The sequence below is a fragment of the Apium graveolens genome, chromosome 7 (genome assembly GCF_009905375.1).
Source record: "Apium graveolens cultivar Ventura chromosome 7, ASM990537v1, whole genome shotgun sequence".
NCBI classification, from domain to species: Eukaryota; Viridiplantae; Streptophyta; class Magnoliopsida; order Apiales; family Apiaceae; genus Apium; species Apium graveolens.
In genome coordinates, this window is record NC_133653.1 from 70,576,294 (window position 1) to 70,648,382 (window position 72,089).

Consider the following 72,089-nt stretch of genomic DNA (forward strand, 5'->3'; position numbering starts at 1 on the left):
CGCTGTCCCAGAACTGCACCTACCGCATAGTCACTCGCATCACACATCATCTCAAACGGTTCTGTCCAATCTGGTGCTGTAATAACTGGTGCCGTGATCAAACTCCCCTTGAGAGTCTCGAATGCTGCCAAACATTCATCATCAAATTTAAAAGGCACATCTTTCTCAAGTAAATTGCACAACGGCTTAGATATCTTTGAAAAGTCCTTGATGTATCGCCGATAAAAACCCGCATGACCGAGAAAACTACGGATTCCTTTCACCGAATTAGGTGGGGGAAGATTTTCAATGACTCCCACCTTGGCCTTGTCCACCTCCAGACCTTTGCTAGAGACCTTATGCCCAAGGATAATGCCTTTACGCACCATAAAATGACATTTCTCCCAATTAAGCACCAAATTAGTTTCCACGCATCTTTTGAGTACGGCGCGCAGATTATTCAAACATTCATCATATGAGTGTCCAAAGACGGAGAAGTCATCCATGAACACTTCGACGTTATTTCCAATCATGTCAGAGAATATAGCCATCATTCATCTCTGAAAGGTGGCCGGGGCGCCACATAACCCAAATGAAACTCTTCGAAAAGCAAATGTGCCAAATGGACAAGTGAAGGTAGTCTTTTCCTGATCCTCTGGTGCAATACAAATCTGATTATACCCGGAATAACCATCCAGCAGACAAAAATACTCATGTCCCGCCAATATGTCAAGCATTTGATCAATGAATGGGAGAGGGAAGTGATCCTTCCTTGTGGCTTTGTTCAATTTTCTATAATCCATGCATACTCTCCATCCTGTAACTGTTCGAGTAGGGATGAGCTCATTCTTTTCATTTGCGACCACAGTGATACCTCCTTTCTTAGGTACACATTGCACGGGGCTCACCCACGAGCTGTCAGAAATAGGATAAATGATGCCTGCATCTAGCCATTTCAGAATTTCTTTCTTCACCACCTCCTTCATGATCGGGTTCAGTCTTCGCTGCTGTTCCACAGTTGGCTTACTACCTTCCTCTAACAGAATTTTATGCATACAATATGAAGGACTTATCCCCTTGATGTCTGCTATGGTCCATCCTATAGCCGATTTGAATTCTCTCAAAATCCTTAAGAGCTTGTCTTCCTCACTACCTGAAAGGTCAGCTGAAATAATAACAGGTAACGTAGATGAATCACCTAAAAAAACATACCTCAAGTGTTCAGGTAATGGTTTGAGCTCCAAGGTAGGTGCTTCCTCTCTTGATGGTTTGAGCTTCCCTTCAGCATTCTTAAGGTCAGAAGTACCAAGAGATTCAAATGGTATGTCGAGCTTTCGCTTCCATGGAGAAGCGTTCAGATATTGTAATTGCTCATTGCTATCTTCATCATCACTGTCAAATTCCCCCACTAAGGCCTTTTCCAATGCATCAGACATTAGCATGTGATCGAGTTCCGAAGTAACCGCAGAATCAATCACATCCACTTTTAAGAACTCCTCATCTTCTGTAGGGAATTTCATTGCCTTGAATACGTTGAAGGTCACATCTTGATCTTGGACCCGCATAGTAAGTTCCCCTTTTTGCACATCTATCAAGGTACGGCCAGTAGCCAAGAAAGGCCTCCCCAAGATTATGGGAATCTTCTTATCTTCCTCAAAATCCAGAATAACAAAATCAGCAGGAAAGAAGAGCTTATCCACCTTGACGAGCACATCCTCAACTATGCCCCTTGGGTAAGTAATGGAACGGTCCGCCAATTGTAGCGACATGTATATGGGTTTTGGATCAGGCAGATCCAGCTTTTTAAAGATCGACAACGGCATCAGATTAATGCTTGCTCCCAAATCACAAAGGCACTTGTCAAAAGTTAGATTGCCAATGGTGCAAGGAATGGTGAAGCTTCCTGGATCTTTCAGTTTTGGTGGTAACTTTTGCTGCTGAACAGCGCTGCATTTTTCCGTGAGAGCAACGGTTTCAAGGTCATCCAGTTTCACCTTCCTTGAAAGAATAGTCTTCATAAACTTCGCATAACTAGGCATTTGTTCCAGAGCCTCAGCGAAAGGTATATTGATGTGAAGTTTCTTGAACACCTCCAGAAACTTCCCGAACTGTCTATCCAGCTTTTGTTGCTGCAATCTCTTAGGAAAAGGTGGCGGAGGATAGAGCTGTTTCTCCCCTGTATTAGCCTCAGGCAGAGTGTGTTCAACAGTAGTCTTCTTTGGTTCCGCCACTTTCTCCTTTTGCTTAGATTCTTCATCTCTAACTTCAGCTTCGACTTCTTTTGCCTTTACAGCATCAGCTACTTTTCCAGACCTTAAGGTAATAGCCTTGACTTGCTCTTTAGCTTCCTTCCTGCCTGGTACTTCCGTGTCACTGGGAAGAGTGCCAGGTTGACGATTGAGCACTGCATTGGCTAATTGACCGATTTGATTTTCCAAGGTCTTGATAGAAACCGCCTGACTCTTGCACAACAGCTTAAGTTCCTCAAAATCAGCACTAGTAGGTGCAACTGCACTTCCCTGTTGAGGATATGATTGTCTTGTAGCATACTGCTGTGGTTGCTGGAATTCAGGTGGGTTAAACTGTTTACTCACTCCTTGCTAATATGGTGGCTGAATAGCATTCTGATTATTTCCCCAGCTGAAATTTGGATGATTTCTGTTGTTAGGATGATAGGTCGCTGGCACAGGCTGCTGTTGTCGCTGATAATTATTCACATACTGAACAGATTCGTTGACAAGAGAACACTGATCCGTAGCATGAGAACCTGCACAAAGCTCACAAACCATAGCTATTTGATTAACTCCATACATAGCCAAAGAATCAACCTTCATTGATAGCGCTTGGAGCTGGGCTGCAATAGCGGTGGCTGCATCAACTTCCAGAATACCTGCTACCTTGCTGACGTCATCCTCTGAGTTGGGTTTTGATGCTCGTTTGCAGCCATTGTCTCTATAAGATTATATGCCTCAGTATAGCTTTTAGCCCATAAGGCTCCTCCAGCTGCTGCATCGAGCATGGGCCGAGATTGGGCCCTCAAACCATTATAAAAACCAGTGATTACCATCCAATCTGGCATTCCATGATGTGGACATTTTCTCAACATTTCCTTGTAGCGTTCCCAAGCCTCGCACATAGATTCTGTAGGTTGCTGCGCAAACTGAGTAAGAGCACTCCTCATAGGAGCAGTCTTTGCCATTGAATAAAACTTCACCAGAAACTTTTGCGCAAGATCTTGCCACGTAGTGATGGACCCAGCTGGTTCAGAATGTAACCAGTCTTTAGCCTTATCCCTCAGTGAGAATGGGAAAAGCCTCAACTTGATAGCCTCATCAGTCATGCCATTATACTTAAAAGTGCTGCAGATCTCGACAAAATTCCTTATGTGCATGTTGGGGTCTTCAGTTGCCGCTCCTCCAAAAGAAACAGAATTCTGCACCATCTGAATAGTGCCTGGCTTGATTTCAAAGGTGTTAGCTTGAATAGCCGGATGAAGGATGCTTGACTGAATGTCATCAATTTTAGGCCGAGAAAAATCCATAAGAGCTGGATCAGCTTGAACAATACGATCTTCCATGTTTACTGGTTCTTTCTGCTCAGTTCCTGAATCCGAATCCTCAAAATCTAACTTCTCCGGAGTATCAAGAACTTCGTCTTTCTCCTCAGCTGTATCTAAGGTCCTCTTGTGAGCACGAGAACGAGTTTGCATAAACGCTTGCTAAAGTACCTGAAACACAACCGAAAAGAGTAATTAACTACTACGTCCTAATCACTGAGTCCTAATGACCAATGATGGTAAGTACATAAACTAAACAAATACGCCGAGTCCCCGGCAGCGGCGCCAAAAACTTGTTAGGGCGAAAACATGCACTAATATTCACGCAAGTATACGCGTTCGCAAGTAATATAGAATACTTTCTAGTTCGTTCCCTCAGAGACTCAGACTAAGTTATTGTCTAATTAAACTCACTCACCAATGTATGATTACTTCTCAATGTTAAGATAATAACACTTAAAATTGTTGATTAAATATTAACTATAATTAACTACTTAATTAACCACTTAACTAACACTTCAATTTATCAATAATAAAACACTCATGAGATCACAACTTCATTATTACTTCCTTCTATAGCCATTGTTATTACCTTTAGCATGTGACAGTGATGACATTAATCGAATAACACGAAACTGATAAAAGCCAACTTTCATTGTACTAATACCATTCTACCAAACATCCACAATTAAGATAGAAGTTGAATAGTCATCAATTATGTTGAGTTCCTATATGTCTATAGAAATTGACAACACAACGATTTAAACACAAGTTATCCCTTTTGATTACATAGGGCAAATAAAACTGTTAGAATTACCCACTAATCATGCACAACGTACATGAACCTATGCTAGCATGGCAAGTTCTAAATCTCAAGATCCACCGTCGCTTCACAAGAGATTAACACCCTATCTTATATGTTCGCGACGCACATAAGACGAATACACACAACCAATACTAGATATCATGCAATCATCACACACTAAAGTATTAAACAATTAACTAAATAATTCCATAATAAATCCGTTGCAACCCCATGATCACGATTAGCCCATAATAGAACTTATCGCCATCATGGGTTCATATGAAATCATGATAAATAACACAAGAAAATAATAACTAAACTAATTATATTAAAATAGAGTACGTCACAAGAGTAAATAAGTTAAAGCAAGAAAACTAGCATCCAACGTTACAACGAAACAAAAATCACAAGAATATATGCTTCCTCCTTCGTTGCGGTGTGCTAAATCGGTCTTCTTCCTTATCTCCTTCGCTTCTTGCGCAAAACACAATCTAAAACACAATCTCCCTCTTATTCTCTATGAAAACGTCTCAAATCTACTTATATAATAGTCCCATAAAACTCATATTACATAGAAGTTGGAAGCCAAACAGAAGTAGAAGTCTAAAATAATTCAGCTTTTTCCCCGACCCTGCGCGGCCGCTCAGCATTTCTGCGCGGGCGCGCAAGGCTGCTGCGCGGCCGCTCATCATTGCTGCGCGGGCGCGCAGGACCCTACTGGAAAAATTCCAGGTTTGCTCCGTTTCTTCGCCGTAATCTACCCGTTCTTTTCCTCTCTCAATGGTGAACACATGCCAAGGCTTATTCTTGATGATTCCTCCTCCGAAATGCAACTAATACCCTAAAATGCATAAACACTAGAAAAACGCATCAAATACACAAAATACTTGATTTCAAGACACCAATTTAAGCCATTTTAAGACGTTCTAAGTGGTATAAAATGCCACTTATCAATAATCCGTAAAGATCGGTACATACTATGCTTGCTTCATTATGAAGGATGTCTGTTCTCATAGACATTTGTGTGGTGACACTATAGCTAGTATGTAGGTGCTTATTATAGAATAAGTTCACTGAACATGACTCGCACAACTGAACAACTGATGGAGTTCACTCACGTGTCAGCGGTTGTTCGCAGAGTGATAGTTGTACAAGTATCCTTAGACTTGAGGTCATCATAGTAATCTTGTGTACACTGAACTATGCTTTGGTTTAGTTCTTAGTCTCCAGGGACAATTATTAGGGCTCTTCTGGGTATAGGAATTTGTACACGAAGATAGTGTATGATCAATAAAGGATCTACCCATTCCAGTGAAGGAAGCGAATGTTCAAGGCTGATCCACTTATGCTAGTTCAGGAATCTCTGGCCAGAGTGAATGAAATTAGAAAGGAGTTTCTAATTTGCATAGAACTACGCATAGTAAATGGTAAGCAAGTGATTGAATTAGATAGGCTTGACACGAGATCCATGCCTTGTATTTAATCGGAACATTGTAGGGTAGAAGGAGTTTATTGTACGGTAACTATTCACTGAATAGGTTCTTGGTATTCTAAGCAGTGAATTCATATTATCCGGATAGTCGCGATATGCTGAGAAGTATCCCTCACGATGTAAAATAAATGTGATTAATTAATTAATCATATTTAATAAATTAGAGAATTTATATAAATAATGATAAAATAGTTTTATTATTATTTATTTCTACTACCGGCTTAATATTGAACCTACAGGGTCACACCATAAAAAGAGAATGATTTAAGGGTGGAGGAATTAATTAATAATGGCTAAATAATTATTTATTTGTCAAATAAATAATTAATTGGCAAATTTAATAATTGATTAAATGAGATTTAATTGATTATAAATTAATTAAGAAAAGTTCTTAATATTATTAATTAAAGGATTTAATTTTTGGAAATTAAATCAAGAGAGAGAATTATTTCTAAAGTGTTTAGAAAAAGGATTAATGATTAAAAAGTGTTTTAATTATTAATGAGAATAATAAATGGGATAATAATAATAATATTTATGGGAAAATTTCAGCTGAAAATTTTGCCTATAAATACACTATTATAGACCCTAATTTTATTCTAACCCGAAAACCCAAAAAGTTTGGAAAACCCAATTCTCTCCACCTTCTTCCTCCTCCTTAACATCGTTTTCTTGGTGGATACCGGTGGAGTGCTTCACACTTGAGGAGCAACTTCTAAGGATCTCTGATCGTTGTCTCCGAATTATTTTAAAAGGTTAGATTCGATCCCTCGAATTTTTATTCACGATTTATATGCTTTTATTTGGATTTTATATGTGTAAAAGTATTTTGCCATGCCCCCGCTGCGTTAAAAATCCAACATTGGTATCAGAGCATAGGTTGTATACATATAGATCTGTGGTAAAAATTTCAGAATTTTATGTGCTTGTATGAATTAATTATGATTTTTACAAGTTATATCATGGATTAATTTTGTCTGATGAGAAATCATTTCTCAGAATAATTTTGAATATTGATCTGGGTTCTACAAGTGTTGTAGATCGTCTGGGTATTTTTTTCATAATTTTATGATGTATAGATTTTTTATTATGAATTTTTGAAGTTGTTGCAATTAAATTCGTAATTAAATAATCATATATATATATATATAAATTGTAAGTATATATATTAGTGCATATGTCTGCTGTATATATGTCTGCTGTATTACTGGCACGGAGAAAGAAGACAGATGATGTCAGGCGCGCAAACCGAGAAAGAGAACGTCTGTCAGGCGGCGGAAGAAATAAAAAAAAAATAGGGGTGTCACGCATTCCGGGAATGCGTTACACACCTGTGGCGCATTCACGGAATGCGTTACACCCTTTAATGGCTTAAAAGGGGTGTAACGCATCACTGGAATACGTTACAGGGCTTGTAACGCGTTCCTGTAATGCGTTACAGCCCGTCTATTGATTTTAAAATTGATTTTCTGGGAGTTTCGTAACTCCGTTTTAGGCGTGCAATATACCGTTGGATTCGTTTTTTCGAGACGGATCTAATGGAGTGATCAATTTTAGTTTATATATAAGTTTTGAACTGTTTATATTCCATGAAGTGTTTTAAAGATGTTTTTGATCGTTTGAATTGATTTTAAATGCTTCATGTGATACATAGAGATGTATAATGCTTAGATTAATGTGCTAGATGATGTAACATGCCTACCTTGATATTTATTCATGTTGATATATGTGATATATGCTTAGTTTATCATGCGATGATAGATTTAGGTGAACTTAAATAAACATAAGGCGTTTGTTAGACAACCTAGTATAGTGAAATTGTTTCATAACCTTAATAATAATATTATGAATACAATCATGAGATTCTTGTGTTTATGAAACACGTAATTGAATATGAATTTTCGATATGAGAGAAAGGATGATTCTATCAACAACAGATTTTTATCTGTAAGAAAGGGTTATTAAGTGACGCCTCTTGACAATGCTCCACCCGATCTGGGAATCATATGATTATTGATTATTGATTTGAAATATTTAATTTAAAAGGAAGAATTTCTTTATAATATGATTATGATTGTAACGTAATATAATCCCTCTAAAATTAAATAATATCAAGTAGTAATTGGCCAATGATACAACGGGCTTGTGTCGGTCATAGCCTTCCAACATGGTAGAAAGTAGTTCTTATTTTTGAATCATTATCGTTTCGTGCCACAGCTGAGGGCTTTGATTTCGAAATAAGAAATACTTGTCTATTACATAGAGATGTGTATGTTAGATATATTTGATAATGTCATGGCTAATATGTTTTATGTTTAGATTTCAGATCTTATTTGAACAGGACAAATCAGTACTTAACTGATCAGTACTTATACTGGACATCAGGACTTAAGAGGTATCAGTACTTATGTTATCAGGAGATAAACATCAGGAGATAGATATCAGAACTTAAGTGCTGAAGGACGATCAGATAAGGACAGCAGCTGATTAAAGTTAAGAAGATCAAGATAAACATAAGAAGAGATATGCATGAAGAAGGAATTCCATAAAGAATGGAATACTTGGAAGAAAAGATATCTGATTGATATATATTAGGAAGCAGAATTATATTCCATATCAATTAGCGATTATCTTGTAACTGTGTAATATATAAACACAGACATAGGGTTTACACTATAAGTGTTATTATAATCGAGAATATTATTATCTTAACCCTAGCAGCTCTCGTGATATTTTGTTCATCACTGAGAGATAACAGTTCCAGATTGTAGCAGAGTTTATTGTTTCAATAAAGTTTGTTTTCTGTTATTTAAGTTCTTGAAGTTCGATTTGATTGTAACAAACACTGTATTCAAACCCTCTACAGTGATAGTGTGACCTAACAAGTGGTATCAGAGCATTCTGTAAACACACATACAGTTAAAGATCCAAACACAATCATGTCTGACACAGAAACTCCAACTAAGCCTACCAAAACTGAGGAATCATCAAAGACATCAATTCAGAGTCGATATGAGACTATTAGAGTTCCCATATTGAGACCATCTGAATATCCCATATGGAAGGTAAGGATGACCATGTTTCTGGAAGCAACAGATCCAGAATATCTTGATAGAATCAAGGAAGGGCCTCACAAACCTACCAAGCTCGCTGTTGTAGTTGCAGGTGAAGCAGTAATGACTGTACCAAAGGAAAAGAGTGATTACACTGCTGAAGATATAGCATCTATTGCTAAGGATGCCAAGGTACGACACTTACTGCATAGTGCCATTGATAATGTAATGTCAAACAGGGTAATAAACTGCAAGACTGCCAAGGAGATATGGGATGCACTGGAGACAAGGTGTCAAGGAACTGAAACAGTTAAGAAAAACAGGAAGACAATACTCACTCAAGAGTATGAACATTTTGACTCAAAATCTAATGAGTCATTGAATGATTTATATGATAGATTTGTCAAACTTTTGAATGATTTGTCATTGGTTGATAAAGAGTATGATCTTGAAGATACCAACCTAAAATTCCTGTTAGCTCTTCCTGAATGCTGGGATTTGAAGGCAACAACAATAAGAGACAACTACAATCTTGATGAAACAACTCTTGATGAAATCTATGGAATGCTCAAGACTCATGAACTTGAGATGGAACAAAGAAGCAAGAGGAAAGGAGGAAAGTCAAGGACAGTTGCTCTCAAGGCTGAAGAGGAATCCCCCAAAGCACCTTCCTCAAAGAAAGACAAGGGTAAAGCTCTTTTCATAAAGTCTGATACTGAGTCATCAAGTTCTGAGAGTGATGATGACTCAGATTCTGAAAGCTTGCCTGAGACTGATGCTGATGAGGAGATGATGAAGCTGTGTGCTCTTATGGTGAAAGGAATCACAAAGATTGCATACAGGAAGTTCAGAAAGGGAAAGAAGTTTTCCAGGAAAGGCATAAGTTCTGATAAGAAGAATTTCAGAAGATCTGAAGGAAGAGGAGGAAAGTCTGACAGAGGAGATTACACCAATGTTAAATGTTATAATTGTGGTGAGAAAGGCCACATATCTCCTGATTGCAAGAAGACCAAGAGTGACAAAGGCAAAGCTCTTGTCACAAAGCAGAAAAGCTGGACAGACACCTCAGACTCTGAAAGTGAGGAGAACAATGCATTGATGGCAAATGCTGATAAATCAAGTTCTGAGAGCAGTTCTGAAGCTGCTGAAACAAAGGTACCTCAGACTACTTATGCTTTTCATACTGATGATATTAATGAGTTGAGAAGATATCTTAAAACCATGTTTGTTAGTTATAGAGATCAAACTTTAACATGTGAAAGATTAACTTCTGAAAATCTTGCTTTTAGGAAAAGAAATGATTTCTTAGAAAAAGAGTTAGTCATGTTCCATCAAACTCAGAAGGATAGAGATGATGCTTTTTATGTTAGGGATGAAGTGCTAAAAATGAATGAATCTCTAAAAACTGAGTTAGAAAAGGAGAGAGAGATTATTAGGACTTGGACTAACTCTGGCAAAACAACTCAAAATTTGCTGAGCAGTGGAAACTGGAAAGAGGGCTTAGGTTATGGAGAAAATAAAAATGAAAAAGGAACTGTAGAAATTAAGCCTGTTGATAAGCAAAAGCCGAAGTTAAAACCTGTTAAGTTTGTAACTGAAACATCTGAAAATGAGAAATCAGAAGTTAAAAAGGAATTAGCTTCTGACAAACTAAAACAGGAAAAGACAGCTGAAGTTAACATAGGCTTAATGACAAAGAAGCAGCTTAAGCATAAGCTGAAAGATGTTAAGAATGCAAACAAGGTAAAATCACCTAGGAAAAACAGGAATGGAAAGGAAGGTGTGAATAAAAGAAATAACTATAAATCTGTTCCTGATGCTCCTAGGAAAGCATGTCATAACTGTGGAAGTTCTAACCATCTGGCTTCTTTTTGCAGGAAGAATAAGAATATTAACTCCTTATCTTCAAAATCAGGAGTTAAGAGTCAATCTGTTAGATACAAACCACAAAATCCTTGTTTTCATTGTGGTAGTTTATGGCATTCCATTTATACTTGTAAGGAATATCATAGTTTGTACTATGATTATTATCAAATAAAACCTTCTTTAAAGAAAGTTTCTGTTGTTCCTTCTAGTGTAAGTTCTGATTCAAAGTCTGGTAGTATAAGTTCTGATAAGAAAACTGTTAACATAAAATCTGATGCTAAATCCACTGTAAATGTTAACAAACCTAAAAAGGCCAAAGGATCCAAGCAAGTCTGGGTCCTTAAAACTAATAATTAGTGGTCTTTTTGATTGCAGGGCAACAGGAAAAATATTTTAGTTATGGACAGTGGATGTTCAGGACATATGACTGGAAATAAGGCCCTGCTATCAGACTTTGTGGAGAAAGCTGGCCCAAGTGTTTCTTATGGAGATGGCAACATTGGAAAAACCTTGGGATATGGCAATATCAATCTTGGGAATGTCATCATTAAAGATGTAGCTCTGATATCAGGACTTAAACACAACTTACTGAGTATAAGTCAAATCAGTGACAGAGGTTATCATGTTGATTTCTTTGCAGAACATTGTGAAATAGTTAGTAAATCGAAAGGAAAAGTTGTTCTGAAGGGATTCAGGCGTGGTAACATTTATGAAGCTAAGCTTTCAACAAGTTCTGATGGTTCTGCAATCTGTTTGATAAGTAGAGCCTCAATTGAAGAAAGCTGGAATTGGCACAAGAAACTCTCTCATTTAAACTTCAACAAGATAAATGAACTGATCAAGAAAGATCTTGTGAGAGGACTGCCAAAATCAGTGTTTGCTCCTGATGGTCTTTGTGACTCATGTCAGAAGGCCAAACAAAGAAAATCTTCATTCAAGAGCAAGACTGAATCATCAATTCTTGAGCCTTATTATCAACTTCATGTTGATCTATTTGGTCCAGTGAATGTCATGTCTATTGCAAAGAAGAAATATGCGTTGGTCATAGTAGATGAGTTCACCAGATACACATGGGTGTATTTCTTGCACACAAAAAGTGAAACTGCATCTATCCTGATTGATCATGTCAAACATCTGGATAAATTGATCAAAGATTCTGTGAAAATTTTGAGGAGTGATAATGGCACTGAATTCAAGAATCTGATAATGGAAGAGTTCTGCAAAAATCATGGAATAAAGCAAGAATTTTCTGCTCCTGGAACTCCACAGCAAAATGGAGTTGTTGAAAGGAAGAATAGAACTCTCATTGAAGCTGCACGAACAATGCTTGAAGAAGCAAAGCTTCCAACCTATTTCTGGGCTGAAGCTGTGCAGACTGCTTGTTTTACTCAAAATGCAACACTCATTAACAAGCAGGGAAAAACACCATATGAGATGGTGAAGAACAAGAAGCCAAATCTGAAATACTTTCATGTATTTGGATGTAAGTGTTTTGTTCTCAAGACTCATCCTGAACAGCTATCCAAGTTTGATCTAAAAGCTGATGAGGGAATCTTTGTTGGATATCCACTTTCCACAAAAGCCTTCAGAGTCTATAATTTGAGAACAAAAGTGGTCATGGAATCTATCAATGTCTCTTTTGATGACAAGAAGATCACTGGACTTGAAGATTGCATTGATCATGATCAGCTGAGATTTGAAAATGAAGATTCATAATCTAATACCTTAAGTCCTGACAGTCTAAGTCCTGATACTGTAAACTCTGATGGATTAAACTCTGATGTTATTGAAACTGTGGTGACTACGTCAAAGGAAGATGCACCAATGCAGGGGGAGCATACTCAAGATATTATCACATCTCAAGAAGCATCAGAACACACAACTGGCTCTTCAAGTTCTGATTCGTCAAGTTCTGATAAGCCAAGTACTGACAGTGCTGAAAATCTAAATGCTGAAGGATCCAACTCAGAGAGCATAGTTTCAGGGGGAGCATCAGAAAATGAAAACGAAGACAGCATGAATCATGAGGGAGCATCCAGTTCTAGAGAAAACCTTCCATCTGCAAGGAAGTGGACAAAATCACATACACCTGATTTGATAATTGGAAATCCTGATGCAGGTGTCAGAACTAGAACAGGTACTTCAAATGAATGTCTTTACAATTCTTTTCTCTCTCAGTCTGAGCCAAAGAAAGTGGAAGAAGCTCTTCAAGATGCTGATTGGGTGCAAGCAATGCAGGAAGAGTTGAATGAATTTGAAAGAAACAAAGTCTGGACCTTAGTGCCAAGACCTAAGAATAGATCTGTTGTTGGTACAAAATGGGTATTCAGAAATAAAACTGATAGTGATGGCATAATTACAAGGAACAAGGCAAGACTGGTTGCAAAAGGATATTCTCAACAGGAAGGAATTGACTATGATGAAACATTTGCACCAGTTGCTAGGTTAGAAGCCATAAGGATATTTATGGCTTATGCTGCTCACAAAAAGTTTACTGTCTTTCAAATGGATGTGAAAAGTGCTTTTCTCAATGGAGAATTGGAGGAGGAAGTATATGTTGAACAACCTCCAGGCTTTGTAGATTTTAAACATTCAGATTATGTCTACAGGCTTGATAAAGCACTTTATGGACTTAAGCAAGCTCCTAGAGCATGGTATGAGACTTTAGCTCAGTTTCTTCTGGAAAGTGGATTTAACAGAGGAACTATTGACAAAACACTGTTCTATCTCAACCATGGCAAGGACTTACTTTTGGTCCAGATTTATGTTGATGATATCATTTTTGGGTCTCCAAATGACAAACTTTGCAACAAGTTTGCCAAACTAATGCAGTCAAGATATCAGATGAGTATGATGGGAGAACTTAGTTATTTTCTGGGCCTTCAAGTCAAGCAGAGTGAAGAAGGCACTTTTATTTGTCAATCTAAGTACACCAGAAACTTGCTGAAGAAATTTGGAATGCAAGACTGTTCCAATGCATCCACTCCCATGGCCACTGCAACAAAACTGGATAAGGATACTGGTAATTCAGTAGATATTACTGATTACAGAGGTATGATTGGCTCACTTCTCTATCTAACTGCTAGTAGACCAGATATCATGTTTGCTACCTGTCTTTGTGCAAGATTTCAAGCAGATCCAAGAGAACCTCACTTAACAGCTGTAAAAAGAATCTTTAAGTATCTTAAAGGAACAGCTGATCTAGGATTATGGTATCCTAGAGAATCAGATTTTAAATTAATAGGTTACTCAGATGCAGATTTTGCAGGTTGCAAAATTGACAGGAAAAGCACAAGTGGAAGCTGCCAATTTCTTGGAGGCAGATTGGTTTCTTGGTATAGCAAGAAACAAAAGTCAATTTCCACATCAACTGCAGAAGCAGAGTATATTGCTGCAGGAAGCTGCCGTGCACAGATTCTTTGGATGAAGAATCAGTTACTGGATTATGGGTTAACATATTTCCAAATCCCTATTTACTGTGATAATCAAAGTGCTATTGCTATGACAGGTAATCCAGTTCAACACTCTATGACAAAGCACATCAGCATCAGGTACCATTTCATCAGGGAACATGTGGATGAAGGTACAGTGGAATTGCATTTTGTTCCCACAGATCAACAAGTAGCAGATATCTTCACAAAACCACTGTGTGAAGCTACCTTTACAAGATTGGTAAATGAACTTGGAATGATTTCAGGTTCTTTCTCTAAATCTGCTTAAACTTGTTCTATGTTATCAGACTTTATGATCAGTATTTACAGAATTAATCTCTTTGTGTATTCAGTGCTTAATTGATAAATGTTTTTAAGTACTGACTGTTGTCTGATATATATCTCTTAACTCTAATAAGTGATATATCTGTTTAAGTAATCATTCAATCCTATGAGGATAATTGTGCTAGATACTGACCTACTAGTCTTCAATAAACAAATGATCCCATGAAAGAAGTAATTATTTCTGTGGAAATCTAATGACACAAGCAAATTCTGATACTTGAGCTTAGTTTAGTTTACTTTATTCATCTTATTACTAAGTCCCAAATTAGAATAATGCTACTCATCTGTTTAAGTTCTGATTCTAGTAAAACTGCTGAATGTACTAAGTGCTGATAAACCTCACTTATCAAAAGAAGAAGAAAAAGGATCAAAGAATAATATCAGGTACTCCTTTGAGATCTAGAGTAAAAATGTGAATGGGACGACCCAAGTGCATAGCTGGTATTAAGTAAATATGCATTAGAAAAGCAAAATATTTTCTTGGTGACTTTTCACACTCTATGATTACTGGAGAAATACTCTGATATTAGCATAAATTCTGATAAGCAGTCGTAACTCACTTACACTGAGAAGCCACTGTAAAATAGAATTTAAAAAGATGCATAAAATTAGCACAAAAAAAAAACAGTTGAGGTGGACTCATGCATGAACTCATTTATCAGTAGGTTTCAGGATAATGACAGCTCTTTAGCAAAATTTTAATTATGACTTATTTCTAAGATGTACTGAAGTAAATCATACTTTACTCTTTATTAGTTATTTAGCTTAATGAACACACAAATCACTCCATATGAATGATGAAATTTTTGTGGTGGTCTATGTTCTTTTAGACAAACAGTCACTCTGTCACCTTGCACAAATTCTGAGGACACGTTCTAGTTATATGTTCTGATGATTAAGTTCTGACGACTATAACTCAGAACTTGTATGAAAACTTACTAAGATAGATATTCCTTGTTCGAGTTAAGACATTATGTTCTGATGACTGTTAAGTTCTGGTATAGGTCTAAGTTCTGATTTTTCAGTCTAACCCTTTACTTGACTTATCTGTGAGTAAAATTTGGTACCAGTCTCAGATTACTTTAGAATATGTTGAAGTGGAAGATTAATAGTCTATAGTTAGGACTAATGGCACTCGTCCTTGAACAGTTCACTCTTGTTACATGTGCACATTCCTTTTCCAATGACTGTTATTCTTTTTCAAGTCTAGGGAGACGAGGTAGACTTAACTCTATCTGTCAGCATTAAATATCTTCGCGTCTCCTGGCATTCTCTTGCCTATATAAACAGTCACTTCACATTACCCTTTCCATCCATTTTTCTCATAATCTTAACTTCATATTTTTTTTCAAAAACATCATGGTCCGATTCAACATGTTTTTGAATTACCAAAATTTTCATATGGAGCTAAGCTGCGCCGACTGGCAGCAGGAGTGGCATGTAACTGCCATTCCTGAAGAGATATGGGGCTCTGTCCCACAGGCGGTACTGAACCGACTTCTGTTCTTCGAGATGGACTACCAGCTTCATCTTGATCGATTGGAGGAGGAAAGGCGGGAAGCTATCCGTCAGCAAGAGCGAATCATTCGACTCACTATCTTGTTTGTCGAAGATAGGAAGAGGAAGATGACTTAATCTCGTCTTCTTCCTGTTCTTCTTCATCCTCAGCTTTGTCAGGCTTCTTAGCTAGGACTAAAGCTGTTGCTGTTAGATTTAGAAGCTTAGGACAAGATTGTAAACATTCTGATGTAATTTCAATTTCATCAATGTATTATTTTGATATATTAATGGAATTTGTTTTTGTCTTATGATCTTATCTCTGAGAAATTTTGATACGCATTAATAAATCCTGATAAATATTCTGATGATCGTCTAAATTGTGTCTGACTTTAAGTTCTGATAATGTTTTATCAGTACTTACTTAACTGATTGATATTACTCATTCTCACACACAGTTTTTTTTCTCAGAATATTGATATTGCAGAATAAAATATTTGAATTAGTGGAACGGTTTCAATTTTAAATTAAACTGATTCACCTTGATTAATGGAATCTAGGTAAGTGGAACGGTTTTTCCTTGAAAAACTGCAAGTGGGTGGTAATTATTCCTTATTTACCGTGCCCATTACTTTTTGCCTTATCTATGTATAACAGTTGTCAAGGTATTTACCACTACTTTTAAATGCATGTCTGCCATGTGTCCTCAACGGTTACTTTTTGTGTATAAGTAAATGAGAGCAAAGATTGTCAAATCTTTTATTTACCTTTATATTTTATCTCTCTCTTTACTTTTCAACTCTCTCATCTACTGACGATTTTCTTTTAAGAGGCATTTTCTCAAACACATTACAGGTTACCGATTTCTTTTCAAACATAATGGCACCCAAGGACATTCTCTTTGATGGAGCAAAGTTTGTTCCTAATAACTTCTCTGCGATACTCAACACTACAGAGGCACCCTCTGAACTTCATTTCATTCAGGACTTTCTCACTAGTTCTGATATTGGGTTTGCTCTAACTGAGCCTACATCCATTTCTGGAGTTCAAGTACTGGAGTTTTGGAGGAGTGGAGTATATGACAATGGTGGTGCTCAAGGGTCCCCAAGTATAATATTTTCATCAGGGGAAGATGAGTATGTTGTGACTTTGTCTACAGTTAGACAGGCATTACAGCTACCTGAGGACTGTGTTTATTCTACTGTTGATGACTCAGTTCTTCAAAACATGATGGTTAGTCTGGGATATGAAGGAACATTGACCAAGCTTGGACAGTTGAAGAGATCTTTCATAAGGAGGGAATGGAGTTTCTTCTTTGATTGCATTACCAAAGCTTTCGCCAACAAATGTTCAAATTTTGATGCAATTCCCATATTCAGCCAACAAATCGGGTATGCACTTCTAAATCACACTGATTTTGATTATGCACGAGCAGTCTTAGGTTTTATTGGGGATAGGATGACAGAAGATCGCAATACTGTATATTTTGCAAGATTTTGTCAGCTTATTTATAGTTTTTGTTGTAATCAGCCCCAAAATTTTGGTGATCTAATTCCATCTTTCAGAATAGCTAAGAGAGCTTTTACTGATTTATTATCTTCTGATAATAAAAAGGCTGTGTTAAGACCCCTCTTAATACTTTTATCTGTCAAACAAGCCTTAATCACCTATGATCCTGTGAAGTACACTGCACTTTATCCTGATGTTCAAACATCAGAACATGGTTCATCAGCACCTACCACCTCTACTCAGCCACCTCAAACCTCTCAACCATCTCTCAGAACATATCTCAAGTCCTATGTGAAGCCTCCATCTTCTAAGTCAAAGAAAACAAAGACTGTTTCTCAAACACCTCAGAAGAAGAGGAGGATTACTTTGAGAGATGAATCAGATTCTGAGGAACAGATTCTTTCTTCAGAACCTGTGGTAAATGAAGCTGAGAAAGCAACTTCTCAGAAGGATTCTGATATTAGGGGTTCTAAGCTTCTCAAAAGGCTTAGACGAATGACTGTTCCTGAAACTCCAAAAGAATCCAAATCAAACAAGAAATACAAGAAACAGAGGGCACAAAGGCCAGTTTCAGCTGATGAGGAGGAAGCAGCTAAGGAAGGGGATCAGGAATCTCTGATCTCACAAAAAAAAGAATTTGATCCAGTTACTTCTTCTCCATCCACTCCATCTCAGGAAACAGTATCTGACAAGGCTAATTCCCCTTCTGTGTCTCTTGGTAATCAAGGCACAAGTGCTGATAATGCTGATCAGCACTTAGGTGTGCCTGGAGTAATTCTCTTAGAAGCTCCAACAGCAACAAATCTTTTGCCAACACCTGTTACTGATGCTATTCAAACTCAGGAATTATCTAAGTCACCTTCTCTGCATCTAGACACTGATGATCAGACTTTAGGTGAGCATCAGGATATGGCTGTTGATCAGAACTTAGCATCAGATCAGCAATTAGAGGATGCTGAAGTTTCCATTGCTACTCACACTGCTATTATATCAGATGATACTGATTCTATAAGTTCTGATGCTGCACATGCTGGAGATACTGGTGATGCTGCTCCAACTGCAGATACTGATGCAGCAGGTCCTTCAGGACATATTCCTCTTTCTAAGTCTGAACAAGTAAAGAAGTTTGTTACAGAGGAACCACCAGTGCCTTGGAGTGAAACTTCTGCAGGTCAGGAGTGGACTAAGGAATGGAACTCAGTTTCATGTATTCCATCTGCGTTACATCTTACTGAGCACTTGACTAAAGCTGATGAAATGTTAAATTCTGATGATTTCAAAACCCAGCTTCGTGTCACTGCATTGAGTACTAAACATCTCCAAGGTCTTCATTCAACCACTCATGCAGACATACACCAGATTCAGGAGAACTTAATCAAGCAGGAACAAGTTTGGAAACTTGATAAGAAAAAGTTCTTTCAACCTTCTATTGACAGGATTGCTTATATTGAGAAGACTCAAGATCGTCAACAAGCACAGATTGATCAAATTCTGCAAAATCAAGCTTCTCAGCAATCACAATTGACTGAAATCCAATCTTCAGTGGAATTGCTTATCTCTCTTCTACTTCCTGCTGATGCCAAAAAGGGGGAGAAAGTAATTAAGTCCAAATGCAAGGATGACAAGACACTGCAAGGAAAGGATGATGAAAAAGATGACCAAGGAAACTCTGGAATGGGTGGAGGTCATAGTCAAGGCAAAATATTCTCATCAAGAAATGCTGAAATTGCAAGTCACAGGATAAGTTCTGATACTGGGAAGAAATTAAGTTCTGATACTGGTAAAAGAATAAATTCTGATGAACTTCTAGATCTTGATGAAGAAATGTCAAGACAGTTATTTCTTCAAGAAAATCCAGGAATGGACTTGGAAAGTTTAAAGGAAGAAGAAGCTAGACTTAAATCAAAGAAAGCCACATCTAAATCTGAAGCTTCTGGTAAAAAGTCATTTCCAAAACTGAAAGGTATTGTGATTAAAGAAAAGGCACAAACTGAAGCAACATTTGCTAAATCACAACCAAGGATAGATCCAAGATCCAAGGGTAAAGAAAAGGTTGGTGAACCTGTTAAAGTTTATGTACCTCCTGAAGATGAAGAAATTACTGATGACAAAGATAATCTTGCTCTGACTTCAAGAAAAGTTCTTAAAACAACCTCTGACATGGCTCAAGTTGTTCAGAGTCAAGAAATTAAAAGTTCTGATATTCAAAAGAAGCAAGTAACCTCTGACACAGCTCAAGTTAACTTGATATCAGAAGGAAGATCAAAAACACTCCTACCAGGATTCACTAAAGCAAAACAAACTCAACCTTTGAAGACTACTGCAAGTCGTTTTGAAGCTAGAGTAGTTACTGGAAAGGAAGCAAGAGATAAAACTGGATTGGGAAGTGCTGATGAAAGAAGAGTACACAACACTACCAATGATCCAACTTCCTTGAGTGAACCAGGTATTGGAGCAACTCCTGAAAGATTGAATCAACTGGAATCTGTACAAATGGTTTACCATACCTACTTGAAGGAACACATCTTGTTGTATTTCATGACAGATGGTAGGGTATATCATATAAGACAAAATGCCATTCCATTGAAGTATTTTGAAGAATTGGAGCATGTATTATTCTTACTTCAAGTGGATGACATATTGACAGGGACTGCTGCAAACTATTTGAAAGAACAGATTCAGAGACAGAAAAGACTTTATTCTGTTAAGTCTGACAGCATATATGTTCCAAAGTACAGAAATCACAATGGTGATATTGTTGATATGAAGCCTAATACTGCACAGATCAGGACATATCTTGGTATTAAGGGGCTTGAGTTTAATCTAGAGTCTGACAAAGCCTATGTCATAAGACTAGATCAGGAGTTGAGAAAAGCAAAGATTAATGATCTCAGAGCTGCAATATTTCAAACTGGTGAAGATACTGCAGAGCTTAAAGATGTCAAACGGAGAATGATTGATGAACTTAGATATGCTGAGAAATGTTTGTTGAAGAATTATCTCAGAACAACTCCTGACGTCAGAGAGATCAGAAAATGATGAAGCCAAGTCGAAGATCTACAACTGCTTAAATTCTGATGTGTATACAGACTAAAGTTGTTATCAGAAGTTGAATTGGTAAAAGCTTTAAGGACTGTAAGTTGTAGTTATCTTGTCTAATTCTCATGCATTTGTACTTAATGTTTTTGACATCATCAAATATCTGTTAAACTTGTATATTTTGCTAATTTACAAGTTGGGGGAGATTGTTAGATATATTTGATAATGTCATGGCTAATATGTTTTATGTTTAGATTTCAGATCTTATTTGAACAGGACAAATCAGTACTTAACTGATCAGTACTTATACTGGACATCAGGACTTAAGAGGTATCAGTACTTATGTTATCAGGAGATAAACATCAGGAGATAGATATCAGAACTTAAGTGCTGAAGGACGATCAGATAAGGACAGCAGCTGATTAAAGTTAAGAAGATCAAGATAAACATAAGAAGAGATATGCATGAAGAAGGAATTCCATAAAGAATGGAATACTTGGAAGAAAAGATATCTGATTGATATATATTAGGAAGCAGAATTATATTCCATATCAATTAGCGATTATCTTGTAACTATGTAATATATAAACACAGACATAGGGTTTACACTATAAGTGTTATTATAATCGAGAATATTATTAACTTAACCCTAGCAGCTCTCGTGATATTTTGTTCATCACTGAGAGATAACAGTTCCAGATTGTAACAGAGTTTATTGTTTCAATAAAGTTTGTTTTCCGTTATTTAAGTTCTTGAAGTTCGATTTGATTGTAACAAACACTGTATTCACCCCCTCTACAGTGATAGTGTGACCTAACAGTGTACATTGAATAAGAATCTAAAGGTCGTTACGTGCCACAGCCGTGGGCCTTTGGGGACTGATTCAATTGTACGGAATGTTGGGTTAGACTTGACTTAGAATATTGAGTTTGTCGTGCCACAGTCGTGACTCAATTATTCAAGAGGCTAAAGTTTGATTAGGGAATAACATAAGATGTAATTGACAAGAGTTGTCTGCCTATTGAACATTACATGGCGTTTCGTGCCACAGCCGGGGTTGTGTAATGGAATGTAGGATCCCTATTCCCACTAGCATTATGAATGCTTAATTTTTCACGTAGAGGGTTGAATAAATTAGGAAAACTAGTGGGAGCCACTTATGAATAAAGACCCGATTCATGTAGTGTTTTTAAAATGAAATCGAATATTTGCTAAGTGTTGTTATGTGTTTATCATTTACAGATTTACAATATACATTATGTCTTCTGCACTATCACTCAGGAATTTGTACACGAAGATAGTGTATGATCAATAAAGGATCTACCCCTTCCAGTGAAGGAAGCGAATGTTCAAGGCTGATCCACTTATGCTAGTTCAGGAATCTCTGGCCAGAGTGAATGAAATTAGAAAGGAGTTTCTAATTTGCATAGAACTACGCATAGTAAATGGTAAGCAAGTGATTGAATTAGATAGGCTTGACACGAGATCCATGCCTTGTATTTAATCGGAACATTGTAGGGTAGAAGGAGTTTATTGTACGGTAACTATTCACTGAATAGGTTCTTGGTATTCTAAGCAGTGAATTCATATTATCCGGATAGTCGCGATATGCTGAGAAGTATCCCTCACGATGTAGAATAAATGTGATTAATTAATTAATCATATTTAATAAATTAGAGAATTTATATAAATAATGATAAAATAGTTTTATTATTATTTATTTCTACTACCGGCTTAATATTGAACCTACAGGGTCACACCATAAAAAGAGAATGATTTAAGGGTGGAGGAATTAATTAATAATGGCTAAATAATTATTTATTTGTGAAATAAATAATTAATTGAAAAATTTAATAATTGATTAAATGAGATTTAATTGATTATAAATTAATTAAGAAAAGTTCTTAATATTATTAATTAAAGAATTTAATTTTTGGAAATTAAATCAAGAGAGAGAATTTTTTCTAAAGTGTTTAGAAAAAGGATTAATGATTAAAAGGTGTTTTAATTATTAATGAGAATAATAAATGGGATAATAATAATAATATTTATGGGAAAATTTCAGCTGAAAATTTTACCTATAAATACACTATTATAGACCCTAATTTTATTCTAACCCGAAAACCCAAAAAGTTTGAAAAACCCAATTCTCTCCACCTTCTTCCTCCTCCTTAACATCGTTTTCTTGGTGGATACCGGTGGAGTGCTTCACACTTGAGGAGCAACTGCTAAGGATCTCTGATCGTTGTCTTCGAATTATTTTAAAAGGTTAGATTCGATCCCTCGAATTTTTATTCACGATTTATATGCTTTTATTTGGATTTTGTATGTGTAAAAGTGTTTTGCCATGCCCCCGCTGCGTTAAAAATCCAACATCCACTTACCTCTCATTCTCCATTTTCTCTTTTCTCTCCTCTTGCTCTCACAAGTGCATCTGAGCTCTCACAAGTCACGATACAGGTTCATTCTCCCTCTCTCCTCCCCCCCTCTCTCTCTATCTCTCTCTTCCTCTCTCTCTCTCCTCCTCTCTCTCCCTCTCTTTCTATTAGTAGGATATCTGTGTTCTCTTGATATTTTTTATAACTGATGTTTTTGATTTATACTTGGGGCTTATTTATGATCTGGGTTTATATTTTATTTTAAATTGAACATCGATTGGGGTATTGATATGCATGCACTTATTTTTATGATTTGGGTATGATGGTAGTGTAGTAGAACTGATGTTTTTTTATTTATACTTAGGGCTTATTTATGATTTGGGTTTATTTTTTATGCCTTGAATGTGATGTTTTTTGGGATTATGAAATCTGATTAGGGTTATTTAATAAGTTAATGTGTTTATATTTTGGGTTGTGAAAGTTGTAGATTTAGGTTTATTTCTCTGAAGTGATGTTTTTTGGGGTCGTGAAAGTGGTATATTAGGCTTAATTTTATTGCCTTGAATGTCATGTCTTTTGGGCTGTGAAATTTTAGGAAAGTGATGTGTTAGATTGTGTTGTCGTATGACTGTCTTACTGAGGGGAATCACGGGTTTTCCTATGCTTGATTGCTTCTCAACTATCAATATGAATTATGTGTATAATGCAGAAGAAATGAAAATATTTTAGGTGCATTAATAGAGATGCCACATGAGTGTCCTTAGCACCTCCATTAATATAATTGTATTCAACTGATATTCATGTAGTTTTTGGCTTTGTGTGAAACAATTAGATTAAACTTAATGTTTTAAGTGCAGATTAATTATGGTGCCTTCAAGAAAAACAAAATCCGATCCTCGTAGAACTAGTGAAAACCTTATCAAGACACTAAAAAAGAACAAGGCAGATGTAAAGAAAAAGACAGAGGATCCAAAATTGAGCAAGGCTGTTAAGTCCACACATGTGAAGAACAGGACAGAGGAACGAAAAATGAGCAAGCCGATTCAGTCTGAATCTATGAAGAACAAAATAGAGGAACTAAAAACAAAGGCAGGGGCGCTAGAAAAGAACAAGGAGGTGTCTGAACCTGTGAAGGAAAAGCCAGTGGAGTCTTGCCTTCAGAATTCATCCCCTGAATCAGTAAAGAAGAATGGAATTTCTAAGAACCTAAAAAGCAAATTATCTAAAAAAAGGAAACGAGTGGAAGAAACAGCAACCAAATAAGAGGGACTTAAGCTTCTAAAACGTGGAGCAGTTACGATGCATAGGATTGTTAGGCGTAAGATGCTGGGAATTAAGCTTGAGGTGCTATTTAATAAAAAGGGTGAGCCATACGGGGATGCTGCTAAAGAAATACAGTCTTATATTGGAGTTCTTGCCAGAACAAAAGCCCCGATATGGTATGACAGTTGGTTACGTGTTCCGGTAGAAAGAAAAAAAAAGATTTGGGATTGTGTGCAGGTAAAAGAAGTTGCATCTACAAAACCAATTAAGAATTTTACTTGTGTTAAATTATGACTGCCTATTGTAGTTAACACACACGTGATAATAAAATTGTTTATTTATGTACGTAGATGGCATACATTGTACCACCATCAGCACGAAAGCTTGTTCTGCAATCGGCATGCCAGAAATGGAGGGAGTTTAAAAGCCGTTTAACAGCTGAATATATCATTCCTAATAAAGATCAACCTGAGTTGTTAAAGTTTCCTCCGGCTGACTACTCCTTTATTGAGAAGGCACACTGGGATATTTTTCTTTCAGGCCGTCTAACGGATGAATTTTTAGTGAGTTTTTTCTTTAATTTTTTTTATTTTATAAAATTCCCACGTAGCATAAGTAATTAGCGAAACAAACTATGTTGCTAACATTTATGTGTTTTTTTCTCCAAGGACATCCACGAAAAACAGAAACTAAGGAGGAGTCTGAATTTATATCCACATTGCATTTCTCGAAAGGGCTATTCTAACCTAGAGCATGAAATGGTTAGTTCTCATGAAACATATTTCTTTCACGCGTACATCATATAATTTTTTTCAATTCTTTTGTTTCGATTATATTGTATAATATTTTAAACATGTTCACATAGATGGAGACTCAAGCTAACCCTGAAATGGAGATAGATAGATCAGATAGCTGGATTCGTGCAAGGAAAGATAAAGATGGAAACTTCAAGTCAGAAGCAGTTAAAGAAATTGCTCAGGCGATTGTAAGTTTTTATTTCTGTTGTTTATATATTCTTTTATCACCAAATATCTATTTTGTTGGTTAATTAATTCTATTATTTATCAAATTTTTAGGGGAAAATGAAACAAAGAGTTAGTGAAGGGGAGGTGACTGTGGAAGGAAGTGATGATATCTTGACCAAGGTGCTTGGTAGCCCTGAACACAGAGGACGGGTGCGTGGACAAGGGCGCTTTGTGAAGCAGTCTACATACTTTCATCTTTTAAGGCAGAAGAAGACATATAGGACAATAGAGGAGAGGATTCGAGAGGGTATTCAGAAATTTATGAAAGAAGAGACAGAAAGGATAGTTGAAAAGCGAGATGCCTTTTGGGCTGCAGAGTTTCAAAAGCTGAAAGCTGGTATAGGAGGGAAGCTTATTGAAACTGGGTTAAGTCCAAATATTGGATCTCAACAAGGAAGTTGTTCCAAGGGAGCACATGACATTCTGAAGGACTTTGATTTGCAAGGTGTAAAGAAAAAACTGGATCTCATTCAAAATGTGGGTATCGATAAGGAAACACATTTTGAAGAACATATTCAGGAGAAACCTTTGGTGGATGGCGAGGAACATATTCTGGAACATGACGAGGCTCTCAAGGTTGTTGATGTTGAGGATAATCAAATGTTGGTTGAGGATGTGTGTCTGGAACCTAATAATGAGGAGGTGTTGGAGGTTAAAGGATGCACAAAGTGGGAATTAGCAATTGGCTCCCCGACAAATATCGTTGCTTATGCAACAGTTGATACTAAGTGTCAGGTTCTTCATGGGAAACAACTGGAAAAAGAAAATGTACGGGTCTCAATCACTCGTGTACTCCAAGGATCTGAAAAGATTCCCTTCCCAATCCAAGATGAGATCGTGACGGTGGAACAAGCTGTGGGAACATATATTGCATGGCCGAGAAACCTCATAATGGAAGTGAAGACAAGCGCCGCTGTAGTGAAAGGAAGTCCAAAGGTTAAATTTTCTCTATATATATATGCAAGTATATTTTTGGACTTAGTAATCTAATTTTTACAATATCGGGTCTATATATAGGTAAGTTTTTGCGATATTGTTTCTCATGTTTAGGTTGAATAATTGTTTGGTTCAGTTTTATATATAATAATTTTTTTCCCCTTATTTCAGTGTTGAATTTGTGGTGGTTGTCATATATTTATTTTTGTTAAAATGTTGGAAATAGGTTTGATAATTAAATTAATAATGATGTAATTTTTAATTTATTACGTATTAATGAATTAAATCTGTTTATATTATGATTCTTTTGAAACTTATGTTATTTTTTAAAAGTAAAGAATAAAAACATAATTTAGATTTTCAATTACTTAACATGTCAACTTTCTTTAACTTTGCATTCTCTATTTTCTTTTTATATTTTCAATTCAGGGAGGCAAGAAAACTACTGGGAAAAAATGGAAGAAGGTAAAAGATTGTGTCCCGGAACCAAAGTATGTATTGGACATGGGTGCGAATTACCCCCTGTTTTGAAACGTCTGTGGCTTTGGGCAAAAAATGCCATGGCTGATGGACAAGTAAACTCTTTTTATCTATGCCAAGAAGCTTTTGGAGTAACCGCTAAGAAGGCACTGTTTTTATCGGATGTGCACGCTTTGTGCTCTGGGGGTGAGATATCAGGGTCCACCATTTGCATTTTTATCAAGTAAGCGTAGTTTTAAAGTTTTGTTGCCTTTATGAATACTTATTGAGTTTTTTTTAAATTTGTCATAATCCGTATCTCCAATTTTTAACAGTTTATTGCAAGAAAATTTGAAAAAGCGCAAGATGGTTGACATGATAACGTTTGTTGATCCTGGGATGATAGGCGCACTTGGTTGTGGTAGTCCAGGAGAGAGGTCAAAATCCTTATCTATCAGATTCAGGAACGCTAAACCAGGACAAATTTTCCTGCTACCATATAATGCTGTGTTAGTACCTGTTATAATAAATAATATATTCCTTACTTAAATATTGTTTTTTGTTTATCATCATCTCTGTATGTATTGTAAATTTTTTTGTTCATAAATTATCAGGAATCATTGGACGCTCACGGCTGTAAATCCAGATTCACAAACTGTTTACCACATAGACCCATTGAAGCGCAGGATTGCAACTGAAGAATGGACAGAAGTGATTGACAAGTGAGTACAATATTAAAATTTTATTTCAACTACAATCACTTTAATAATTAAATACAAATATGACTTACAATTGATCTATATTATATTGTCGTAGTGCTATCAAACTCTACCAGGAAAAAGCAAAGAAGTTTTTAAAGAAGAAAATATCTTGGGAGAATCTGGGGGTAAATATAGTATATTTTATCGATTTCTCTATTTTACAAGAATAGTGTAGCTAGACATATATAAAGTTTTTAATGTTCTCCAGGGAGTTCATGTCCAAACTGGGAGCAAAGATTGTGGTTTATTTATAATGGGTTACATGAAAGAGATTTGTGCCGATATGGAATTAAAATTTCATGAGAAGGTAATGTTATAGTTGTCTTTCTTTTTTCTATATCCAATTGTATTGTGGTAAATAAATGTGATTTTTACATCCATGTTTCAGTGGTTACGCAGAAGCAACCTAAGTTATGGCATGAAAGAACTGAACGAGATAAGGACTGAATGGGCAAAGTACTTCATGAAGAAGCATGCCACTTGAACTTGCATACAGTGTTGCAGGGTATTTTGAGTTGTGAACATATTTTGTGTTGAAATTTGGGAGTCCTGGTCATGGCAATTAACTCTATTTAAACGTTGTTTCTAATTACTAGCGTTTTTGTGGATATGTTCACCTGAAAATATTTTGCTTTCTACTTGAATGGTCTGTTTTGTTTAAATTAAAACTTGGTTATAAGTTGGTTCTTGGTTGCAATGGTTAAATATTGGTTTAGTGGATTCATGTAATGGAGGGTTGGTTGATTGTTGGTGTAATGGAAGGATTGATGGTTGATTGTTGGTGTAATGGTGACAATTTGCTTGTAATCTGAATGATGGTTTGGGTTTTAATTTTTATGGCATGTTCATTTTATAATGTTGCTGTGTTTAATTTTAATTTGAAAAACCATTGTTTGAGGAGATTTTAGCCAATAAAGTTATACAATAACCATATTATATTGTGTCTCACACAACACTTATAAAGGCCAAGCTCATCATGTTTTATAACATATAATAATGCTATTTAAAACTAAACCTTGTTAAAAGAAGATTCACACAATAAAAAACCATTGTCTGAACAAAACTAACTATTATCCATTATGTTCAGACAATGCTATTAAGAATAAAAGAATTATGCCTTGAAGACCACAACAACACTTTCTACAGTAAAATATAAGTGCAAAACAAAATCATACAATACCAAGTAATAAAAAAATGTTGTATGAAGCAATTCCAACAACACAAATTTAAAATAAAGGGGTTTTCTGTATGGTTGTAAGACAACAAAATTTTATCGTTTAAAAATTGTGTGTTAAGGTAGAGGACAATAAAAAAATAAGAATAAGGGTTGTGCGTTATGTTCTACTCCTAAACTTTTAGTAAGAACATACACAACGTTTTTAAGAGAACTTGTCTGAGTATACTTGTTACAACAGAATATATGGAAAATACTTGTTTGTTATGGTTGTAATACAACGGTGGTTATCGTTTGAATTGTGTGTTAAGGTGGAGGACAATATATATATCTGAATAAGGGTTTTGTGTTATGTTCTATTCTAAAACTCTTAGTGACCACATACATAACCTTTTTAACATTACTTGTCTAATAAATCTTGTTACAACAAAATTTATGGAAAGACGTTGTTTGTTCTTGTTGTAATACAACGGGGATTCATCGTTGGTCGTTGTCTGCGATGACTCACACAACTGTTTCTAATCGTTGTCTGATTCATGTAAGAGACGGCGGCTCAATAGACAACGGGTTTTCAGGGAATCAGACAACGGGTTGAAACACTTGTCTGAGCCATTTTTTTTCCTTGTAGTGCACTGATATCATGATATGAATACAGGATAAGTCTTGGTAGCAGTAGTTGACACTTTCTCAGTGTCATGGAGACTGACTTCTCAATATTTTTCAATTAATTATTTTATTCTTTTCCCGAGTTGTTGGATGAACTATTACATATACCGATATATGGTTTATATATGTTGAAGCTTTATCAACGGTCTTTATGAACATTTAAACGGATTACCGTGACGGATTTAAAGCTAAGTTCAAGAGCCTTGCAAGATATAAGAACTATTTTTATTAATGAAATAGGAGAGGGATATGATGGTATTATAATTAGGGATATGATGATATGAAATATGAGAGGGATAATCCGGATGGTCCATAAAGGTATGTAATATTGTCTAAAAAAATTGTAAACTGCTATTTCATAAAACTCTTGAGACCTACTGATGCAAAGGTAATAACTCAGCAGACGTGAATAAAATGATCTAAAGTGCTTAATATTAGCCAACGGATTACAAAATTTCTGTAACCTACTATACATAAAATTGGGCTGTCTATGTGACAGTCCCACTTAATCTGCTGCGTAATCAACATCTCAAACACCGGTCGACAATCAATTTAGCACTGATATGCAAACATCCATCTCAAGTTGCTTTGCGTATTTCAATAAGCATTTGGTATTTTGCGAGCTCTTGGCAATAGCAAAATTCTCCTATTTTACAGGAATAATGAAGTACCATATTTTACGAATTTCAGTATCCTTTATAATGACATCTGTATTGTTACTTTACCTTGCATTATTAATATGTAAACTGGATTGCAGATGGATGGCTTAACAAAAACAGATGAGCTTGAAAATAGTGCTGATCTTTCAATAACAGGAACGGGGTTTGCATAGACGAAGACTTTCTTGGCGTGAACTTTCCTGCTTTCAGCATATTTTATCTAATTACATGAATCTTCAGTAATTTGCTGCTGGCTTTGGGTCATTGCAATCGACTTTTATGCCAGCAAAAACATGAAAAATTAATTATGTTTTTCAAAACTTCGCAAGCTTGCAACCTTTTATTGTCAAATCCATCTTCACTTGCACGTTTTCAAGATTTAGGGGTGTGCTGCTCTTTTGTTACCTTTCCTCTATTTTCACATGAAGTAAAAATAAAAATGGGAACTATTAGAAAATGAGCACCGGTAGCAAAATTCTAATATTTAAGTAGCTCAGTGAAGAAAGGTTTTGTTTTAACGTGTTTAATGAACAAAACAGCATGTGATGTGACATCACCATTATAAGATTGCTTAGAATTCAATGTACTTTCTATATCTAACATGTCTTATTTATTGCAAGATCCTTGTACCACTTCCTGAACCAGAAGCAAGAAGATCCATGTTTGAGGAATTATTGCCTCCTGCACCTGATGCGGACAAGCATCCATATGATCTAATGGTCGAGAGGACTGAAGGCTATTAAGGATCAGATATTCGGTTGGTGTGCAAAGAGACTGCAATGCAGCCTTTGTTGGGATTACTTAGTCAAAACAACTCAGACAACATAAGATATAAATAATTTTGTAACAACTTTTGCAAAGAAGTGAACATAGAATTCTGTGAACACATATGATCACTAGCACCACTATCTAAAATCCAACTAGTGTTATCAGATGGACTAAGAAATGCATTAAAAACCAGTGAATTACCAGCAAAATTTGCTGCAGAAGGCTGATCAGACATTTGAGAAGACTTCAGCATATTGATGAGTTGAGCACAGAGTTCTGGAGTTAAGCCTGAGTTTCCAGAATGAGTTGTAGGTGCAGAGTTACCAGTCACTTGAGAATTATGAGTAGGAGAGTCAGTGGTATCAACAACCTGAGCTGCAAGTCTTTTAGTTTTAGTGAACTTAAAGTCTGGAGGAAAACCATGAATCTTATAGCATTTATCAATTGTATGGCCGGGTTTCTTGCAGTAGTTACAGTGGAGAGACTTCTTAGAATCAAAATTAACTTTCTTCTGAGAACTAGAGAAACTTGAGGCATTCTGAAATTTTGATGCATTGACATGAAGGGAAGCAGAATCAACAACAAATTGCCCATTCGAATGAATCTCCCTTTGAGATTCTTCTTGAAGCAATAGGCTATAAACCTGACTGATGTTAGGAAGAGGAGAACTCATGAGAATAGATCCTCTCATGATAGCATAAGTTTCATTCAATCCCATAAGAAATTGTATAACACGCTGATCTTGATGAAACTTGAGAGCCTTTTGAGTAGCACCACATTTGCAACCACATGAACAAACAGGAATTAGAGCAAGAGAGTCTATATCATCCCATAGCATTTTCATTTTGGTGAAGTAATCAGCAACACTATTGTTTCCCTGGGAGATATCATTTAGTTCCTTTTGTAATCCAAACAACTGAGCTCCATTAGACACACCATACCTTTCTTCAAGTTCACACCACATTTGATGAGCAGTATCACAGTAGATAACACTTCTACTGATGGATTTAGACAAAGCGCCTAATATCCATGAGATAACCATATCATTGCATCTAATCCAACTTTTGAGTGAAGAAGAAGTGGATTCAGGTCTTGGTAATGAACCATCAACAAAACCTAGCTTATTTCTAGCAGATAAAGCAATACTCATAGACCTTTTCCAATTACTAAAACCAGAACCGTCAAATTGATCGTGAACTAGTCTCATTCCTGGATTATCAGAAGAATGCAAGTGAAGTGGATTATCTTGTTCTAGAGAAGTGTTTGACAATTCATATTGACGAGTGTTCGTGTCAGGAGTTGAATCATGAGTAGAACTAATGTTTCCAGTCATTTTGAAGATTAATCGAGCTCAAAGACAAGAGATCTGATCAAATTTATGAAGAGATCACGAAAAAGAAATGATTACGAGAAACAACAGATTGATTGATTTGACGAAGATTATATTGTGTAAAACACACCTTTATGTAGATATAAAGATTGACAAAAACTAATGCAGAGATTCAAGGCTAAAAAGTTGTAGAATGTAGAGAATTAACCGTAAGTTTGATTGGATGATGATGAGTCGAAAATGAGAAGCACGCGACGATCTCGATCTCTAACAATTGATCAATAAACTGTCAGAAAAATGTTAAACGAGCTCGATGCGATGGATGCGCGGAAGGTGTTTGATCAAAGAGCTCTGATACCATGTTAGACTTGTAAATGTATACAAATATTACATTTACATCATTGATTGTGAACTTACTGTGAAACAACAACAAAGACAAAAAGATGAAGAAGAAGAAGATAATCTTCCATTAAAGTTGAAAGAGAGAAAAACCCTTTTACAAGATGAAAAAACCAACTAACTGTTATGTACAGACTAAGCTAATATAAATACATCCCCAAATTCAGTTTTGGAGGGAAAAGTTGTTACAAAATTATTTATATCTTATGTTGTCTGAGTTGTTTTGACTAAGTAATCCCAACAGCCTTTAAGACGTTTAATGGCATGTTTAGAGGAAAAGCATGAAGTGGTGCCCGAAGATGGTATGTTACTTTATACATCATACCCAACTATCCATGCAGTTCAGTATTTTTTAAATATCAGAGAATGCCCTTGGTTGTAAATGGTACATATGTTAACTTAGAGGTAATCATACATTATGGCATAAAATAGAAAGATCACTCTTTAGAAAACCTAACAATCGTTTAAATCCTTTGAAATTCTCATGCACCTGAAATAGCAGCCATGACGCAGTGAATATGTACACCGATATACCGGTTTATTGTTATGAAAACATTAGAGGAGAGTGGGGAAGCGTATGAAATCTTCACTATTCTTTCCCAATCACCTTTAAGCAGGTTTGTAATTTTCGCTTAGTGGAAATTGTTTGAACAACTTCTTTATCAAAAAAGTTTACTGGTAAAGGCACTCCTCACATAATAAAATAATTTTCCAGAATTAAATATAGATTTTTAGAATTAAAATAGAATTTTAAAATAATTTTTAAAATAAAAGAAATCAGAAACAGTTTCTGATTTCCGGGTCAAAATCGACCCGACCGGGTCGTTCAAGAACAGACCGTTTGGTGCAAAAATCCGGCGACCGGATACTATCCCGGCGAGCCTCGATCAGTACCAGGACGTCACGATTCTTCGTGCCTTTCGACTGGATTATGTTCACAATCTCAACAGCAATCAAATCTTAGCAAAAACGGTGGTAAAGCGTCCCCAGAGTCGAAGCTCCGGCGAACCGCCATTAAAGCCGACAATTTCAAACTTTTTCCGGCGAAACAAATTAGGCATCCAACGTCACATACACTTACATGAATCGAGTCATTTTTAAACGATTTATAAGCTGGTATAACTTAATCAAGCCCAGAATCATTAGGTTAAAAGTTCCCAAATCGAATTGAAAACATTCAAAGGCTAAAAACCCTAATTTTATAAATCCGAGAATCAAACCTCATTTTCTATATGTTATTGAACTCCAAATTCATCATATAATATACCAAAATGACCAAGAAGAAATTATCTACCAGATTATGCCATCAAATCACACAAACAACATCAAGAACGGAAATTCCTATTTTAATTCGTAAATAATTGGAAATAAAATATTTAATTCAGAAAAATACCTTGATTTCTGCACAAAAATGGATGGTTGATTCAGAAAGGTATTTTCGAGAGCTTCGTTTTGATATATTGCACGCCCGAATCGGAGTTCAATAACGCCTTCCTTTGAGCGTTTGATTATGAAGAACACAACGTTTTTAGGGTTTTCTCTGTATTTCCTGTATTTTTACTGATCGATTATGCTTATACGAAGAAAATTAAATAAAAAACGGGCTATATATATTTATGGAATATTGGTTCATTTTGGATCGTTAAATTAGTTACTTAGCCGCTAAGTAACTGCAAAAATGATCCGATTTGATACCCGTATTGGATAATTATCCAAACCGGGCTTCTTATAAAACACTTTATACGAAAATAATGTAATAATATCCCGTCTTTCGAGAATACAGGTTTTGTTGGTACATCAAAATAATTATCGTATCGAAAATTGTGCGCCGGGCCGCGCACGGGTCAAACCGTAATCCGGAATGAAAAAGTCAAAACACGGAAAATGTCTGGAATTACTTGATTAGGTTAGGAAGGAGTTTTCGGAAGAGTTTCGAGTTGTAAAAACGTAAAAACGATTGAAGTCGGAAGATTCCGGGCTTTATAAAATAATTTTGTAATTATTCAGAAAATAATTAATAAATTCATAAATCAATATTAAATTATATAACAGTCCAAAAATTACCAGAAAAATACCTTAATTATCTATATTTTATTCTGGTCATAGTAAAATTAACATACTTATACTTTACCACATATCAACATCCACATAACACCAATCGTCAAATATTTCACCCAAAAATCAGATACTAATCATATAAAAATTATTTATTGATAAAAAAATAATTACACGCGATATCCCGGATATTACATCCTTCCCCCCCTTAAAAGGATTCTGTCCTCAGAATCACACTAAGGATCAGATAATGATACATTCAAGTATCTCACTTTCATTTCCTCAGGTTGATCCCTCAACCTTACAACTTTTCATAAACTTTTACTCGCAGTATCACTCATTACTTAACAGTCTCTTACTGACATAAAATTCTATTAGTTGCTCATATAACTCAATTCAAGTCTCCATTTTATATATAACAGAGCTCAATTATTCTTCCTGACTATACCCGTATAAACACCCTATGAACCTGCTATACAAGTGGCGGTGAAGCCAACTCACTTACACTTATCTTGCTTATTTTACTGCCTCAAAAGGGACCAGCATAATGCTTACTAATTAGCTTTTCTTTTTAATTCTAGTAATTCGTGCTCAAGAACGTTTGCATTAGCTACTGGTTATTGAACCTCATTCCCACATGTTTCTCTATTCAATTAACTTAGTTCATAATCACTTCGAATCGCATTCGAGGCACTTTAGTCATTCTTTTAATCTTCTCGTCCATCTGCGAATGATATACATGAACTATGGCGTATTTGATTTCTAAGGTTCTCGAGATTAATCCAGAGTTAAGAATTAACGAGAAAATCTCGACTGAATATGACTAACGCACAGACTTATCACCATATTTCATTTTCCTTGAAGCACAATCGAGGATGTTTATCGAGCGAATATCTCTTACCATTTTAAAGAAAGTACACTAACCTGGAGGCATCACTGGCATACTTTTAACCTATATTATCATTTATTTTGGTTCTAAGGAGTTCTCGTACGAGACTGGCTGTAATGCGTTCCTTGACGTCTAATAACATATAACGTTTATTCTTTCTTTATGCCATACTATCAGAGAGTCTTCTTTGACATCTATGTCTCGTATCATACCTTCGGAGTAGCTTGAATCTCTTGAGTTATCGATGTTTAACCAAATTCCTATCTTTTAATTCCGCCTTACTTAATGCCCGTTCATCTGGGAGTGGTACATAATATTCTAGTTCGACCTAATTCATCGTATTTTGAATACTCCTGTCAAATCTCATATCAAACAATATTGATCCTTTACAATAAATTTCCGGATCCGATGACGTGCCATCATTTCTTCAAGCAACAACTAACCCACTTATCGGACGAACTGTTTATTAATTAAAGAAAATGATTAGGTTTGGAATAACCTATCAATAATGATGCAGTTAACGCTTTCCTCACCTTTGGTTCTCAGGTGACTTCATTACGACATCTCCTGACGAAGTATATCTATCTTTATTTTTGAAAGTCAACGATTATAATAATCCATCTATCCTTTGATGTTCCGTCCCAATTCTTGGGTAGGTATAACATTTACTTACGTTTTCCCCCCATTTCCTCTTCACGCCTGGTCACTAGATATTTTCTTTCAGCCCTCGAGACTCAGTCGTATTTCTGAGATGCATTCCATATCTCATTTTACAAATTTTCCTCAAACTCTTCACTTTACTCATGTCCCACATAATACCCATATCTTACCTATATCATGACATCTTATAAAGTTTCTTTATCATCCTTTTGATTCCACTTTCTTTCCTAGTTCCGTTCTTCATTCTCATAACTCATTCAAACCGAACTCTTGACATTAATACTCATTTTAATGTCATATCAAATTAGATATCAATATGAACTTTGATGCTCACAACATCCCATTCTGAAATAAACATCAATCATCTATATTAATACCACTTTCGATATTTAACAACAACATAAGTATCAACATCAATCAGAAACTGAATTAAAAATGTATCCCATATTTTATCCAAACTAGAATTACTTGATAAATCATTTATTATATGATTATCAAAACAAATTGGAAATAAGACGCCCTTTAATAAAACTTTATTGCAGATGATAAAATCTCTTTGATTGACTAATAAAATCCATATTGGTGTAGGTACTAATCTCTTCTTCATTTTACCTCCCTTTTTCCTTTCTTTTATTTCTTCTCTTTGCTCTATCTTAAATCTTTAGTTCTTAAAACGTTCTCCTTACTTGTCCATACAAATAACTTTTTTATTTCTCTTGTCCATTATAAAGGGCATATTCATCCAAGTAAAGCCTCACGCACTTGCAGCAATTCCTGAATTCTACTGTTGTCCTTACTTTTTCCCAATTCCTCATTGCTTTGATTTTGGATTTGAAAATCACATCAAAATTTGACTTAATATAATTGGAATCGATTTCCATCTAACTGACCATTAATTGGTAAAATTACCCAATTAACTTACTTAATTGGTCAATTGTACCAAGTGATGACTAGCTAAATGAAATCAAAAACCAATTATATATAGTCGGATTGGATGCAACAACCTCCCTCGAGAACCAAGATCACAATTATTTGGAGTATCACAGGAATATCAATAACATACGAAAGTTTACATTCTATCTTTAAAAGCAGGGTAATATCTGAAAATTTGGGCAGCATCTCCTCTATATTATTGACTACCAGTCGGACTCAAGCTGACACCAACAATCAATCAAACAACCAACAATCAATCCTCATGTGTACCAATCCACTGCCACTTTCTAAACTCACCATTTCACCATCTCATGTAATGTTAATCAGTACAATCCATATTTTAGTTCAACCTAGGATTATAGCGAATGATTCTGATGATAACATGTCCTTTCTCATATCTTCTGATTATAACAGAATATCAATAATGAGTACAATTTCAAATTGAAAATTCTTTTAGTTCGTGTTTCAATTTAAGCTTTCTAATTAGCAATTTATCCATCCTTGAAAACATACACTTATTCTTTTTAGTCAACTTGTTCAACTTCTGATAACCAGCACGTGGTCTTAACCAACACTATTATAATCTTGTGAAAGAATTCCTTTGGTTTTAAAGCATCACTTCTTAAAAATTATTGCAGTCAAACCACCATACCTTCATCTCCCCTTATGTCTTTCCATACCGAGCCTTCGTTGCTAACCCAGTTATAAACATTAAATTTACCATAACTCACTTACTTGAGTGGGAAAGCCTAACTATTCTTTGATGAACGCATTCAAAGTTTATTTGTAACTAGCATTTTTTTGATCTTTAATCTTCATGACAACTATCTTCCATATGATAGAGGTATGCTTCATCTTCACAACGTATTATTCGATTATCTGGTTTTTTATTAAGAATTTCTTCATTCGCTTTCGTTGTCTACTCAATCATTTGCCTTATCTGATATACGCAGCTTTGCTTTTCTATTTCTCTAGTTAATTTACCTCATACAGTTTGCTAATTACTCCAATTCACGCCAAAATTTCATACTTGCAACGTATCATGTATACAGATTTCCGTCTTTGATATAATGTCCTCGCAACAATCCCGTTATCGGCATAATGATTCCTTTCTGCAAGTAAATGTCCACCATTATTTGGCTTGCAATTGTCCACACTTTTTACGTACCTCCATATGCTACACGGGTTCATTTTACTTCCTTTTTAAGATATTCAAAGAATAGATCTTACACAAGAAGGAATTTGTGTATATGATTCTGATTAGAAACTTTTTGTAAGGAATAAGAGTACAAGGAAACAATCGGAGAAATTCATGAATCAATAAATCAAGATTTAAGAAGAATGAATGAATAATGATTTGAATAAGAATGAGACAACCATATTAGTACTCAAGATGGCCAGTCTTTCATACTATATGGCACACAACACATGATTAGGTGGTGTCCCACCAGACTCTTTGTCGTTTCGACAAATCGTCACACCATAACACTGCTTGTCCCAATTAGGAAACAATATTTTGAAGAAAGAATGATTTGAAAGGGATTCAACAATCACCTTATAAAGCTGATCATGAAAGAAGTTCATACTTTACTCGAGATTTATAAGAATGATAAAAAAAAATGATATCATTGGTCGCCATCCGCATTTTATCTGTTTACAACTTCAACGCTTGTCCGATCAATAAATCCCATTCCGAGTCATATATTAACTTTAGAAAGTTCTCTGAAATGCTTTATTAAATCAATCATTAGAATAAATTCCCATGTACTGGGTCTTGTATCTTTCGCGTTGCGCTTCCATGTTCAATATTCCTATAATTCGACCCTATTTTCACGCTTTACGAGATTTACAATCACAACTTCAAATTTCGCTTATGCTGCTGATCATTCAACATATCGCCTTCTTTGCTAATAACGTTTTTCCTTTAAAAAGGTCTGGAAATTTTCTCAATCTTCTTTGCTCATACTCGGCTACTTATGAATCGACGTATTCTTCCAACTCTAATCGTCTCAGAAATTGGATGAACAGTTTCTCCGTACATTGGTTATGTCGTTAAACTTATCAAACAATATTTGTATTCTTCTGCTAGGAACAATCAAATCTTCTTTGTAATAGCGGTTTCATTTGGCCTTCTAAATGAACCGTACTAATTTTTAGAACAAGTATTTGTCTGGATAATCTGAATTTTATAACAAATAAGAAACTCAAGTAGTAATTGGACAACCAAGTTTTAAGACTTGTTTTGTTCCAAGGAATTTTAGAAAGAAATTTATGAAAAAAATCTCTTTTAAAAAAAACTGTTTAAAATTTTGAAAATCATACACCTAGTCGTCATTACTATATGAGTTAGTTGTCGTCCTTCTCAACTATCACAAGGAATCCAATTAGGAAAATAATCAGATAAGAGCCCATTCCTTTCCATATATATCTTCTACCCCTTATTGGGTCTATTTTGCCTTCATTGGTCAACAAAACTCCAGTTACCATTACATACTATCTTATTCGTAACTTCACTTCTAGTCTTCCATACTGGTAACATTCCCACCCTTATCTCTTACGGTTACTAAGTATAACAAATCTATCCAGTAATTATCAGATTTATTTTATAACACAAGGTCGATTTATATCACATTACTTCAATACGTATCATGTTTGATCATATCATCATCATATAATTTCAAGAAAGCTCTCGATTTCCAATCCTCTCAAATTTTTTAAAGATCCTTCTAGTTCACTCCACAAAATAATCGTGGGTGGCATACTCATTAGAAGCTCCCTATAACCTGGTAGCGGCTATCTTCTGAAATACACGTATCCTCACTCTAGGTTCTTCTAACATTTCTTAATACCTCGTGTACTCACCATATGTTATAACTTTCAAATTTATCCTTCTGGGTGTTGTTACTCCATAAGACGAGTTTTAAACGAATATTATAGAAAAAGGTGTAAAGTAGACAAAAAAGATGCACTCACAGTTGAATATCCGGTAGAACCAGAATTAGCATGTGGGGGATTCTCGAATAGGTAGTCTCGCCTCAGGGGATGGGATAATAACGTGAAAAGGTGCAACCACCGCAACAGGATGTGACATGGCTAACACCGGTGGACGAGCAGGGCGTGAATCAGATGAGGGTCCTCCGTCTGAGGGCTCCGAATGATCATATAATCCCGGGATAAAATAATCTGCCGTCGCCGCTATCTGGAAATCGCGTCGCGAGATAAGAATCTCGAATCTCATCACGAATCATAACGAAACCTTTTGTATAATCACACTCAACCTCTCGACATTCTATCTTTCCATTTTCTAATCTTAACCCTCTATCCATTCCCGACATTCTAAGCTTGTTTCAGTGACTTATAACCTGTGGCTCTGATGCCAAACTATAACGTCCTCCAAACCCGGGTCAGAAGTTTGGGGCTCATAACACACACATACAATATATAAACCTGTATATAGAATATTATAAGCATTGACCCTTCTTTTCACAACCATGGATCGCAATAGGTTCAAGTATAAAAACAAGCCACAACTTTATCTTTTATTACATCGTACCAAATCCCAACTAGTTCAACTTATAACTGATAATGAAATCGTTCTTACAATTTTGCATAACTCATTTACAATATAAAGCTCCTGCTAGCTCAATCCGACTTAACCTGGAATCCTAGCTCGCACAATGGACTGGGAATCCTCGTTACCAACAATTTCATTTTCAACTGTTGAAAACATAAAAAGATTTGCAAGAGTGAGCTAACTAGCTCAGCAAGTCATAATAGCAATAACTGAGGTTAAACAATAACTAATTGAAATGATTCAGAAGAATCAAGTTTCTGAATAAGCAATAATTAGAATTGGATATTCACTTTTCATTTAAAAAAAACCAAGGTTAGGCTGCTGATCAATCACGCACTAACTCTGAGTAAGGCTCCCAGCTTTGCTCTATATACTGGATCCAGGGCACACATTGGCCTATTATGACCACGAATCTGGTCCGACCACGAATCTGGTCCGCATAAATAAAACCATCCAATTCTAAAACAATTTAATATGATAACCAATGAAATTCAATAAGCTGAATCATAAACAACATTTATTTTGAAGCATAGAGTGTTTCACAATATTATGAAGGTATAACAAGGAATTCAAAAAGATTAGCTTTCAATCAAGGAAAAAATCAGAAATTAGAAGACCATGGGTTCAAGGGTTCCAAGGATTGGTCTTCCGTTAAACAAGGAATAAGGGTTGGTATGTCAAGCAATTCAATATCAGAAATCAGTATGTGGTAGATATGTATTTGTGGAGTAGTATTGTATGTGTCTGGCTCATATCTGAGAATTCAACAATCAATGGTTTATGAAGAATAAGGCTTATGGCTCAAGATCAATAAGAATCAGGGTTCAAGGTTAAATAGTTTAAAGCGCTTGCAATATAAAACATGAGTTATTTTGAATAATAGCGGCATATTATGTAAAAGTTCGAAAATATTTGCAATATATCTTGAAAAAAGGTTCAGAAGTACTTGCCTTATCACCGACGATTTCCACTTTACTTGTACTCATCTAACAGTTTCATTCATCAACCACTTTTCTTCTCTTTCTATGCCTTGCTGACTCTGCTAGGCATCACAAGTATCTATCAATTATTCATACTCATATCATTATAATCGTCACATAGACGTCATAAGCTTTTATCTACCCTTCGTTTCATCCAAATCCGATTTACGGATTAAAAGTTATGACTAAAACAGTCAAACCATAACCACATAGGCATATAACACATCAATCAGTTAGCACGTAACACATAACACGTAAGATATTCGATCAAAATAATTTTTCAAAGAAGATTCGGAGTCAAAATCATTTTGCAGGTATTTAATACGAATTTTTGAACATTTTTTGAAATTTAAACGGGACTCCGAATCATTTTATAATTAAATAATAGGGTTCGAACACCCGAATCTGGATTTAAAATAATTTTTTAATAATTATCGAGCCTTGAAAATAATTTTAAATAATATTTTAAAACTCGAAACTATTTTTCAGAATTTTTAAATCAAAAATAAATAATTAAATCTAATTATTAAATCAATTAAAATTAATCAATAATTAAATTAATTAATCAATTAATAATAAATTAATTGATTAATTAAAAACTAATTAAAATTAATTAATAAAATAATTCCGATTTATTTTTGAATAAATAAATAATTAAAACAATTTTCTGAATTTTTAAAATAATTTTCCAGAATTAAATATAGATTTTTAGAATTAAAACATAATTTTAAAATAATTTTTAAAATAAAAGAAATCAGAAACAGTTTCTGATTTTTGGTTTAGGAGAATTGAAGATTAAAACCGGGTTGTATCCTGGGTCAAAATCGACCCGACCGGGTCGTTCAAGAACAGACTGGTCGGTGCAAAAATCCGGCGACCAGATACTATCCCGGCGAGCCTCGATCAGTACCAGGACGTCACGATTCTTCATGCCTTTTGACTGGATTATGTTCACAATCTCAACAACAATCAAATCTTAGCAAAAACGGTGATAAAGCGTCCCCGGAGTCGAAGCTCCGGTGAACCGCCATTAAAGCCGGCAATTTCAAGCTTTTTCCGGCGAAACAAATTAGGCACCCAACGTCACATACACTTACATGAATTGAGTCATTTTTAAACGATCTATAAGCTGGTATAACTTAATCAAGCCCAGAATCATCAGGTTAAAAGTTCCCAAATCGAATTGAAAACATTCAAAGGCTAAAAACCCTAATTTTATAAATCCGATAATCAAACCTCATTTTCTATATGTTATTGAACTCCAAATTCATGATATAATATACCAAAATGACCAGGAAGAAATTATCTACCAGATTATGCTATCAAATCACACAAACAACATCACGAACATAAATTCCTATTTTAATTCATAAATAATTCAAAATAAAATAATTAATTCAGAAAAATACCTTGATTTCTGCACAAAAATGGATGGTTGATTCAGAAAGATATTTTTGAGAGCTTCGTTTTGATATATTGCACGCCCGAATCGGAGTTCGATAACGCCTTTGTTTGAGCGTTTGATTATGAAGAACACAACGTTTTTAGGGTTTTCTCTGTATTTCCTGTATTTTTACTGATTGATTATGATTATACGAAGAAAATGAAATAATAAAAGGGCTATATCTGTCTTTCGAGAATACGGGTTTTGTTGGTACATCGAAATAATTATCGTATCGAAAATTGTGCGTCGGGCCGCGCACGGGTCAAACCGTAATCCGAATTGAAAAAGTCAAAATACGAAAAATGTCCGGAATTACTAGATTAGGTTAGGAAGGAGTTTTCGGAGGAGTTTCGGGTTGTAAAAACGTAAAAATGATTGAAGTCAGACGATTCCCGGCTTTATAAAATAATTTTGTAATTATTCAGAAAATAATTAATAAATTCATAAATCAATATAAAATTATATAACAGCCCAAAAATTACCAGAAAAATACCTTAATTACCTATATTTTATTCTCGTCATAATAAAATTAACATACTTATATTTTACCACATATCAACATCCACATAACAACACCAATCGTCAAATATTTCACCCAAAAATCAGATAATAATCATATAAAAATTATTTATTGATAAAAAAATAATTACACGCGATATCCCGGATATTACACCCATAACCCATAATCACTACTTCTCTTCTTCTTCAGTTTATTTTCTTGCAATTAGGGTTCATCATTTTACCCTTCTTTCTACCATGTCCACTTCCAAAAGCTCCACAGCCTCAACCCCATCCGTTAACAATTCATTTAACTCGTATAGAATCTATAAAAACAACTTCGGTGTCGATCATGGATATGATAATATTAAATGTAAGTGTGATATTGTATCACCCCTTCAAGAAGCTTAGAAAGAAGGTACTCAAGATCCAGGTCGGAGGTTTTTTGGCTGTAAGAACTATAGGGATCCCTGCAAGAACTATAGGGATTTCTGCAAGAAGTGCAATTTTTTTGTGGGCTGATCCACCCTACACTGATAGAGCCCGAGAAGTTATACATGGATTGAAGGAAAAAAAAAGAAGATGAAAGATGTCGAATTGGCTAAAATCAAGCAAGAGTTGAGTTTCGTAGAAAGGAAAATATTAGTAATTGATGAAGAGCGTATGGCAATACAAAAAAAGATGGACGACATAACAGAAATGGTGAAGGAAAAAGCTCATTTCAGAACGAAGAAGATGCTATGCTTTGTTATCTTAGTTTGTTTTGTGGTTATGTTCTTTAAGTAATGTTAATGATGCAATATGTATGTAAGAATTAGTTATTTATGTTTATGTTTATGTGATAGTATAACATTGAGATGTTTGAAATAAACACAGTGCCAAAGCTATATATTAAGACCACAAGATCAATCCATTGTGCGTACATAGAGTTATACTACATAAATAGTAGTTCAATGTCACAAAAGAACTCAAATAACAAGAGTTTAAAGTTAAACGCACTATCTTAAAAGTACTCAAATGGTTCTAACTTTGGCATAAATAATTCATCTACTTTTTCCTTGGGTGTGGCAGTCCTGCTATTCTCTTTCTTGGAGTTGATTTTTTCACTTGTCCCACTGCACTTGTTGGAGGTTTGTTGCTAACTGGTGGATTAGTCACAGTTGGAGTGGTCACGGGTGGAGTGCTAACAGGTGGAGTGTTGTCGGTGCTCATTTGTCCCATATGCTTCCTCAACCCCGGATTTGGCATCTACAATATAAATAAAAAAATGTATTAAAAAAACCATTGATATAAACTTATCTTAAACATTTATCGACATAAACTGATGTAACTTACAAATTTCATGAAACTGATGTTCTTGTTCTCTTAAGATCTCATCCATCATATCATTTTCACCTGCTGTTTCCTCTCTCCCCTGCCTTTCCAGTTCTTCCACAACTTCATCTTCAGCAGTTTGTTCATTCTGTGTCTTCTTTCCCCTGTTCCTCTTCTTTGAATTCTCTGGGAACTTATCTTTATTTGGACATTTACCCCTTTTGTGGCCAGCTTCTCTGTACAGACCACAATGCATAACTCTACCCTCATAGCTAACTCTTACCTTCTTACCACTGGACACAACACCCTCCCAACCCTCTCTCCTTCTCATCTTTTTGGGTCTTCCTTTTAGTTTCTTTTTAATTAGTGGAGGTAACACTAAGTCACCCTCCACATCTTCCCAAAAATCTTCCCCCCTTATCACATCCAAACAGTATGAATAAGTCTGCATATATGTTTCCTTTAAATAACATGAGTGAACATAATCAATGGGATTCTTTCTAGCCTCTTAAATTACAGTAACACCCTGACAACAGGGTATACCTAACAAATCCCAAACTCTACAAGAACAGGACCTTCTTTGCAGATTAACTGAACAAGATGTGCCCCTACCCTTTACAACATAAGTCTCCCTACCATCCCACAGAATAGTAAGCCCACATGATTCCTTAATTGCTTCATCTAAAATTTGTTTAGCTTTTGGAACAATAACAATATCCTGTCTTGACATTCTATCTCTTTTTTGATGAACTCTTGTCATAAGCATGTCATGGATCTCTATAAACATATCAATAATAGGCATATATCTTGCTTTCAAAATCCATGAGTTAAAACACTCACTTATATTATTTTCAGTGGAATCAGTCAATGAGTGTGTCTTAAAAAAAGCCTTGGACCACATACCTGGTTCTAAGTCACTCATCTTCTCAAAAGCACCTTTAGAGGCTTTCTCAAGTGCCTTCATTGCTTTCTTATAGGCCTGGAGGTGAGTTGCTGTTGATGCTTCAAAAAATGCATTCATGACCAAATTACTTGGATGTTTGCTCTTCAAGTTGGCAGATAGGTGTCTTGTGCAAAATCTATGCTCCACTTGTGGTAACAATTCCCTGATTGTCTTGTCCATCCCCTGACATATAAACAATACATGATTTAGATCAAGATGAAAATTAATTGAAAGTTGTACAAGTTGGGAAATAAGTACCTTCTGTTGGTCAGAAATGAGTGTCTTCCTATGTCCATCTTTAAGATCAAGATCAGTTATTAACAGCTCCAGAAACCACTTCCATGACTCATAGTTTTCACTTTCAACTACTGTCATTGCTACAGGGTAAATACAATTTTCTGCATCTCTCCCTACTGCAGAAAGCAATTGGCCACCAGTCACTGTCTTCAAGAAGCACCCATCAAGGCCTAGAATTGGTCTGCAAGAATGTTTCCACCCATTCTTCAAGGATGCATAACACACATATATTCTTCTAAATCTGTTTGCATCTCCTTCTTGCAACCTTGTAGTAGAGATCTTAACTGTGTTGTCTTTGTTACTCCTTAAAACCTCACCTGCAAATTTCATAATTATGACATAATGTTCTTTCATTTTCTCCTCAATACCACAAAGAGCTTGCTTCCTAACTCTGGAGCATTTAGAATCACACACATTTACCTTGAGTACCCTTTTAAACTCTTCTCGCATCTCTCCAATTTTCCAGTTTGGATTTTTCCTAATTTTATCCCCATACAGAACTACAAGATACTTGGTAGTGACTAGCTTGTTTTTATAATTCCACACACAGTTATGCTCATCTATTATTGACTTTAAGTGCCACACATCCTTTTTCTTTATTATAACTTACCCACATTCTAAAAGGACACCCATGTGCACACCCAACTTGGACCCTTTTTAAGTCATCATGTACGAACTTGTAGGGTCTACCATTAGCCATTGAACAGGACCTCACAGCTTGCTTAAAGTCACTCTTATTACCAAATACCATCCCAGCTTTAAATTTAATATTGTTGGCAGATGTGTTAACATTAAAGACCCCATCTACACACTTCATTTTCTGTTTATCTGGGGGAGGGTTAGCAAAACAGAACTCATCATCATTCTCCACACTACTAGGATAAAAACCCTCATCTGATCCAGTAGAATCATCATATTCCATCCCTGACATTTCATGTAAATTAGCTTCCCTCTCCAATTCATCCATTTTTCTTTTTTCTTCTCTACAAGCTTTCCTAATTTCTACATACTTATCATCACTACATTTATAATTATCCATTTCTTCATCAGATTCAGGGGCAGGACTCACATGATACACATAAAGCACAATATTATAAGCACATTCCTTACTTAATTCAATCAATATTGGCTTACTTTCAGCATTCAGTACATAAATCTTCAATGCAGGAGTTCTAAAATAAAGGGAATCATACTCACCAACAACAACACCAAATGTGGTCTTTAAATCATTAGTACTAAGGTTTTCAAAGTCGATTTCCTTATAAGCCTTTTTTACATTACTTGTGTAGGAGGAAAACGGAACATGAAAAAAATAACCTCCATAATAGACTGTCACATTGTACAAGTTTTTCCTGTTAAATATAAACAAATTAAGAACCCTAATTGCAAATATGACCATATAAAATCATATATTCAAAGCAAGAATATTTAGCTCTAATTAACTGTAAAAAGTTCAGATATAACATTATTTACGTTGTTTCTTTATCGGTGGTCTGATTTGCATCTTCAAAATTTGATTTAGCTTCATTACCCTTCTCCGTTTCATTGTTGTCTCCATCTGATACAAACAGGTAATCAATATCATCACTATCGATATCATCGATTGGTTGAGTTAAACGAACCTCAACACCCGATCGAGTTTGAACCATTCTTGCGATTAGGGTTTAGATCGTACAGTCGGTTGTAAAGAGGGGTTTTAATTTTGGGATAAAGAGTTTTAATTTTGGGATAAAGGTTAAAAGGGTCGTGGGTTTTAATTGGGTCGGGTTTAATTTGTTGGGTGGTTTTAGGATTGGGCGGGTCAATTATCTGATGTGACATCCGACTCTATAGTCAACGGGATTTAACGTTCGTGAAACTTTTAACGTGTTGAATGATTAAGTTGAACACTATTATTTCTTCAGTGACCTCATTGACAGCTTTTTGAGTTCGATTATCCAAGTGAAAGTTAAGGGTCACTTCAGTGACCAAAACGCCATTTAACCCCTTTTTACTCGGGTTCACTTCTAGTGCGACTTTATGAAAAGAAGTCAAAGATAAGATGGATCATTCGATTTCAATTTTTAAGAGCCATATTAAAACAAGCAGTTCTTCTTTCAATAAAACAAAAGATTTTCTAACTTGCATCTTCGAAGTTCAAACACAGGCTGCTTTCGTACATCACACTCTCATTATCTCTTTTTTTTTACTAATTTTGTAATTAGAAACAACTTCATAATAAATAAGAAACATCCTAATAATCTGTCATACATAGCATACACAAATATCACGTGTTCCGTCTGCTTATTCATATTCATTAACACTTTAATTACAAATCAATAGTAGCTCAGTATTTTTTTTCCTGTTTACTCACAAGGTCCGAAAGTCAACATTCAACAAAAGAGAACGAGAAAGACATCATTATAACAGAATTATTGGGCAATAGTAGCTAAATTTGATGATCTCAGCACATTAATCAAAAACCTTTTTAAAATGCTCTTTCCCTAGTCTTGGTTGATATCCCATTCCAAGGAAGTATATTATTAAAAAAAAATCTTAAGAACCCATCCCATACCATTTCTATAGACCCTTTTAGGACTATGATCTATGAGACTAAATAAAAAACAAATTCAATAAAATACTCTAAAGAAAGTACTACTTATCCATGAAATTTAACACAAACTATATGCATAAACTTGTCCACAGCATCTGACCAAAAAAATAAAAATATTGTCCATAACATCTCACAAATTTCCCATGCAAAAGTATCCCACAAATTTTAGACCAGAGGTTGAACAACCATGTGAACAAACTAAATTTCATGACCTAGTTCAACTAAAGTTCTTCATAGGGTCCATAGCTTTACCCGATCTAGCATCTGTCCACGCTTTTCCAATTGTACGTTTCATTTCCTCATCACCTTCCTCATACATGTTCTGCAATCACAGACAAGGATTTGTTTACAGTCAAGTAATAGTAAAGACCAAGACAGACAGACAATAAATGGCTATCTCATTACTCATATAAACCAAAATGCTACCTTCATCAAATCCATAATTCCTGCCATTGGATCTTTTTCCTTGTCCATGCTGGGCTTGATCTAAAACATTAAAAACCCATAAATTAGTTTACACTAAATTCAATTTAATTATTATCATATAGGTTAAACACTTAAATCTAAATACCCTCAACTACTTGACCATCTTTCCTGATTTTTTTACTCTTTCCAGTAAAGGGGTTAACATCTCCAATTTTAACCATACAGCCATAAAGGCCATCACAAAATGCCATGTCAGAAACTACTGATACAACAGTAAAAGCAGAGAGTTTCATCCCTGAACTACAAAGACTAACAATTAAACCTAAAATAAAACATAACCGTTGGGGGTACTCGTCTGTATTATACTATTGAATTTAGCATTTTCCAAGATTAAACATACCTTCTCCTCTTTGTAATGCAAATCCGTCCACGTACCCCTGGATGCTTTGTATAGAGTGATGACTACCCTTGTGGGCTTGACTAGCAACTTACATTTCTCAGGGTCGATCTTCTTGTTCAGCTTAGGTAAGGCATAGCGGTAGTTTTTACCTTGGACATCATGAAATTTAATGTCAATGGACTGGGGCTTGAAGTCCGACTCAATTTTCTGCTGATCGACTCCCTCCAGAAACACATAAATCTACACAGCAGATAAATTGTCATTGAAGACTTTCAATTTAAACAGCCCGAGATATTAACAAAGCAAGTACAAACTGAGCTCTAAGGTTAAATATTAAAATCAATATGCATACAATTATATATTCCTACATAGTATTAAGAAATAAAACAACAAAGAGCATCTATTAGTGGTAGTACCTTGACTTTGTCATCATCCTGATCCCAGCTAAACGATCCAAGCGTGACATACTTGAGTGCAGGGTCGGTAACCACCTGTTTTGCAGCTGCTATCGGAGTCGGTATTTTTGGGGTTTCTTTGGGTATAGCATCTTTTGAAAGCTGGACAATAGAAGAAACCAACAAAAATTATTTAAATTCCCTATATAGAGCAAATGTAAACCACCAAACCCAGTACAGTACAAAATTAACCACCAAAATTATGCGATAACCACAAATATAGAACACATGTATTATTTCATCTCCACAAATTCATATTTGGCAGTACTACCCCAATTTATATGGAAATGCAATAACATTTGCCTCATTAGTAGAATTGGATTTAGGATTCCTTTGGAGCACTAAAATTTATCTAAACATGTTCCGTAAATTTTCAACAGAAATATTAAAATCTATGAATAGATCAAAGAACTACTAACCCAAGTATCATACAAAATAAACCAACAAAGATCACGCAATTACCACAAAAATAAGAAAACACATATTATACAAATCCCGACAACTTCCAACTGGCGGTATTACCCCAATTTAAAAGGAAATGCAAGAACATTTCTGTCACGAATAGAATTAAATTAATGATTTCATTAAAGCACTAAAATTCAACTCAACTTATTCAGTAAATACAAAATTTCAAAGAAACAATAACGAATAATATCGAGATACTGGCACAAGAGAAAAGCAGAAACACACTTGCACAATATAAAAAAATATTGCTAACAAAAACATTTAACAAGTACGATAAACCCATTAACAAAACTAAATTATATACGAATTGAATCAAACACATAACTTAATCTATCAAGAAAACAAGAATCTCTAGTTTCAAGTTTTTATTTTAGTAGAATTGATTATAAAGATCAATACTTTTTTCACTAATTAACATTCAATCAATTAAAACAAACAGAACATAAAAAACCCATCACATAAACACCAAACAAATTACACAAATAAATAACAATAAAATTAAAAAGAAATAAAGAAAAGAAAGACCTTTTCCAAGTTGTTGATTTCAGAGTTGATAAGAGAAACAATACGGGGTCGTTTTACAACGCTTTGAAGCTGACGAAGCTCCTCCAAATCTAGGGCTATTTCATCTGCCATTTTCACCCCTCTCCTCTATTTTTTTTGTTTTCAACAAGTATTAATTTGATAAACCCTTGAATTTAAAAAGCGTTTTGGGGATTTTTTTTAAAGAGAACGGGATGGTTCTGGAACGTACTTGTGTATTGTGGATTACTACTTACTGGGCCGACTTTTTTTAATCATATTGTTTTGGGCTAGCGGAGGAGACTACACTTTTATAATGTTTCACTTTGGACAACAAAACAAATTTGAAGACTAACGGTGCGTTTGGTATTACTGTTGCAGAGAGCAACAACAGCCTTTCGCTGAAAAACTGTTTGGTAAAATTTAAAAGCTGATTTTCGGAAAAGTGTTTTTGGCCTAAAAGCTGTTGTTAGAGAAAGTAAGTACCCTCATGCTTTTAGAAAAAGCTGCTTTCAGTTGTTGCGGGAAGGAGATGTTGATTTCATCATCAAACCTTACCCAAAATATCATTATTTTTAATTTTTTTCATCAAAACATATACGTATCAAAAAAAATTACCAAACAGTCATTTGATTTTTACAACACCCTTTTCAGCAATATTTTTTCTAACAGGACAGTAATTTTTAACAGCAATTACAAACAGAGCCTAAATTTTTTAAATTTAAATAGAGAAAAATGTCCTAATGCAGTGTATTTTTAATGATAATATTTTAATTTTTTTAATCAAATTATGTAATTTAAAAATAGTTCATGCATATATATTAAAGTTTTTTTGTACCCGCCTAAATTAGGTGATTACATACTTGAGCATTAATCTCGTATAAATAACTGTGTACTTTATGTGGTGTTGACTTATTGCATAATTCTTTTTTATGATGGAAACTTATTGCATTATTCTTAAAAATAATGTTCTAAATGGCAGAATGAGAGAAATGGTCCTTATTTTAACAAGAAGGAAACATCGCACAAAACAATAATGTCATTTAGCATTTTCAATGTTCGTAACTCTATGCAAATAGTAATTTTTTTTAAAAAAACTGAAAATGTAACATGAAGTTATATTTTTTTTTGTCAAGAATCAGGTAACTCGTGGATGAATTGCATATTTGCATCCGAATATAATACCCGAAGGGAGGAGTTCCTTCATAAGTTTGTTTTTAATAATCAGACATATCAATATGGTCACTGAACTAAAGGGCACATATCAGAAAACATACTCAAGTTATCGGCGTCTCACTTGCACCACTATAGTTGCCAGTAATGATAGCCCCATTAGTCTTCGTTGTTGATTTGACGTTACAGTCCTAATGGAAGTTACACGTGGAGTGATATGGCAACTGGTGGCGGTTAACGTGTACTTCGACTAAGCATGAGTGAATTATAATAGGAAAAAAGAAATATAAACGGTCATAAAATAAACAGAGAGCAATTAGGGTGAGATTGTAGAATTGGGAAAAAAACCCTAACCATAAAATCGGTCGATTGAGGGCTAGATCATTCATAAAATTGGTCGATTGAGGGCGTTTAGGAGTTCGATTAGCGACTTACATCTTCAATCTCTGTAGTAAAAGGTATGTCCGCGTTGTTTAATATATGAGCTCATGTATTTGTTGAGATGTATGTGTGTGTAATTGAGTTTATATGTAAGTATGTGTATATTTATGTGTTATTTTGTGTTTTCACAACATGTCCACCACTATATATCTTCACCATCACGGTAATTTCATACATCCTCCCACTGTCACTTATGTTGGGGGTAGAACTAAAGTTATTAAAGATTTTGATAGTGATTTGTTATCGTTTCGGGATCTTGAAGATTTTGCTGTAAAATATGAATATGATGTGAATGTTTTGGTATATTTTAAGTGTGATGGTCACAACTTTAAAGATGGGACTAGATTAATTTATGATGATGTATCTGTCCGAGATTTGGTAGCATTATATAAGCCCTATGGTAGGATAGACCTTTATTTTGATCATTTCGACCTTGATGAGTTAGTCGATGTTCCACACACCCCAAAATAAAGTAATAGGATTGCTAATGTCGAGGATAAAATTATAGTTATAGAAACATTTAGTGATAATAATGAAAAGGAGGAGGATGGTTTGAGTGATGACAAGGATGATCCTGAGTATCAAAATGTGAGTGAAAGTGAGGAATCAAATGAAGAGAGTGAAGTCCCTGATAATGTGGAAGTGATTATGAGTTGCATGCTATAAGGGAAAATGCTAAGAAGTTTAAAGATAACCTTTATAATGCTATGAATATACCTCAGAAATCTCCAAGTGAAGACTCTAGTTTTGACTCTCAAAACTTGAGGTCTCTGTCATCCTTAAGTGAGGATGAGAATTCTAAAATTGGGTATGTAGGTGATAAGTGGATTTTATATCCACTTGGAATGCTTTATTACAAGCTTAAATTGGTGTTTTGGACTCAAGTTATTGGTATTTTGATGTGTTTTTGTGTTATTGCATTTCAGGTATTAGTTAAATGAAGAAAAGAGCTTTTAAAGGAAATATGATGAAAAGTGATCAGAATTGGAAGCCAAGGCCATTGTCAAGTTGTAGAAAATCTCGTTAACTTCGCGTGGGCAGTTGAATCGCCTAATTCTGACGAGTAGAACTCAAGTTATGGCCAAAACAAGATTCATCCAGGTCCACTAGGGGCGTATATATACTTAAAAAAAGGGTTTTCATCATCCGGGAAGATTGGAATACCAAGAAGAAGGCCTAGAAGCACAGAACAACTCCGAAAAAGAAGATCTTGTTTTCAACTTGTGATTCCTTGAATTAGTTGTAACTTTGGATGCTCGTTTTCATTCTTGTTGAACCTAGATCTCGTTTATTCGTACTTTGATTATTATTTAGTTTATTAAGACCTTGTTTTATACCATGCTTTCATTGGAACCCATGGTGACGATGAGTTCAATTATGGGCTAATCGTTGTCATGGAGTTCTAGCGGATTTACTTATGGATTTCAATAATTAATTTGTTTTGATATCTTGGTGTGTGGTGATTGATTGATATCCTAGTATTGGTTGTGCTTATTTGTCTTATGTGCGTAGCTAACATATAAGATAGCGTGTTAATCTCTATTGAAGCGACAGTGAATATAGAGGTTTAGAACTTGCCATGCTAGCATAGGTTCATGTATTGTATGCATGATTAGTGGGTAACTCTAACCATCTTACTTGCCCTATGTAATCAAGATAGATAACTTGTGCTTAAACCGTTATGTTGTCAAATTCTATAGACATATAGGGTCTCAATATAATTGGTGCCTATTCAGCTTCTATCTCTTTTGTGGATGTCTGGTAGAATGGTACTCGTGCAACGAAAGTTGGCGTTTATCAGTTTCGTGTTATCTGATTAGTGTCCTCACCATCACATACTAAGGTTAAGAACGAGAAGGCTATTGAATGAAGTAGTAATGAAGTTAGAATCCCATGTTTGTCATATATAGTAATTCAACCTCAATTCTCTTAGTTAATGTTATTTAGTATAATCTCTTAGTTTAATAAAAACCCAATTTGTTATTTGTCTTAGCATTGAGCGATAACCATACATTGTTGCATAGGTGCATAAATTGAACTTAACCTAAACCAGTCTCTGTGGGAACGAATCTGATTTATATCTTATACTACTTGTGAACGCGTATACTTGCGTGAATATTAGCGCGTGTTTTCGCCCTAACAGTAGGTCCACCTAACCCCAAGAAAAGAAGAGCATTTAAGAAAATTGGAGGTAGGAATTAGGTTCGAAAATGGGAAGTTGGGATGAAATTTGTGAACATGGCTGAATTTAGGGAGTTTGTGAGGAGATATGGTGTCCTTGAGAGAAGAGGGGTTCAGTTTCTAACTAATGATAGTAGAAAATGCCAAGTATGCTGTGAGGGAGAGTGTCCCTTCTACATGTGGTGTAGTAGGGACAAAGATAGCGAGACATGCACAATTAAAATACTTGTTGACTCACACTTGTGCACTAAACCATACAACAACAAAATGGCAACAACTAGATACTTGTGTGATTTGTTTGGAGATAGGATTAGAAAGAACCCTCAGTGGAGTTGTAAGGAGATGGCTGAAACTATAAAAAATGAATTGGAAATTCATGTGCCTAAGATAAAGATTCTTAGGTTGAGAAAAATGGCACTTGAAGAAATTGTATAAAGTCTTAAACAACATTATTCAAGGGTCAGAGATTATGGTCATGAGGTGCTTCTTAATAATGTTCGTGACACTGTAAAAATTTCAACAACCAAATTGAATGAAGAGGATCCTGTGAAGTTCAAGAGGATATATGTATGCTACTTTGCTCTGAAAAGTGGTTGGAAGGCTGGTTGTAGAAAAGTAATGGGATTAGATGAATGTTTTCTGAAAACAGTTTGTGGTGGCCAGCTATTATCTGTTGTTGGAAGGGATGGAAACAACCAAATATTTCCAATTTGTTATGTAGTTGTTGAATCTGAAAATACAGATTATTAGTTGTGGTTCATTACCTTGATGAGGGATGATTTGAAATTAGAAGATGGCTTTGGATTGACAATAATAAGTGATCAGCAGAAGGGATTAAAAAATGCTGTGAATGAGCTCCTCCCATCTGTTGAACACAAACTCTGCACAAGGCATCTTTGTGCCAACTTCAAAAAGAATTAATGTTACTTACTTTACTCTTCAATTTCTTAACTTTTCTGTTTTTATTTCAAGTGTAATGTTACTAATACTTCCACTTATTTCAGGTTTAATACTGGGATTTTGAAGAGGTGCTTTTGGAAAATTGCATTACCAACACACAAGGTGGCTTATGCAAGAGCTATGAGAGAACTTGAGAAACATTCTAAGGTTGCCCATGCACACCTGTCAAAGTTTGACCCCAAGTAATAGTGTAGATCTCATTTTGCAACCCATTCCTTGGTTGACAATATAGACAATAACATGTCTGAAAGTTTCAACAACTGGATCATCAATGAAAGGTACTTAAACTTAACTCTTTTTATGTTTTGTGTCCCCTGAATATGTAACTATTTTGATCACAATCTCTTTTATGGACTAGGTTTATGCCCCTGCTTACAATGCTACAAGAGATTCACTATAAGCTGATGACAAGAATGACTACAAGAAGGGATGAGATGTTGAACACTAATCTCCAGATATGTCCCAGAATTAAGAAAAAATTGGATTTGCTAGTCACAGAATCAAGGAAATGGTCTGCTGCTTGGGATGGGGCCAAGAAGTTTCAGGTGAAGAGTGGAATAAGATCTATAACAGTTGATTTGGAGAATGGAACTTGTGACTACAGAATGTATGATCTCACAGGCATACCATGCCATCATGCAATTGCTGTTATCCACTCAAGGAGGCAAGAACCGCTTGACTATGTATCTGGGTACTATAAAAGGGATAAATACCTTGCTACCTACAAATTTTCACTGGAAGCAATAAAGGGGGAAGAATATTGGGATTTCCACTCAACTGAAACAATGTTGCCACCAGATATTCCTAAAAAACTAAGAGGAAGACCAAAGAAAATGAGGAGGAGAGAGGAGTGGGAATGAGGTAGCAGAAGGTAAGCCACACCATCTCCAGGATTTTTATTACAGAGGCTCACCAATAAGAGAGTAATGCATTGTAGTAATTGCAGACTTCCAGGCCATAGAGTCTCTAAATGCCCAACTAAGAAGTCTGGTGAGAATAAAGCCACTCAAGGAGATGCACCTGATGAAGAGGCAAGTAAGAAAAGAAAAGACAACACCACAGAACTTGTGAACAAGTCAGCCAAGGAGAAGAAAAGGCAAAAACTAGCTGTGAGAAGGCCTTAGAAAGGAATTAAAATTAATGAGCCCCAAAATCAAAGCTCACAGACTGGTGCTAAAAAGGTAAATGAGCCATCATATACAGGTAAAGGGAATTTGCCTATACAGGAGGAAGAAAAAGATAATAGTGATGAAAGTGAGATAGGTGAAGAAGATGTGTGGAGATTGTTTGAGCATGATTATACAAATGATGAAGCTGATCAACATGAAAGGGAGGATGCAGAGAAGTGTCAAGGCATTGATGATTTAATTGATGAAACAATTTCAACAATGAGGATGAAATTAAAGAAGGCCAAGGCAGTGGCTCAAGGTGGAACAGAAGGAGTTCAGCTGGCTGATGATGAGCCCCTTGCTTTCTTTAAGAAAGTTCCAAGGAAGAAGATGCCTTTGGTGAAAGGTAAGGGTGCAGATGAATGGGAGCTAGTGGCAAGGACTATGCTCAGTTTAGTGAGAAGCTTAGAGGTCCTGTAGGGACAAAGGCTGTGTTCATGCCTATACCAGGATTGGTACCTTTCAGACCACAAGATGTACACCACCTGCAAACACACCACCTACAAGAGCTGAACAGAGCACTAGTTCAATCAACAACCATCCTCCACCAGAGAGAAGGACTTATGCATTTAGACTAAGCACTGAGTTAAAAAGGCTAAGTGGGTTGAAGAAGACTCCAGAAGATCCAATTAACCTAGCTAAGTGAATCAAGTTTGCATTTTAGGCCTCAAAATTATGACTTTAAGACCTTGGATTTGCTTTTGATGTAATTTTATTATCTGTGTTGGTTAAAGACATTGTAAGACTTCTTTGGATTTGGTATTCAAGACTTATGACCTAATTTATGCTATTTATGTTTTGGATATGCTTTCTTTTACATTCAAGTCCAATTTTATTTAGATTTTTGTCATGTTCTCTTAACTGTTATCTGTCAAAATTTATTATAATTGTCATGACAAATTGTAAAGTAGTACAAGTAGCAAAATTTGGTCTTTATGACCTTTTTATTCATTGCATATATGCCAAACATACAACACATTCTGATCAAAACAATTACTCTTAACAATCATTACACATACACATTTACTGCCATAAACTAACTGCTACATGTTCATCACAAATGCAACCACCAATATAGCTACCAACACACAAATTTTCAGTTGTCTTTTCATGTTTTGCTTCTCAGCCTCCAACATAATTCTTGCATCAGTAAGTACCTTTCTTTCTTCCTTCAAAAGCTTCTTTTTTTAACACTCTCAGATAAATCATGTTCAACAAGCTTCAACTTCTCATCCAAATAAATCCTCTTGTGATTTAAGTGAGTAATCACTTCCAACGCTCTTGGACAGAAATTCTCTTCAAACCATTGAAAATAATGACATCCTAGGCCTTCCTATAATTAAAAATCACCACAATTTTAAAAACAAAATTAATTTATTGTTAAATGAAAACAAATTATTACCTTAGCTACGTGACAAGTATAGAATCGTCTTCCAGGATTTTTTAAAGTCCAAGAAGCACAAACTCTAGCTTGTCTCTCACAAAAACACAATTTATGTTCTTCCTTCTTCACCGACTACAGAGAGGAGGAACTTTCAGTGTGTTGTGCATATGTTGTGTACTTGATGATTACATAAATAAAACACCTAAGTAGATTTTACTTAGTGAAATATTGTAGCACTCGACGAATAAGGATTATAGTCCCGACGGATAAATCATTATAGTCCCGACGGATGATGACTTATTATCTATCGAGTGAGTAGCTTATGTAATAATAAGTCTGTAGCACATTTCTGCATACACCTTTGTATAGATTCTGTAGTAGCATATAAGTCATGTTGACTTTAACTAGATATGCAGAATAGGTTGATTAATTGTACATAGATGATGTCTTGTAATTCTGCATAAATGAATTGAAGTCAAGTGCCAAAATAGCTACCGACCGATGATTAACAAAGCCATCGACGGATGGTCAAATAGCTATCAACGGATGTTTAATATATCAGTCGACGGATGATCAATGAAACCATCAATGGATGATCATAAAGTCGACGGATGATCATGTACTCAACAGATAAAGAATTCAAATATCAGTTGACAGTGACAACTGGTCACATGCGTCGAAGTGTATGCAAATGGAATGAGGAAGCCTATTAACTGGGTAATAGAGAACAAAGTAACAAAGCATTAGACCCGATAGTTTTGACAATGATCCTGTCTTTTGACTTTGTAATCTTGGTAATATATAAACCAAGAAGTAGCAAATAGAATCTAAGATCTGAGATACAAAAAGTGAGAAACATTTGTAAGTAGAATTATTAGCATTTCTCTGTATTCTCAGTAGTTCACATTTGTAAGCAGCTGTGAGCATTCTTGCACACAGAGTTCTCTCGATATAATATATATCTCTGGTGGAATTATTTAAATCCACCAGAAAGTTTTTAAAGACTCTTGTTTTTATTTACTTGTGTTTTAATTCACTTAAGTTTTTATTCCGCATTGTGCTAATCAACACACTTATACTTATATTCGAGTTCGAACACTTTTATTTTAAGAAAAAGGTTCAAGAATTCCATTCAACCCCCCTTCTGTAATTCTTGCTATATTGTTAAGGGACTAACAATTGGTATCAGAGCAAGCTCTTAACTTATAAGGAGTTTAAAGATCAAACAATTCAGCAAGATGAACAAGAAGGATGTTGGAGTCAAGATTCCTTTTCTAGATAAAGATAATTACCATCATTGGAAGGTAAAGATGCATCTTCATATACTTTCTCAAGATGAGGCCTATGTGGACTGCATAGAAAGAGGCCCTCATGTTCCAATGAGAGCTGCAACAGGAAACCAGCCATCAGTCCCCAAGCCAAGGCATGAATGGTCTGATCCTGACATTGAACAAGTCAGGAAGGATAAAAAGGCCATGAATATTCTGTTTAATGGAGTTGATGTAGACATGTTTGACAACATTATCAACTGCAAAACTGCCAAGGAAGTGTGGGATACTATACAAATAATATGTGATGACACTGAGCAACTCAGAGAAAATAAGATGCAGCTCTTGATTCAGCAATATGAGCATTTTCACAATGAGGAAAGTGAGTCACTCACTGACATTTTTAGTAGGTTTCAAAAACTACTAAATGCTCTCAAATTGCATGTAAGGGTCTATCAGACTAAAGACTCTAATATGAAATTCCTTAGATCTCTTCCAAAGGAATGAAAACCAATGACAATCTCATTAAGAAACTCACAAGATTATAAGGAGTTTACTTTGTAGAGACTGTATGGCATCCTAAAAACCTATGAGCTTGAAATAGAGCAGGATGAAAGGATGGAGAGAGGAAAGAAGAAAGGAGGATCCATTGCACTAGTTTCTGAGTTGGAAAAGGAGAAGGAAGTAAAGATGGAAGCTGTTGAATCAACTTCAAAGGTCTATGAAAACAAGGGCAAAGGGCTTGCAGTAGAAAGTGATGATTCATTGAGCCAAGATGACATGGAGGACATTGATGAGCACCTAGCATTTCTTTCCAGGAGATTTGCCAAACTCAAGTTCAAGAAGAACTTTGGAGCAGCCAAGCCAAATAGAAACATGGTGGATAAGTCAAAATTCAAATATTTCAAATGTGGCTTGGCAGGGTATTTTGCCAGTGAGTGTAGGAAGTCAGATTCCAGTAAGAAAAAGTTTGAGTCTGTGGATTATAAGCAAAAATATTTTGATCTACTCAAGCAAAAGGAAATGGCTTTTATTACACAAGAAAATGACTGGGCATCAGATGGTCTGGATGAAGATGAAGATGTCAGCTATGTCAATCTAGCTCTAATGGCCAAGTCTGATGAAACAGAGACAAGTTCCTCAAGCAATCAGGTAATTACTACAAACCTTGCACATTTATCTAAAGCTGAGTGTAATGATGCCATTAATGACATGTCTACAGAGTTATATCATTTGCGTGTTACACTTAAGTCTCTTAATAAAGAAAATGCTAAAATCAAAGAAAACAATTTGTTTTTAAGTGAGAGGAATAATGTGCTTGAGTCTCAGTTTATTGATTTTAAGAAATTAACAATTGAGTGTAAGATTGCTAAGGAGGAATTAACTGAGTCCTTGAAAATGAAAGAAATTTTAAAGAAGCAGCTCGAGCGTGAACAAGAAGTGATTAAAGCATGGAAAACATCCAGGGATGTCCATGCTCAAATCACCAATTTCAAGGAATCGAGTCTTTCTGTGATGAAGCCTGGAAAAAGAACAAAGAGAAACTAGAACCTAATTTGGTAGATGGTCTGCTAACAGATGTAGACTCGAGGGATGATGAGGACTATCCGTCGGATAACAAAAAGTGTTATTCGTCGAATGATGAAAATCCTCATCCGTCGGCTGTGAGCAAGCCCATTAGAAAAGCCAAACTAGTTAAGCTGAATGAGAAGTATGGGTCTGTTTGCAAGAATTTTGTTTCAGGAGAGTCAAGTCAAGTTAAGAAAGGGAAAAAGGCTAATGTTGGTCACATGACTGTCAAACAGTTAAGTGACAGACTTGAAAAGATTGAGGTAAAAACAGAGACTAAAAGGAAAAACAATAGGAATGGTAAAGTAGGGATTAATAAACACAATAACTACACACCTGATAAATATGCTCCCAGAAAAATCTGTGTGAAGTGTGGTAGTGTAAATCATCTGTCTGTTAATTGCAAATCTGCCATGCCTACTTCCATGTATGTGCAGCCTCAATTTCCTAACATGAATGTCATGCCTCCCATGCCTGTTAATGCTATATCTACACAGAACATGAATGCACAGTTTGCTAATATGCTATTTACACCTAATCCTTAATATGCTGCATACAGTATGCCACAAATGCTATTTAGCATACCTTACTGGAATTAGATGTTTACCCACAGCATACCATTTCCTGTTAGTCATAGTATGCATGATAATTCTGTTACAATGAATGGTTTCAAAGGCCCAACTCAAAGGACTAAGAATGAATTTGAATTTCCTAATTCAAATGAGATAAGGCCTAAGAAACAGAAAAAGAAAGCTAACAAGGCAGGACCCAAGGAAACTTGGGTACCAAAATCAACTTGATTTGATTTTGATGTGTACAGGGAAACAAAAAGAATTTTTGGTACTTGGATAGTGGTTGTTCAAGACACATGACTGGTGATTCTACCCTGCTTACAGAGTTCAAAGAGAGAGCTGGCCCAAGTATTACTTTTGGAGATGACAGCAAGGGTTATACTGTGGGATATGGCTTAATTTCAAAGGACAATGTCATCATTGAGGAGGTTGCTTTAGTGGATGGTCTCAAACACAATCTGTTGAGTATCAGCCGGCTTTGTGACAAAGGCAATTCAGTAACCTTCAACTCAGAAGCCTGTGTTGTGACTAATAAAAGAAGCAACAAAGTGGTTCTCACTGGTGTGAGAAAAGGAAATGTGTGCCTAGCTGATTTCAACTCATCTAATGCAGAATCTGTAACTTGTCTTCTCAGTAAAGCAAGTCAAGATGAAAGTTGGCTATGGCACAAGAAGCTATCCCATTTAAACTTGAAGACCATGAATGAGCTGGTAAAGAAAGAACTAGTAAGAGATATTCCTCTAGTGGAGTTTTTAAAGGATGGACTGTGTGATGCCTGCCAAAAAGGGAAGCAGATTAAAGCATCATTCAGGAAGAAACTTGATTCAATAATTGAAGAGCCTTTGCAACTGCTTCACATGAATTTGTTTGGACCAGTCAATGTATTGTCCATCTTAAAGAAAAGATTTTGCCTAGTAATTGTAGATGATTTCTCAAAGTTCTCTTGGACATATTTCCTAAAGTCTAAAGATGAGGCTAGTGAAATCATCATCAATCACATAAGTCAAGTCAATAATCATCCTGATTTCAAGGTTAGAAGAATCAGGAGTGACAATGGAACTGAGTTCAAGAATTCAGTCATGAGAGCATTTTATGAGGAAAATGGGATTCTGCATGAGTTTTCAGCATCAAGGACTCCACAACAGAATGGAGTAGTGGAAAGGAGAACAGATCACTTATTGAAGCTGCAAGGACAATGCTTGAAGAATCTAAACTGCCTACATATTTCTGGGCTGAAGCTGTAAATACCGCATGCTACACTCAGAATATATATTTCTAGTTAATCAAGCAAGATGCATGACTCCCTATCAATTGTTCAAGAACAAGAAGCCAACTCTAAACTTTCTTCATGTCTTTGGTTGCAAATGCTATATTCTGAGAAATCAAACTGATCAAAATGGGAAGTTTGATGCTAAAGCAGATGAAGGAATTTTTGTTGGATATGCTGTTGGTAAAATATATAGAGTCTACAATCTAAGAACCAACATTGTTGTGGAATCAATACATGTTGTGTTTGATGATAAAAAGATTGAAGGACTGAAAGATGGAGATTACCATGAGAGCCTCAAATTTGATAATGTGGAGATGGTTAGTGATGACAGTGATGATGAAAGTGATCAAGAGAATGTATCTAAGGATAATGCAGATAAATCTACCACCAATGAAGCACAAAACTCAACATCTGTCGAGTTGCACAATGCTTCATCCGTCGAAAGGCAATCTGCGTTATCCGTCGGGAGACAACCTACTTCATCCGTCGGTACTCAAAATTCACCATCCTTCGGGTTATCAAAAGGAGCAGGAAGTCAAGACAGATCACCTATAGAAAGTTCCCCTTTCTCAAATCAAAGATTCACAAACTCAGGGGGAGTTTCAAATAGTCAAAACTCAATCACACATCAAGACAACAATGAGGTCTCTTCATCTAGAGCTAATCTACCTCAACAAAGGAAATGGACAAAAGATCATCCCTTTGAGCTCATCATTGGTGATGTTTCTGCTAGAGTTCAAACAAGAAAAACAACTCCGGAAGAATGTCTATACAGCAGCTTTCTTTCCAAAGAAGAACCAAAGAAGGTAGAAGAAGCTCTGTTGGATCCTGATTGGATATTAGCTATGCAGGAGAAGCTAAACCAATTTGAAAGGAATAATGTATGAAAGCTGGTACCCAAGCCTTAAGGAAAGAATCCAATAGACACCAAGTGGGTATTTAGAAATAAGATGGATGAAAATGGCATAGTTGTCAGGAACAAAGCTAGATTGGTTGCTAAAGGCTATTGTCAACAAGAAGGAATAGATTTTGATGAAACATTTGCTCCTGTTTCAAGACTTGAAGCCATCAGAATCTTCTTAGCCTATGCAGCCCATGCCAATTTCAAGGTCTATCAAATGGATGTCAAAAGTGCCTTTCTGAATGGAGATTTGGAGGAAGAAGTACATGTTAGTCAACCTCCTGGTTTTGAAGATCCAAATTTTCCAGAACATGTCTATTATCTTTTGAAAGCACTTTATGGACTGAAGCAAGCACCTAGAGCCTGGTATGACACTTTATCAAAGTTCCTTTTGGAAAATCACTTCACAAGAGGTACTGTAGATAAAACTTTATTTTTCAGGAATGTTAATGGCTCTAGTATACTTGTTCAAATTTATGTAGATGATATTATTTTTGGCTCTACAGATGAGAAACTTTGCAAAAAGTTTGCCAAATTGATGCAAAGTAAGTATGAAATGAGTATGATGGGAGAACTAACTTACTTTCTTGGTTTACAAGTTAAGCAAGTTAGTGATGGAATATTCATTAGTCAAACTAAATATATTTTTGATATTTTAAAGAAGTTTGATCTAATGGATTGTACATCTGCAAAACCTCCCATGGCCACAACAACTAAGCTTGAATTAAACACTATTGAAAAGTCTGTGGATATTTCAAGTTATAGAGGCATGGTTGGCTCACTTCTGTACTAAACAGCTAGTAGGCCAGATATAATGTTTGCTACTTGTTTATGTTCTAGATTTGAGGCTGACCCTAGAGAATCTCACTTAATAGCTATTAAGAGAATTTTCAGATATCTCAAGGGAACACCAAACCTTGGCATTTGGTACCCTAGAGATCCTGGTTTTGATCTAACTGGTTATTCAGAGGCAGATTATGCAGGTTGTAGAATTGATAGAAAGAGTACAACAGGAACCTGTCAATTTCTAGGAAACAAGCTTGTGTCCTGGTTCAGTAAAAAGCAAAATTCAGTTTCTACTTCTACAGCTGAAGCTGGATATATTGTTGCTAGCAGTTGCTGTGCACAGATTTTATGGATGAGAAATCAACTGCTGGACTATGGTTTGCAAGTTGAGAGGATTCCAATTTTCTGTGATAATACAAGTGCAATTGCCATCACTGAAAATCCAGTACAACATTCAAGGATAAAGCACATAGATATCAAGTACCATTTCATAAGGGAACATGTAATGAATGGTACTGTGGAGCTTCATTTTGTTCCAAGTGAGAAGCAACTTGCAGATATCTTTACCAAGCCACTGGATGAATCCACCTTTTCAAGGTTGGTAAGTGAGTTATGTATGCTTAATTACTCTTAAATTTATCTGAGTTATTTTGCAAGTTGATATGCAGCCAGAAATTTAATTGATTTTTCAGTCCTGGATGAAATTTTAGCTAAGTCAAAATTTACATCTCGACGGATGACCCTTATCCATCGAGTTTGGTCATCCGTTGACACACAATTTGCTAATAAAAATCAATTACTTTTCTGGAATATTTTATGTCTCGACGGATAACAGTTTATCCTCATCCGTCGAATTATCTTAATCTCAGCCGTTAATTTCCTGTAAATTATCCATCGAGTATACTTACAGTTTGTAAGCATTACACGACGGATAATGGGTGGAATTTTTACAGTTTATTTTTAAACGGCTATCTTAGGCAATTTCTATTGGTTAATTTATTTTACTTTATTATTTTTATCAGTTATTTTTGAGATAGTATAAAAGCTTATTTCATTGCAATTGTTTTCTTTTACCATTCTCAAATTCAACTGCTCTAATTTCATTCTCTCTCAAGCACTTACTCTCCTTCTCTTCAAGATTTTATTCTCTAAATAATGGCACCTGTTGTAAAGATTATGTCTCAAACTGTGTACATTTATGATAAGAACAATTTCACTGCATTAGTTAACAAAGGTATTCAGCAATCGGAAGACTATCACAAGATGATGGACTTTGTGAAAAATTGCAAGCTCAATTATGCCATGCTGGAATCACCCACAATCTTCTGTGAAATTGTTGAAGAGATGTGGACCACTACTACCTACAACTCTACTGACAAGACCATCACTCTAACCATCAAAGGTAAAGAATTCTGTATCAATAGTGATGTGATAAAAACATGTGTCAAAATTCCTGATAACAATGTAACTTCACCACACAATGACACTGATATCATAAATATGCTTAATTCCATGCACTATGCACTTCCTACTTCTAAACTGAGTGATATTAGGAGAATGGGTCTTAGGAAGGAGTGTAGTTTCTTGTGTGATGTAGTTACAAAGGTTTTCTCAGGAAAGATCAGTAATTTTGATTCGGTGAATATTTCCATGCTCAACATGCTATATATGCTAGTTATAGATAAATTTTATAATTTCAGTGACCTTGTCTTGTTTGAGTTAGGCTTTAAATTAGGTGAGTTAGCTAAAAGAGGTAAGAATGTGTATTATGCTAGATTTCTTATGTTATTGGCTAACCACCTCTATGAAGAGATTGTGCTTGAGAACCCTAACAACAAACTGGATTGTTGGGTTCAAGAGAGAAGGCTCATTGCAGATTTGAACAGGGCCAATCATCACAAGGATGTGCCAATGTTCTACTTTCCTGTAATGCAGGCACCTCAGGTAAGTGAGGTAAGTTCATCCATCCCTACAACTATTCCAATCTCCACAATTTCTTTGAGTTCAGGAGTAGCTATGACAACTGTGCCAATGACCAAACAGTTGCCTACCAAAGCTACCAAACCTACTACTATTTCCAAATCCAAATCAAAGAAAACCCCTTCTGCTATCTCTCAAAAGATGCCAGTTGAAAAATCCACCAAAGCTAAAGAGGGGAGTGTGAAGGAGGGTAAGTTAGGTGAGGGAAGGGGTGAACATCAAAGAAACCCCAAGAATAAGGTTGGAGAGTTGAGTGAATCCCAGCCTAGCCAAACTGCAGTTTCCCAACAAACTGCAGTGCTTAAACCAACGAGTCACACACTAAGCATAGCTATTATTTCAAAAGGCCGATCCTTCAAGCAGTACTGCTTCTCAAGATCTAGTAAGATAAGGGGAATTGCTTTAACCAGTCCCGCAGATATTAAGTAGAAGGCTCAAAGAGCAATATTCTCCCAAAAGGATATAGTTATTGAACAAAGCTCTCAATGAATAGCACAGGCTAAGAGGGTTAGGGACACAAGCTCACCCCAAACTTATACAAGAAAGAAGAAATCTAAAACCTCTGGGGATGCACAGGATACACACACAGTGCAAACTGGTGCTAAAGACACAGTCACTGCTCCTTCTCAAGTTCAGTTTGATGTGGCTCCAATAAATGTGGAGTCACAGCCAAAATCTCTAGTTATAGAAGCACCCCAAACACCATACTAACCAACAAATTCTCTGGATGTGGATATGATAAACACATCAATTCCTGATTCCCCTTCTTTAACTCTGTTGGGGAAGCCAAAATCCAGTGCAAGTGAGCATCATCTTTTAGATGATTTGTTGGCTCATTTGCCAATTCTTTCAGAAACTGTTGTGTCATCTGTGCCTAAAATTTCTTCAATCAGTACAGAGTCAACAATAGTTTCTCTTCCCACCTCATTCATTTCTACTCTCTCGATGGATATTGCTCATCCGTCGAGTAGTGATTGTATCCCGACGGATAAGCCTAACAGCAGTTATCCGTCGGATAGCAAAACCACTCACTCGATGGATATCACTCATCCGTCGAGTATCTCTGCACAACTTCAAACTTCAATTATTTCAAGTGCAGAAGATTTAGTGGTTGTGCAGTCACTCTTAGGATTGAGAGAGCAGAGTGTCTTGAGTGAGAGGCTAGGTTGCTCCCAGGAAAAAGGAGAGAAAATGAGTGAAAATCTGCAATCCATTTCTTCAGGATTGGCAAAAGGGAGTGAGAGGAGTCCCACCTTAGTAGGTGAAGGTGAGGGTGTGAGGGTGGGGAGCCCGGGTGAGACCCTGATGCAACAAAAGAGAGAACATGAGAGAAAAGCAGGTACAGAGGATATAAGGGTGGATCCAGCCATTGCTCATGAGTCAATGATTGTGGATGATGCAGAAAAGGAAAGACAATTTCAGCAACATTACAAAGCTGTAATTGATAACAGTTCCTTGGATGCTGACATTTTACTCATCCTGTGTCAGCCTATCAACTGTTGGCTGCTCAGGGCAATGAGGAAGCAAAGAAGACTTTAAATCTAGTACATACTTCAGAATCTCTACAAAGGGATAAAGCTGCTGTCAATTTAATGCCTTCTACAGCTGGTGAGCCATATGAAGAATTTGGAGTAAATTCTAATGATGATGACTCTGTCTCATTTGATGGAAGCATAAACTTAGGGGGAGAGAAAGGCCCTAGTTCCATTCCAGATCTACCTGAATGGGCATTGACAAAGGAGTCAACACCAGGACAATTCAATGTATCCTTAGTCAAACAAATCATGTCTATTCAAAAGGCCATTCAGAACACCTCAAATGCTGGTACCAAGGCTATTCTTCAAGCCCACTTAGATTCTCTACATCTCATGAAGCTACAGAAATTAAGACAGAATCTGAGTGTGGATGAACTCAAAAAGGATATTGCTGACTTGAAGACCTACAATTCTGAGAAGCTGGATTCAATAATGCCCTATGGTACCATGCAGGATCTGCTCCTGAGACTAAGAAGAGAATCAGATGCTGAAAAGAAGCTGGCCAAATTGGAGGACATAGTTCAAGTTATTGAAAACTCTGTGGCCACCATTCTTCAAAATCAACAGTCTCATACCAGTCTTCTAATGCAACTGGCTAAAGCACAAGGCTTGACTCCTCAACTTGATGATAACAAAAAGGGGAAAAAGGACCAAGTGAGGGGGAGAAACTTCATATACAAATCAGTAAAGTAATTGTGCCTTCAATTACTGTCTCAAAGCCACCAGTTGCAGATGGTATAGATCTAATTCAAGCAGTAGCAGCTAACTTGAAAGTTGCTGAGAAAGAAAAGTTGAGTTTGGTCAATTGGAAGAAGATTGATGAGGAGATACAGAAAAAGTTTGAACTTGTCAAGGAGCCAGTTAAGTCAGCCATCCATCACTCTCAAGTCAAGCAAATAAGTGTGAATGAGATGAGCATGAACTATCTAGAAAGAGGACAATCTTCCTGTATCAAGTCTCCAAAGGCTGAAATGATTCTTAAACCAAGGGCAAACTACTCAAAATCATCCTTGAAGAACCCCTTGGACACTGTATATAAGACACCCAAGCCTGATGAGAAGAAGCTTCTGTCAAGATCAATTGTTTTCTATAAAGATCCAGCTGATTCAGTTTCTAAAAGGAGGATTGCTAAGATTTTCAGAAATGGGAAAGAAATTTGTGTGGTGGCTGGACACCCTCAATTTGCTCAAGCAAAGAGAGAAGAAAAAGCTAGATTGAAGCAGGAGAAGAAGTAGGCTGCTCTAGATGCTAAAAAGGCTAAACAAAAGAGAGAGCAGATTGCTATCTTGGCCAAGCTACATGCTGTAAATTCATCACAACAAATTCCCTCTCAACCATCTGAAGCAACTGAATCAAGGAAGCAAGTTGAAGAACAGGAGAAATCTCCAAGAAAGAAGCAATTGGCTAAAAGAACTAAAAGGAAACTGGAAATTGTTCACAAGAAATTAGAAGATCAATTTCCTAAGGAATCCACACCAGCCACAACTCAAGCATCAAAACCCTTTATGGCATTTGAAGACATAAGGGTGGTGGATCCCTATAGGAATATTCATGGTGAACCTATTATGCCCAAGGATGAGCCAATAGAATGGGAGAACATACCAATTCCAGACTTCAATCTACCAATCCTTAGCAAGCCAAAAAGGACAAAGTCAAGAGCAGTCAAGAAAGTGAAGCTGTCACCTCTAAAATCCAAGTCTGTAGTTAAAGCTCAGCCCAAAGTCAATAAGGGAGACTACTTGTACTTGTGTGACATCAAAGAATTTTCTGATCTAAACCTCTATCTGGATGAACTAGATGAAGTAAGAAGTATTGATGCATACAGGAACCTACCTGAAAGGTTAGTGTTCAAGTACAAAGGAGGAAAGGAGATTCAGTGGCCACTTCACAGGATTCTTCAAGAGAGCCAAGCTGTACTGATTAAAGTTTATTCATCCTTCAAGAAGAACTTTGGGTTCAATATCACTGCAAGAAGACTAGTATTGAAGAAGATTGAAGAACTAAGGAGTGTCAGAGCTAAAGATGCACTCCCAAAGACTCTTATCATCCCATACACAGGGAGAAGAGTGCATCTAAGGCCCTACTGGCTGATAGAGTTCATAGATGACAAAGGGGTGAGAAGATTCTTCAGATTAGAAGACCAATTGCGCATCTCCAGCAATGAGACTCTCTTGGAAATGCAAGAAAAGCTAAATCTCTCAGAATCTGATGAATTGGAATTCCACAGGCAGCTCCAAAATCAGATTGATGAAAACAACAGAAAGCTTGGAAGAAGATCCAGACCTTCAAGAAACTAGAAAAATCTGCTCAGGCTAGAGGAGCATCTTAAAAATGACTATGAGCTAAACTTTGTACATTTTGATTAATTGAAGCACTTTTCAGTATTATCTACCTTTCTTTAAAGGTGTATGTTTAGGGTGTTTTGTTATCATCAAGTATCTCTTAATTTATGGCTACAATTCCATTAGACATAAATTGGGGGAGATTGTTGTGCATATGTTGTGTACTTGATGATTACATAAAAAAAACACCTAAGTAGATTTTACTTAGTGAAATATTGTAGCACTCGACGGATAAGGATTATAGTCCCGACGGATAAATCATTATAGTCTCGACGAATGATGACTTATTATCCATCGAGTGAGTAGCTTATGTAATAATGAGTCTGTAGCACATTTCTGCATATACCTTTGTATAGATTCTGTAGTAGCATATAAGTCATGTTGACTTTAACTAGATATGCAGAATAGGTTGATTAATTGTACATAGATGATGTCTTGTAATAATTGAAGTCAAGTGCCAAAATAGCTACCGACGGATGATTAACAAAGCCATCGACGGATGATCAAATAGCTATCAACAGATGTTTAATATATCAGTCGACGGATGATCAATGAAGCCATCAACGGATGATCATAAAGTCGACGGATGATCATGTACTCAATGGATAAAGAATTCAAATATCAGTTGACAGTGACAACTGGTCACATGCGTCGAAGTGTATGAAAATGGAATGAGGAAGCCTATTAACTGGGTAATAGAGAACAAAGTAACAAAGCATTAGACCCGATAGTTTTTACAATGATCCTGTCTTTTGACTTTGTAATCTTGGTAATATATAAACCAAGAAGTAGCAAATAGAATCTAAGATCTGTGATACAAAAAGTGAGAAACATTTGTAAGCAGAATTATTAGCATTTCTCTGTATTCTCAGTAGTTCACATTTGTAAGCAGCTGTGAGCATTCTTGCACACAGAGTTCTCTCGATATAATATATATCTCTGGCGGAATTATTTAAATCCACCAGAAAGTTTTTAAAGACTTTTGTTTTTAATTACTTGTGTTTTGATTCACTTAAGTTTTTATTCCGCATTGTGCTAATCAACACACTTATATTTATATTCGAGTTCGAACACTTTTATTTTAAAAAAAGGTTCAAGAATTCCATTCAACCCCCTTCTGTAATTCTTGCTATATTGTTAAGGGACTAACACAGTGCTTCTACCCTTGGGGCTTCTGTTTGTTGATATACCAGTAATAGCTATATAAGCCAAATTGAAGTTAAATGATGAGAATTTGTATTTGGGTTCATTCAACAATGAAGAACCATAATTGTTATATATATATATATAGTGACTGAGATGTAAAGGAAGTAGCCGTTGCAGTCAGCCACGTCAAAAAAAACCCGTTACATACACGCTGTCAAACAAATGCATGCCACGTTAATTCTCCCGTCAAGTCAACAACGAAGACTAACGGGGCTATCATTACTGGCAACTACAGTGGTGCAAGTGAGACGCCAATAACTTGAGTGTGTTTTCTAATATGTGCCCTTCAGTTCAGTGACCATATTGAGATTTAACCCTTTTTTTTGTTTTCAACAAGTATTAATTTGTTAAACCCTTGGATTTAAAAAGCGTTTTGTGGATTTTTTTAAAGAGAACATAATGGTTCTGGAAATTAGTTGTGTATTATAGATTACTACTTAATGGGGTGTCTTTTTTTAATCATATTGTTTTGGGCTAGCGGAGGAGACTACACTTTTATAATGTTTCACTTGGA

At 35.7% G+C, this 72,089-nt stretch overlaps 4 protein-coding genes and 1 non-coding gene across 5 annotated transcripts; 2 read left to right on the top strand and 3 right to left on the bottom strand.

Annotated features, from left to right (window-relative positions):
* Positions 1 to 3,056: 3,056 nt before the first annotated feature.
* On the top strand, positions 3,057 to 3,163 carry LOC141675882 (small nucleolar RNA R71). Its single transcript, XR_012556510.1, has one exon. It is a non-coding gene; the product is annotated as a small nucleolar RNA R71 (small nucleolar RNA).
* A 27,535-nt stretch (positions 3,164 to 30,698) lies between these two features.
* LOC141673722 (uncharacterized) lies at positions 30,699 to 31,994 on the bottom strand. Its single transcript, XM_074480463.1, has one exon. It carries the CDS (start codon positions 31,992 to 31,994, stop codon positions 30,699 to 30,701), a length of 1,296 nt encoding a protein of 431 aa, XP_074336564.1.
* Positions 31,995 to 44,445: 12,451 nt separating this feature from the next.
* On the bottom strand, positions 44,446 to 46,949 carry LOC141673036 (uncharacterized). The gene is made up of 3 exons (XM_074479768.1): positions 45,939 to 46,949; positions 44,759 to 45,863; positions 44,446 to 44,671 (listed from the first exon to the last, which is right to left on the bottom strand). The coding sequence occupies exons 1-2, from the start codon at positions 46,425 to 46,427 to the stop codon at positions 45,246 to 45,248; spliced, it is 1,107 nt and encodes a 368-aa protein (XP_074335869.1). The 5' UTR covers positions 46,428 to 46,949; the 3' UTR covers positions 44,446 to 44,671; positions 44,759 to 45,245.
* A 1,646-nt stretch (positions 46,950 to 48,595) lies between these two features.
* On the bottom strand, positions 48,596 to 51,057 carry LOC141672996 (uncharacterized). Its single transcript, XM_074479715.1, has 5 exons — positions 50,842 to 51,057; positions 49,813 to 49,953; positions 49,397 to 49,636; positions 48,997 to 49,056; positions 48,596 to 48,892 (listed from the first exon to the last, which is right to left on the bottom strand). Exons 1-5 carry the CDS (start codon positions 50,950 to 50,952, stop codon positions 48,788 to 48,790), a joined length of 657 nt encoding a protein of 218 aa, XP_074335816.1. The 5' UTR covers positions 50,953 to 51,057; the 3' UTR covers positions 48,596 to 48,787.
* A 4,344-nt stretch (positions 51,058 to 55,401) lies between these two features.
* Positions 55,402 to 56,453, top strand: LOC141673723 (uncharacterized). Its single transcript, XM_074480464.1, has 3 exons — positions 55,402 to 55,523; positions 55,638 to 55,775; positions 55,952 to 56,453. Exons 1-3 carry the CDS (start codon positions 55,402 to 55,404, stop codon positions 56,451 to 56,453), a joined length of 762 nt encoding a protein of 253 aa, XP_074336565.1.
* The last annotated feature ends 15,636 nt before the right edge of the window (positions 56,454 to 72,089 follow it).

Bases quoted from the DNA above. Each gene is read 5' to 3' on its own strand.
- LOC141673723 (XM_074480464.1), top strand. From the start codon at position 55,402: ATGAGGGATGATTTGAAATTAGAAGATGGCTTTGGATTGACAATAATA. The intron at 55,524-55,637 runs GCATCTTTGTGC...CACTTATTTCAG, and splicing joins GAACACAAACTCTGCACAAG to GTTTAATACTGGGATTTTGA. The intron at 55,776-55,951 runs GTAATAGTGTAG...TTTATGGACTAG, and splicing joins CTGTCAAAGTTTGACCCCAA to GTTTATGCCCCTGCTTACAA.
- LOC141673036 (XM_074479768.1), bottom strand. From the start codon at position 46,427: ATGCGAGAAGAGTTTAAAAGGGTACTCAAGGTAAATGTGTGTGATTCT. The intron at 45,864-45,938 runs GTACTTATTTCC...TTTATATGTCAG, and splicing joins TCATTTCTGACCAACAGAAG to GGGATGGACAAGACAATCAG.
- LOC141672996 (XM_074479715.1), bottom strand. From the start codon at position 50,952: ATGGCAGATGAAATAGCCCTAGATTTGGAGGAGCTTCGTCAGCTTCAA. The intron at 49,954-50,841 runs GTCTTTCTTTTC...TCTATTGTCCAG, and splicing joins AAATCAACAACTTGGAAAAG to CTTTCAAAAGATGCTATACC. The intron at 49,637-49,812 runs GTACTACCACTA...TCTGCTGTGTAG, and splicing joins AGGATGATGACAAAGTCAAG to ATTTATGTGTTTCTGGAGGG.
- LOC141673722 (XM_074480463.1), bottom strand. From the start codon at position 31,994: ATGACTGGAAACATTAGTTCTACTCATGATTCAACTCCTGACACGAAC.